The 72,089-nt window shown below is 35.6% G+C and overlaps 1 long non-coding RNA gene across 1 annotated transcript; it reads right to left on the bottom strand.

Moving 5' to 3' along the window:
- Positions 1-21,632: 21,632 nt before the first annotated feature.
- Positions 21,633-65,676, bottom strand: LOC141503154 (uncharacterized). Its single transcript, XR_012472776.1, has 4 exons — positions 65,566-65,676; positions 59,482-59,549; positions 58,106-58,277; positions 21,633-22,091 (listed from the first exon to the last, which is right to left on the bottom strand). It is a non-coding gene; the product is annotated as an uncharacterized LOC141503154 (long non-coding RNA).
- Between the last annotated feature and the right edge of the window lie 6,413 nt (positions 65,677-72,089).

Here is a 72,089-nt window from a genome sequence, read left to right as displayed (position 1 = left end):
GGATAGCTTCCTAGTTAATATACCAGAGTGCCACTCTTATCTTTTATAAGATATACTTATAAGATAAATAAGATAAAATCCAGGGAATTCAGTGACTTGACCAAGGTATTAGAAGGCCTGGAACTCATTTCCAGTTCTCTTTCCACTACAACATGAATTCATTTTAATTCAAAATATTTTATGTAAATGAATGTTCAGTCTAGAAAATCATTGTAAAGTCACAATATCAGACAGGTTAAAGAAATAAATGAATGATAGAAATGATGACCTAGCTATTATAAGTTTTATTAATTGTGATTTTTAAATTTGGAACATTCTTATAGGAGAATTTTTTTAAAAACTATGTCATACAGACTTTTTTATAACGAAATGAAAAAGTGGTATAAAAGAAGAGGGAGGTTTTTCCCTTTCTCCCAGAGTCAGTACATGTTTTATGTAATAATATCATTTTATTGCATTTACAAATAATTCCAGGAAGAAGAAATAAAGTGAATGGACTGGTAATGAAAATAAAAATCAATAATAACACACTTTAATCAGAAATGAGAAAGCAGAAAAGAAAAATGGTTCAAAACAAATAAATGGAGGGAAGTGTTGGAAATGAATGTGAAAGGCAAAGAGATACAAGGAAATGAAGCCATCAAAGAAAACAGAGCAGAGGTTGTATCTGCAAAATAACCAACAAAGAAGCAGAAAAAAATACTATGAAAAACTGCTGTTCTGCTATATTACTTTATCCCCTTTATTATTCATTCCAGAAGAAGGTCTCATGGTCAACAGTTTACTATTACTTTTTTTCCGAGGGAAATAAAAAAATTCTTTGGTTCCACTGGTAACCTTGACTGTTGTTTCAACTCATAGAAGTTTTAAAATTTAATGGCTTTATGGTTGTGCCTACTTTTTCTAATCATATAAATTTTCTTTACCATTGTTGCTAGGTTGCTAGCATTGCTAGCACTCTAATGATGCCCTAGGGCAAAGAGTCATCCCTCAAATTTTAGTTATTACTCCATTGAAAAAAATATAATATTTGATGCTAGTAGAAAATAACTTTTGAAAAACCACTCCACTTATCCATTCCATATAACCAAGAAGGATGCAACCCAACACTGTGGGAAAAAAAAAGACCATTGCATTTAGAATCCAAGGTTCCTCAGTTCAAATCTGGAATTTGCTACTCCTTAGTTGTGTAAGTATGAACAAGCTTCTTCCCCTTTGAAGCATTTGATTAGATAATCTCTAAATTCCCTTCCAGCTGCAAATCTATGATTTTACATATTATAAATGAGTAATGTCAAACAACTGGGAAAAAAATTACTAATCCTACATAAAGACCACTGTTGACTACAGAGGAGACTTAGGAAAAAAACACATGTTAATATTATCCATGTTCCATTGAATTTTAATTTATTTTATTAGCTATGTCTTAATTATATTTTATTTTGATTGGGGCTGTACTTGCAAGTTGAGTGCTTGACATAAATCTATAAGGAGGAATCTTGCAAATTATTCTGGTTACAAAGGATTATTATCTGCTTTTTTTCCTCCTTCCTCACTCCAAAACAATTCAATGCACACAAAAAAGTTATTTAAAACAATGACTTTGCAAACACAATCACAAGATTCTCTCTCAAATTTTTAGAAAGGGCTTCAAATCTGTTTGCTTGTTTTTTGACAAGGTACTCTATGAAACAATAATATAAAGTAACCCAAGTAAACTAAGTTTCTCACAAGATTGGAAAGAGATCTATTGGTGAACATAGAACTCCAAGTGCGAAAACAGAGAGAGGAGACTTTCCAGGGATAGGTGTGTGAGATCAAGTATAGCTGAAGGCCCCAGATTAACTAGGATCAGGATTTGGGTGAGCTTCAAATTTAGAGAAAACACAGCAATACTGTGATAGGAGGTAGCTAGATAACACAATGGATGAAACTCTGGACTTGGAGTCTGGATGACCTAAGTTGCCATTCTATATCTGATTCAAATAACTCCATTATAATAGTCTATTGAGGAGAGGTCATGGAGGACCAAACCATTGTAGGATTACAGAAAATACCCTAATATATACTCTGGTAATCAGATTGGGGAAGAATCTATCTCAAAGAGTTGAGAGAAAAATAGGTAAAACTATACCAGGCAGCTATATGAGCACCTTAGGCTTTGAGTGTTTTGCATATATTATCTCGCTTAATGCTCATTAAATATTATTGTTCCCATTACCCAAAGAGGATAAATTAGGCCACAGTTACACAACTCATAATAAGCGCTACAGGTAGGATTCAAAGGTAGATCTGTCGTGATTTCAACTCCAGCACGCTGTACACTCTATCCCAATCTGAGATTTTATAAGAGAATCAGCTCAAATGGATAGGATGCTTGTCAAGAATTTAATTTCAATGACATGATATATGTGAATCCAGTGGGAGAAAGGGTGGAGAAAAAAAAGGAGCATCCTAAAGAGGTAGCTGTGAATGTACATGAAATTCATCAATAAATTCAAATTTAAATACATGTATATACATTCAAATATATATTAATTAGATAAATTGATTAATATTAATTAATCATATATTTAAATTTAAACTTATTGATATATATATGTAAACTAAGTAATCAAGGGCCAGTTTCTGAAAATGATTACAGAAGAGTGACAGAGTCTTATAAGAATATTATTAAGTGCACTATATTGCATAACAAGTTGAAATTTGCTAAGGATGCTAAGGATGACAGAAAGGACCTCTTTTTAAAAGATATCTTGGTGAACAAGAGGAAGAACAAAGAAGATCCAGCACAGCTACCTGGAGGCATTTGTCATGAAGATGATGACAAGGATGATGATAATGATGACCCTGATCAATATATAATAAAGAGAGAAGACAAAGTTCTTCAACTTTCATTTGGCTTTTCTTTTCCCTATCAAAAAGAATTGTCTTCAGACTGGGGAATATAAAACAAAATGTTTAACATATGAAATTCAATTTCCAGATAAATTAGGATATATAAAGGTGGTTTTCCTAAGTTCAAATCAAACCATGTGCTAGAATACTGAAAAAACTGATAATTGAGATTACTAGACCACTTGTCAGTGATGTTTAAATAGTAAGGAAGCATGGTAGAGGTACCACTCTCCTCTGAAGATAAACAAATGTCTCAATTTTGAGAAAAAAAGGAGGGAATATCCTTCAAGTTTCAGACCAGAGGTCCTGACTTTGATTTCTGTCAAAATTCTAGAATATATTATTAAAGGAATGGTTCATGGGAATTTAGAAACAGAAATTAGCATGGCATCACTGAGAACAAATTGTGCCACATTATCCTCATTTCTTTTTCCAATAAAATTCCAGAGGGTAAATAAGGATAATACTGTATATACATGTCCCAAAAGTCTTAGTGTAGTTTTAAATTTTAATAACTTTAGTTGTATTAATTCTATAAACTTACAATAAGCAGTATTTGAAAGGTTAAGTACTCCATTTTTATATTTCCTATTAAATTTCAATATAATCACCATCTTTTCTTAAGCAGTGCAAAAGTAATCTTTTGAACTTTGTAAAAATCTCATTAGTTGCTGTTTAGTTATTAAAAGGATTGCATATGTATAATCTTAGCCTGAAGATCATCTTAAAAAAAAGATTCTAATGCATACGTAATGGTCTAAAGAAAAGAAAATTAAAATAAACAGAATTAAATACTAATTAAGAAATACTATGGGGGTGGCTAGATAGCACAGTAGATAAAGCACCAGCCCTGGAGTCAGGAGTACCTGGGTTCAAATCCAGTCTCAGAAATTTAATAATTACCTAGCTGTGTGGCCTTGGACAAGCCACTTAACCCCATTTGCCTTGAAAAAAACTAAAAAAGAAAAAAGAAAAGGAAAGGAAACTGAAAAAAAAGTGCTAAGAAAAAGAATTGGAAGAAGAATAAATATCTTAGGGGGGAAAAAATGATAAAACCTTACCTGAAACCTTACCCTGAAAATTAGTGAAATAACAGAACTCATTGACCCTAAAAGATAAGAGACAGAAGTACAAAATCAAAAAAACATTCAATCAAAAGAACATATAAAGTATCTCTTATCAAAAACAACACACTAAAAATAAGTCAAGGAGAGATCATTTAAGAACCATCATATTCCCTGAAAACAATGACTAAACAAACAATCTGGATACCATATTTCAAGAAATCATGAAAAAAAATCTTACCAGATATATTAAAATGAGAGAAAAATATGAAAATGAAAAGGAGCCAATAGTCACCTCATAAAAGAAACCTCAAAATGAAAATATCCAGGATCCACATAGATAAAATCAAGGGCTTCCTAGTCAAGAAAATATATATCACAAGCAAGTAGAAAGAATTCAAGTACCAAGAAATTATAGTCAAGATCAAATAAGACTATTCTCTAATTTCCCATAAAAAGAGAAAATTTTGTAATGCAATATTCCAAAATATGAAAACTTATACTAACCCTGCAAAATTGAGTTAGATTTCTGAAAAGGAAAATTTTACCTTTGCTCAAATAGAGAACTTTCAGGCATTCTTAATGAGGAAATAAAGGATAAAGAGAAATCTTGAACATATTCAAAGGAATTGAGGAAAATCTAGAAACTTAAAAATCTTGAGGAATTAGAAAGGGCTAAACAATGAGGGAAAGGCATCCATTTTAATGGAGGAGAGAGGTAGAATGACAGGTGTTCCTTATGTTTTCCTCAAAGATCACACCAACAGTTCTCTTTCCAATCTTGTGAGAAGCTTAGGTTGCCTGGGTTAATTTATATTATTGTTTCATAGAGTGCCTTGTCAAAAAACAAGCAAACAGATTTGAAGCCCTTTCTAAAAAGGGGCTTCTTTTCTTGATTAAATTAGTTTTGTTTATATAAGAAAATTTTCACTTTAAATAATCAAAATTATTCATTTTACACTTCAACAATGCTTTTACTTTAAAACCTAGCTTAAGATCTGATCCTGCTGAATTTCTTACCTTGACATCTTTTTTCTCTAGTTTCTTTCTGACCTTTTATTATTTCATGTGAACTTCATTATTATTTTCCTAATCAGTAAAATAATTTTAGTTATTTAATTGAAATAGCATTGAATAAATAGATTTAGGTAAAAATGTAAATTCTTATTAAATTGACTTTCCAATTATTTAAATTGACTTTTAATAAAAAGTGTTTTATGTTTATGTTCATGTAGTTCCTGTTTTGACAGGCATACTATCAACTATTTTTAACTCTAGTTATTTTAAATGGTCTAAAATAATATTGTGTAATATTGGCGGCATTTAGTATAGTTTCCTTATTTTTCTCATTTAATTAAGTCTATTTTAGCTTTAACTTGTCTGAGATCATGATTATTACTCCTGCTTTTTTTACATAAGTTCTCATTATCCCTTTATTTTATCTTTTTGTATATGTCTTATTTTAGTTTCCTGAAAGCAACATATTGTTGAATTCAAAGATAGGAGATGGAAGAGCATTTATGAGGAAGAGAAAGAGAAGACCAATTTGACTAGATCATAGAATATAGGAGAAGGGAATAAGATCCAGGAAAGCCAGAAAGATAGGTTGGGGCCATGTTGACGGCTTTTAAAGGGAAAAAGAAGAGCTTATATTTTATCCTAGAAGCAATTGGAAGTCACTGGACTTAGTTGAGCAGGGGAATCACTTAGCAAAGATTGAGCCTAAAGAAAATTACTTTGCTATTACTTTGATGGTGTAAGATGGTAGTGAGAGACACAAGGCAGGAATAACAAATAGGAGGTTGTGGTAACAATATACATAAGAGTTTGTGAGACTCTGAACAAAGGTGAGAACTTAGAGGGGGAGTGAAGATGTCAAATTGCAAGAGATTTTTGTCAAGGTAAATACATCAAGATTTGACAACTAATTGAATCTTTGGAGTGAAGAAGGATGAAAAGTCAAGAATAATTCTAAGGTTGAAAAGCCAGAAGACTGAAGAAATTGTGGTGTTTCAAAAAAATAGGGAAGTTTTGAAGAGAGGAGAATTCTGGGGAAAGTATAAATCTTTTTACCATGGTAATATTGAGTTTGAGAACTCTCTTGGATACCCAATTTGAAACGTCCAAAAGGCAATTGGTAATCCAAGCTCTGAAGGTCAATGGGGCCAGATATGGAGATCTAAGTATCAGATGCCTAGATATGATACTTAAACCCCTGGGAGCTGATAAGGTAACCAAGAAAGATTAGAGAGGGAGAAGAGAGAGGTCAGGACACTGGAGAAGAGTTGGGGTTATTAACTGGACAATATCAGCAAAAGAGACTTAGAAGAAACAGTCAGATAGGATGTGATTCAAGAGAGGGGCATGACATGAAAACTCAAGAAAGGAAAGAATATCTAGGAACACAGAATGGTTAACAATGTCTCATATCAAGGCAGCTAGGTGGTGCAGTGGATAGAGCACTAGACCTGGAGTCAGGAGTACCTGAGTTCAAATGAGGCCTCAGACACTTAATAATTGCCTAGCTGTGTGGCCCTGGGCAAGTCACTTAACCCCATTGCCTTGCAAAAAAGAAAAAGAAAACAGACAAAAAAACTGTCACATATAGCAGAAAGATTTAGAAGAATTAGATGAGAGAAGTCCATCAGACTGCATAGCATTCCACAATTAAAGGGCACTTACTTTGTTTTCAGTTCTACTGAAAACATTGCTTTAATACATTGATGTATATCATACTTTTATTTCTATATTTGATTTCTTTGGGGGTATATGCCTAACAGTGGAATCTGGGATCAATAGATGTTTTAATCTTTTTTTTTTTAATGAATTCCTTTCTAGAATGTTGAAAAGAATTCACAGCCACACTAACAAAGTTTTGGCATGCCTTTTTTCCCCACCCCCTCTCCTACATTGACCATTACCATATTTTGTCATCTTTTACACCCCATTATTGGGTGTGAATTTAAATCTCATAGTAATTTTGATTTACATGTCTTTTACTTTTAATGATAGGAGCAATCTTTCCTATTTTTTAATAACTTGCTATCCTTCTTTTAAGAACTGTTTGTTCATATTCCATGATTACTTATCCATTGGGTAACAACTACCCATTAGTTTCATATATAGATATAGATATAGATATAGATATAGATATAGATATAGATATAGATATAGATACCTTTCATAGATAGATAGATAGATAGATAGATAGATAGATAGATAGATAGATAGATAACCCTTATCAATACACGTAACAGGAAGATTTTTTCCAATTAAGTATCCCCTTCTTATCCTAATTGTATTGATTTTGTTGGTGCAAAAGTTTGTCACTTCACGTGATTAAATGATCTATTTTATCTTTTGTAATTATCTCTAATTCTTGAGCAAATCAAATGGTTTCTTTTTCTATTAGCAAAAAAAAGAACAATGGGATTTTTTTATGTGATTACAAGATGTCATCTACAGTAGAATATCATCCATGATTTCTTTCTCAAATCTTCATCAAGAATGTTCCTATTACATAGAGACAAATTTTTTTATAAATATTTTTGAAAAGATGGAGAAAACAAGAAGATGGTTCTTGGTAGTTCCACAACCATCTCTTTCAGTTATTATAGCATCTAACATTTTTCACACATTTGCTATTCTTCCTTCTTTTGGATAGCTTGACCATTAATATTTCAACCCCTTTCTAACTGACTTCCAATACAGAACCTTTCTATGTATGCCTGATCTTCTCCAACTGCACTTCCTATCTGTTTTCTACTTGCTCAGAACACTGGTTATTATTGCATAAGAGTACAAACGTGATGACCTAACTGTCATTAATAAAGAAAACCATTTCTGTAGAAACTTTTACTCAGAAATTTCTTCTGATCATTATTTTCTTTTTTTTTTTAGGTTTTTGCAAGGCAAATGGGGTTAAGTGGCTTGCCCAAGGCCACATGGCTAGATAATTATTAAGTGTCTGAGGCCAGGTACTCCTGACTCCAGGGCCAGTGCTCTATCCACTGCACCAACTAGCCACCCGATTATTGAAGGAAAATTCCTTCCAGTATTATACTTATCCCTTGACAAACCTTCTCTAAAGTTCTTTTCTCTACATTGATTCTTGATTTTTATGAAATGAAACTAATAATCTTCCACCACTGAATAAGAAAATGAAGTTTTCTTATAAGTAAGTTCTCTCGAGCCTGTATGAGGATGTACCTTCCTCACGAATTTACCTTCCCCCCCCCCCCCCCGCCTCTCCGGACATTCCATAGGTGATTTGGCCACATCCCAAAGACTCCAGGAGCCAGCCACTCCTTGGAATACACAGGTAGTACTGGGGAGAACTGGCTATTCTCACAGTATTGACCTGATTCAAAGTAAAATCTTCCAGCCCCCTATGGCATTTCCTTGAAGTCTTCAAACTGGTAGACTTGTAGACTTTTCCCATATTACTGTTAAAGGAACTCCCTCCCAACTAAGGGAATCCCTCCCAACTAAATTAGCAATTAGCCTTCTTTGTTCTCCACTGATAAATACTCTGAGGCTCCAAGCATTGGCGGGAATCTCACCCATGGAGAGTTGATTCTGCCTGGGGCTTTTCTTTCTCTCTCTCTCTCTCTCTCTCTCTCTCTCTCTCTCTCTCTCTCTCTCTCTCTCTCTCTCCTTCTTTTTTTCTTTCTTTCTTCCTTTCTTTCCCAAACCGGGACTTAACAGAAAGGATGGAAAAGAACACGGGATCCCCCCAGCCATGGACTGTTCAGAGTTGGTGCTCCCCTGAATTGGTGATGTTATCTTTATCTTTTTCTTCTACTTTGATTATAGTATTACTAACCCGTTGTCTTTAATGTATTGGTTGCTGTATTGGATGTTATTGTAATCAATCTATTCCTTGCTTGTGTTGTGTAATTAAAATACTTCCATTCTCATGAGTGTCAGGGAGAGTGTCATTTGCAGGAACAAATCCGAACTTCATTTAAAATCACAATACAACCAGCAACAACAATAATTTTTTTTTGGGGGGGTTGGGGGGGGGGGTTGGGGGGGTTGCAAGGCAAATGGGGTTAAATGGCTTGCCCAAGTCCACACAGCTAGGTAATTATTAAGTATCTGAAGCCAGATTTGAGCTCAGGTACTCCTGACTCCAGGGCCGGTGTTTTATCTACTGTGCCACCTAGCCTCCCACAACAGTAATGTTTTGCAAATAAGTTATATACTAAATTGGTATTCCCTTTGACTGTCATATCTCCACTCCTAACAAGATCATGTTTTCTATAATAGTGATTTCTAGGCTTCTTTGGTATTTTCTTTGTATTAATCAATTTGCACTGAAATAAATTAGCTCTTAGGATATAGTAATAGTCTACATTCCTATATAGAAGAGATGGAATGAATCTATAAGCCATTCTTCAAATATACTTATACTTCTCGCTCTTCCTGGTTCTGATTAACTATGGAGGAATTTTGGAGAAAGTTTCTGGCCATATATGACTCAGGAATAATGAGTTTATACTCAGATGATAAGGAATCCCCGAACTGACTGTAGAACTAAAGAAGATGACTCACTGGACATGTTAAAAGTGGAGATAGTTTCTAGCAGATTTCTTTTAGCTATGATTTTTCCAGATAATATGATATGATTCCAGCAAGGAATGAAGAAGGATGAATCCTTCTCTACCCTATATCACTTTCACTTCACCTACCTAACAGCCAGTATCAGGGGATGCAATTAGGTGATCTTGGTCTTAACCCCCTGGTTTCCTTTGTCTTTTTTTTTTATTTATTATTTCCTTATCTTAGCTGAATGTGTTCACCCCAAATAAATATGGCCAGGTTTAAAAACAATATGGTGAGTTAGAATAGTCTGATGGCTTTAGGCCCATGAGATTAGAACTAGTTGGTGGCAGGGATTCTTCTACACTGGAGAAGTCAGCCTCCAACAAGAAGAGAATTGATCCAAGTTTAATCATTTAAAAGGCAGAGATGTTTGAACAATGTCAGATTGAAATGATATGTAGTATGTTGATTCATCAGTACTGTAAACTGCTTTTAAGTTCTGATAAGGTTAAGTATTAACCTCCCAATAGATTGCTTTAGTAGTCTTAATTTAAGTTCCTGAATCCTGTTTATTTGCTTCTGTTAATGCATGTCTCTGAGTGGTTAGCATTCCTTTTATACCTATAAATAAATTATCTAAACATTTTGAATTTTGCATGGAGCACATATTTTTCCACTTTCTTTCTTTAGACCTAGATGTTAGTTGTAAATAAAATCATTGCTGGGACAACAGAATGAGGGAATTAACAAGCTGAAGAATATGAAAAGAGGAATCTAATATCCCTAAGTAGAGGTTCCCTCAGAACTGAATCCAGAGAGTAAATGATGGCTGGATATGTAACAGGAATGGTACCACAACTCCTCCAGACCCAACAGCAATTACTTAAGGCTAGACATGTTTTTTTCTTTTATCTGTTTCCATATTCCATGGGTTAATAACTTGCTTTAATAGGTCAGTTTGGAGCTATTACAATTGTGCATGTATTTTTTCTCATTTTTATGATCTCTTTTAATGTAGTATTGAGTTTTAACTTTTGTTCTAACAAGGCAATATGAATAAACAAAACTCTAAAATGACATTATAAATCACAGGAGTTCAAATTTAAAGTTGGAAGGTGTCATTCCATCCACTCATTTTACAAGTAAAGAAAATGAGCCCTGGAGAGAGGAAGTGATTTGCCTAAATCATTCCAAAATATTAGAATTATAAGATTCAGCTCAGTCTCAATCTGTTTTAAGTCAAAAGACCTGTTCTCCAGAAGGAACACCTTGGGAAAAAATGTTCCAACTTAGTCACAATCCAACCAAACTTGGGGGGGGGGGGAGAATGATTATGGGAAGAGGAAAATTTCCAATTTTAGATAGTTTTTTGAAATAAATGTGTTTTCAGATGAGGGGGAGGGCGGAGCCAAAATAGCAGCATAAGAACAGCCTTTCCTCGGAGTTCTCTCAAAAATATTCCAAAAACCTTAAACTTATGGCTCCAACTAAATTTCTGAGAGACAGAACCCATAGAAAGATCAAGTGAGGTAATTCTCCAGCCTCAGGTAGCCTGGAAAATCATGGGGAAACTCTGTTCCATGGGGATGGAGGGGGCAGCAGCACAACCAGGATTATCACACCAGAGTGAAGAATTGAGGAGCATCAGTCTGGCCAGAATAGCTTGTTGGGAACCTAGGTACCTGGTTCCCAGGGGATCCAGCAGCAGGAGCAGTTTCCTGACCTGGCAACCCAGGGAACACCAAGTACACCTTGGAAGATCAGCAGGGAAAGCTCTGCTGGAGTGATTGGGAGCCAGCATGACCCTCAATGCAGCCAGATCCCAAGAAACAGAAGCAGATGCACAGAACCCCCGAGAAGCAAGCTGACTAGCAGCTGAAACCCCAGTGCTCAGCCCTCAGAAGGTAAGGGGGTGGGGGGGGGAATAGAGAGGTCTCTTCTCTGGCCCTGGGACAGGGGACTCTTGTGCTTTGATAATATTCAGACCTGGTCGCAGTCTGGGGCCCCCATAGAGCTCATTGCCATCCACAGACCAGACACACGCAAGAGGGCACTCAGAGACTCACAAACTGAGGTCTTTGAAGGGTGTCCCAATAATTTCAAATGTTCAGGAAGCACCCCCAAACCAGGCACAGGCTGGGGAAATGAGCAAGCAGAAAAAAAAAGAAACCTGTCTATAGACAATTACTTTGGTCCAAAGGAGGATCAAAACACACAATCAGAAGATGAGGAAATTCCAGATTCTGTATCTAAATTCTCCAAAAAATATAGAAGTTAGTCTAAGGCTACTTCAGAGCTCAAAAAAGATTTTGAAAATCAAATAAAGGAGGTAGAGGAAAAATTGGGAAGAGAAATGAGGGAGATGCAGGAAACACATGAAAACCAAGTCAAGGAAATCCAAAAATGCTGAAGAAAATAACAAACTAAAACCTAGCTTAGGTCAAATGGGAAAAAACAGTTCAAAAAGTTAATGAGCAGAAAAATACCTTAAAAAGGATAATTGGCCAGATGGAAAAGGTCAGATGAAAGCTCTCTGAAAAAAACAAACCCTGGGGTGGCTAGATGGTGCAGTGGATGGAGCACCAACCCTGGAGTCAGGAGTACCTGAGTTCAAATCTGGCCTCACACACTTAAGAATTACCTAGCTGTGGCCTTGGGCAAGCCACTTAATCCCATTTGCCTTGCAAAAAACTAAAAAAAAAAAAATCCTTTAAGTGTAGAATGGAGCTAAAGGAAGCTAATGACTTTGTGAAAATCAAGACACAATAAAACAATACCAAAAAAATGAAGAACTAGAAGAAAATGTGAAATATCTCATTGAAAAAACAACTTACAGGCAGCTAGGTGGCACAGTGGCTAAAGCACCGGACCTGGAGTCAGGAGTACATGGGTTCAAATCTGGTCTCAGACACTTAAAGATTACCTAGCTGTGTGGCCTTGGGCAAGTCACTTAACCCCATTTGCCTTGCAAAAAAAACCTAAAAAAAAAATATTCAGAAAACAGATCCAGAAGAGACAATTTTAAAATTATTGGGTTATCTGAAAGTCATGATCAAGAAAAGATCCTTGAGTTCATTTTTAAAGAATTTCTACAGGAAAATTGCCCTGACATCCTAGAAGCAGAGGGCAAAATAGAAACTGAGAAAACCCACCAATCTCCTCCTGAAAGAGATCCAAAAAAAAATAACCCCCAGGAATATTATAGAGAAATTCTAGAACTCCCAAGTCAAAGAGAAAATGCTACAAACAACCATAACAAAACAATTCAAATATTGTGATGCTGCAGTCAGGATTACCTAGGACTTAGCAGCATCTACATTAAGGGCTCATAGGGCTTAGAATATAATATTCTGGAAGGCAAAAGGGTTTGAATGCAACCAAGAATCAACTACCCAGCAAAACTCAACATCCTTTTCCAGGGAAAAAGATGGACTTTCTTTTTTTTTAATTTATTTTTATTAAAGATATTATTTGAGTTTTACATTTTCCCCCAATCTTGCTTCCCTCCCCCTCCCCCCCACAGAAAGCACTCTGACAGGCTTTACTTTGTTTCTATGTTGTACCTTGTTCCAAATTGAGTGTGATGAGAGAGAAATCATATCCTTAAAGAGAAGAGAAGTCTAAGAGGTAACAAGATCAGACAATAAGCTATCGGGTTTTTTTTTTCTAAATTAAAGGGAATAGTCCTTGCACTTTGTTCATACTCCACAGCTCCTTATCTGGATACAGATGGTACTCTCCTTTGCAGACAGCCCAAAATGATTCCCGATTGTTGCACAGATTGAATGAGCAAGTCCTTCAAGGTTGAACATCACTCCCATGTTGCTGTTAGGGTGTATAGTGTTTTTCTGGTTCTGCTCATCTCACCCAGCAACAGTTCATGCAAATCCCTCCAGGTTTCCCTGAAATCCCATCCCTCCTGGTTTCTGATAGAACAATAGTGTTCCATGATATACATATACCACAGTTTGCTAAGCCATTTCCCCAGTTGAAGGACATTTACTGGATTTCCAATTCTTTGCCACCACAAACAGGGCTGCTATAAATATTTTTGTACAAGTAATGATTTTACCCTTTTCCCTCATCTCTTCAGGGTATATACCCAGTAGTGGTACTGCTGGGTCAAAGGGTATGCACATTTTTGTTGCCCTTTGGGCATAATTCCAAATGGCTCTCCAGCAGGGTTGGATGAGTTCACAGCTCCACCAACAGTGTAACAGTGTCCCAGATTTCCCACATCCCTTCCAACAATGATCATTATCCTTCCTGGTCATACTGGCCAATCTGAGAGGTGTGAGGTGGTACCTCAGAGAAGCTTTAATTTGCATTTCTCTAATAATTAATGATTTAGTGCATTTTTTCATATGGCTAGGGATTACTTTGATCTCCTCATCTCTCAATTGCCTTTGCATATCCTTTGACCATTTGTCAATTGGAGAATGGCTTTTTGTTTTAAAAATATGACTCAGTTCTCTGTATATTTTAGAAATGAGTCCTTTGTCAGAATCATTAGTTGTAAAGATTGTTTCCCAGTTTACTACATTTCTTTTGATCTTGGTTACATTGGTTTTATCTGTGCAAAAGCTTTTTAATTTAATGTAATCGAAATCATCTAATTGGTTTTTGGTGATGTTTTCCAACTCTTCCTTAGTCATAACCTGTTGCCCTTTCCATAGATCTGACAGATAGACTAGGCCTTGATCTTCTAATTTGCTTTTACTATTGTTTTTTATATCTATGTCCTGTAACCATTTGGATCTTATCTTGGTAAAGGGTGTGAGGTGTTGGTCTCATCTAAATTTCTTCCATGCTAACTTCCAATTTTCCCAGGAATTTTTATCAAAGAGGGAGGTTTTATCAAAATTTCCAGACTCTTTGGGTTTATAAAACAGCAGATTACTATAATCATCTCCTGCTTTTGCACCTAGTCTATTCCACTGGTCCACCACTCTATTTCTCAGCTAATACCAAACAGTTTTCATGACTGATGCTTTATAATATAATTTTAGATCGGGTAGGGCTAAGCCACCTTCTTTTGCACTTTTTTTTCATTAAGCTCCTGGCAATTCTTGACTGCTTATTTCTCCATATGAATTTACTTACAATTTTTTCTAACTTGTTAAAGTAATTTTTTGGAGTTTTGATTGGTAGGGCACTGAACAGATAGTTAAGTTTTGGTAGAATTGTCATTTTTATTATATTAGCTCTACCTATCCATGAGCAGTTGATATTCGCCCAGTTATTTAAATCTAATTTAATTTGTGTGAGAAGTGTTTTATAATTGTTTTCAAAAAAGATTCTGAGTCTGTCTTAGGAAATAGACTCCCAAATATTTTATATTGTCTGAGGTTACTTTGAATGGGATTTCTCTTTCTAGCTCTTCCTGCTGTTTCTTGATAGACATATATAGAAAAGTTGAGGATTTATGAGGGTTTATTTTATAACCTGCAACTTTGCTAAAATTTCTAATTGTTTCCAGTAGTTTTTTTAGATGATTTCTTGGGATTCTCTAGGTAGACCATCATGTCGTCTGCAAAGAGTGAGAGTTTTGTCTCTTCCTTCCCAATTCTAATTCCTTTAATTTCTTTTTTTTCTCTAACTGCTGATGCTAACATCTCTAATACAATATTGAATAGTAGTGGTGATAATGGGCACAATTGTTTCACCCCTGATCTTATTGGGAATGCCTCTAGCCTCTACCCATTGAGTATAATGCTTGTTGATGGTTTCAGATAGATACTGCTAATTATTTTAAGGAACAGTCCATTTACTCCTACACTCTCTAGTGTTTTTAATAGGAATGGATGCTGTATTTTGTCAAAAGCTTTTTCAGCATCTATTGATATGATCATATGATTTCTTATAGGTTTGTTGTTGATATAATTGAGTATACTAACAGTTTTCTTAATATTGAAGCAACCCTGCATTCCTGGAATAAATCCTACTTGATCATAATGTATTATCCTAGTGATGACTTGTTGTAATCATTTTGCTAAGATTTTATTTAGGATTTTTCCATCTATATTCATCAGAGAGATAGGTCTATAATTTTCTTTCTCTGTTTTAACTCTTCCTGGTTTAGGTAACAGTACCATATTGGTTTCATAGAAAGAGTTAGGCAGAGTTCCATCTTTCCCTATTTTTCCAAGGAGTTTATATAGGATTGGAACCAATTGTTCCTTAAATGTTTGGTAGAATTCACCTGTGAATCCATCAGGCCCCGGAGATTTTTTTTTTAGGGAGCTCAGTAATGGCTTGTTGAATTTCTTTTTCTGAGATAGGTTTGTTTAGGTATTTAATCTCTTCTTCATTTAACCTGGGCAACTTATATTTTTGTAAATATCCATGCATTTCACTTAGATTATCAAACTTATTGGCATAGAGTTGGGCAAAATAATTTTGAATTATTACTTTAATTTCCTCCTCATTGCTGGTGAGTTCACCTTTTTCATTTATGATGCTAGCTATTTGGTTTTCTGCTTTCTTTTTTTAATCAAATTGACCAGAGGTTTATCAATTTTATTGGTTTTTTTTCATAATACCAACTTTTGGTTTTATTTATTAATTCAATAGTTTTTTGCTTTCAATTTTATTAATTTCTCCTTTAATTTTTAGAATTTCTAATTTGGTACTTAATTGGGGATTTTTGATTTGTTCTTTCTCTAATTTTTTTAGTTCCATGTTTAGTTCATTGATTTCCCCTTTCTCCAATTTATTCATATAAGCATTTAGAGCTATAATATATCCCCTGAGAGTTGCTTTAAATGAATCCCATAGGTTTTGGTATGTTGTTTCATTATTATCATTATCCAGGATAAATTGGTTAATTCTTTCTATAATTTGTATTTTGCTCCACTTATTTTTTAAAATGAGGTTATTCAGTTTCCAATTTGCTCTGGATCTATATCTCCTTGGCCCAATATTGCATATGACTTTTATTGCATTGTGATCTGAGAAAGATGTATTCACTATTTCTGCCTTTCTGCAGTTGATCATTAGGTTTTTATGTCCTAGTACATGGTCAATTTTTGTATAAGTTCCATGTACTGCAGAGAAAAAGGTATATTCCTTTCTATCCCCATTCAGTTTCCTCCATAAATCTACCATATCTAATTTTTCTAACAATCTATTTATCTCCCTAATTTCTTTCTTGTTTGTTTTATGATTTGATTTATCTAGATCTGATAGTGGGAGGTTGAGGTCTCCCACTAGTAGAGTTTTGCTGTCTATGTCTTCCTGTAATTCTTTCAGCTTGTCCTCTAAGAATTTGGATGCTGTCCCACTGGGTGCATATATATTCAGTATTGAAATAACTTTATTGTCTATGGTACCTTTTTGGATATAGTTTCCTTCCTTATCTCTTTTAACGCTATCTATTTTTGGTGCTGCTTTGTCTGAGATAAGGATTGCTACCCCTGCTTTTTTTTACTTCAGCTGAAGCAAAATATATTTTGCTCCAACCTTTTACCTTTACTCTATATGTATCTCTCTGCTTCAAATGAATTTCTTGTAAGCAGCATATTGTAGGATTCTGGTTTTTAATCCACTCTGCTATTTGCTTATGTTTTAAGGGAGAGTTCATCCCATTCACATTCAAGGTTATGATTACTAATTCTTTATTGCCCTCCTTGCTATCTTCCCTCTGTTTGTATTTTCCCCCTTTCCCCCCCTTTTATCCATATTCCCCAGTCTTTTGTTTCTGAAAACCACCCCCTTCAGTGTGTTTGCCCTCCTATATCACACCTTCCCCTTTCTTTCCCCTTTCCCTTTTTCCCTTTTCCCTTCCCTTCCTTTTATTATTTTCCCTTATTTCCCCCACTCCCCTTCCCTTTCTCCATCCCCCCTCCCCTTTTCTCCTTTTAATACTTGAAAGGTTAGATGTTTTATAAGTTAACTGATTATGTGTAGGTTGACTTTAAGCCAAGTCTAATGAGGAGAAGATTCAGGTGTTTCTCCTCTGCTCCCTTCTTCCCTGCTAATACCATAGGTTTTTGTACCTCTTAGTGTAATGAGATTTATACCATTCAATCCGCTCCCTCCTCCCATCTCTTTCCTGTCCCCCTTTTTAGGGCAGTAGTATTTTTTTTAGATCATTCTATCTAACTCATAGAAAATTCTGAGTGTCTGTCCCTTCTAGTTCTCTATATTCTATCGAATAGAGTCAAAATTCCTGAGAGTTATCAGAGTCTTTCTCCCAAATGGGGTTAAAGCCAATTACATCCCATTAGATAGTAGTCTCATGGATAGGTCATGAATGTCCATAGTTTCTGGCTAGGTGTATTCTCTCTGTTAGAGTTACATTTCTCAAGGTTTATGAGAGTCTTTTTTTTACCCCCATGCTGGGATATAGTCAGTTTCAACTAACTTACTGGATTGCATTTTTTTTCTTTTACCACCACCACCCCCTTTTTTTTTACCTTTTCATGTGTCTCTTGAACCTCTTCTTTGATGTCTAAATTTTCTTTTTAGCTCTGGTCTTTTCATCAGAAATTTTTGTAATTCTTCCATTTCGTTAAATTTCCATCTTTTTCCCTGGAAGAGAAGGCTCAGCTTTGCGGAAAGTAGATTCTTGGCTGCATTCCAAGCTCCCGTGCTCTTTGAAATATCTCGTTCCAGGCCCTTCGATCCCTTAATGTTGATGCAGCCAGGTCCTGCGTGATCCTTACTGTGGCTCCTTGATATGTAAATTGTTTCTTTCTGGCTTCTTCCAGGATTTTCTCTTTTATCTGATAGCTCTGCAGTTTGGCCACAACATTCCTTGGTGTTTTCATTTTAGGATCTTTTTCTGGTGGGGATCGATGTACTCTTTCAATAACTACTTTGCCCTCCGATTCCATGATAACAGGGCAGTTTTCCATCACTAGATCCTGTAATATTAAGTCCAGGATTTTTTTCTCTTCAATGTTTTCAGGAAGTCCTATAATTTTCAGGTTTCCCCTCCTCGATCTATTCTCAAGGTCAGTGGTTTTGTTGATGAGGTATTTTACATTTGCTTCTATTTTTTCCATTTTTTGATTTTGTTTAACTGACTCTTGCTGTCTCATGGAGTCATTTGTTTCTGTAGACTCCATTATTTTGGGGGGGAAGAGTTTTCTTCATTAACCCTTTGCAATTCCTTTTCCAATTTGTCAATTCTACTTTTGAAAGAGCTTTCCATTTGACCAATTGAGGTTTTGAGAGAATTAATTTCTTTTTTGCATTTGCTCATTTGAGGATCTGAGAGAATTATTCTCATTTTGTAATTGTCCAGTTGATGATCTGAGAGATTTATTCTCCCTTTGTGTTTGTCCAATTGTACTTTCTAAGGTTTTGTTTTCTTGTTGCAAGGTATTAATTGTCTCTCCAAAATTTTTAAGCTCCTTCCTTATTTCTTTGAGGAAGTCTGTCTGTGCTGGAGACCAGATTGTATTCTCCTCAGAGATTCCAGGTCTCTCTGAGTTGGGTTCTTTCCCTTCCAGGAATTTTTCTGTGGATCCACCTTTCCGCTGACCCTTCTTCATTATGCTAAGACCTCGAGTTGGGGGGGGGGGGGGGCTGGGATCGCTAAAGGCTTTACTGAGTGCAGTTTCTCTGGCTGGCCAATGGGAGGTGCTCGTTGCCCTCTCTGGCATGTCTGTGACCTGGGTTGAGAGGCCTTCTCCCCTTGACCGAAGGGAGGAGTTGGAACTATTGAATTCTTTTGCCTTCAATCAATGGTGGGCTTTACCCTGGCCTGAGGTCATTCCTCAGCTGGGCTGGTTTTTCCTGCTCACACACCTGGGCCTGAGGCAGAAGTAATTTGCAATTGTTTGTTTGGAAGGAGGCCTCAGTGCAATGGAGGCGTGGACTCAGAGTTTCTCAGACAGGAGGAGCCCAGGGATGGTGTCTGCAGCTCTCCTGTTCCAGACCTCTCCCCGCAGCCATCCCAAGCTCCAGGGGGACAGCACCAACACCAGAGCCTCTGCTTCCCCATGGACCCAAGCCCCTTTCGTCCAGCCCCACCACTGATCCAGCAGGTCCCGCTCTCCGGCCCTCAGACTCCTGGTTCCAATTCAGCTGTTAATCTGGCTGATCCGGGGCTGATCCTCCCTCTGAGCCCAGACTCACCTGACCAAATTCTACCAAAGCTGCAGCAGGAGACAAATCCTGAGGTAGATGTTCTTTCTCCTGGCTTTTCTTTCTGGGTTTTTTTGAATCGGATTTCTTTTAAGAGGTTTGTTTCATGTGATAGATGGGGAAGAGATTAGGAGACTTTAGAACTGTGCCTGTCTTCTCTCCGCTGTCTTGGCCGGAAGTAAAGATGGGCTTTCAATGAAACAGGAGAATTTCAAATGTTCCTGTTGAAATGGCCATAGCTGAACAGAAAGTTTGATCTTCAAGTATAAGACTCAGGTGAAGCATAGAGAGGGGTGGACAAGAAGGGTAAATTATGAGGGATTTAATGATGATGAAGTGCATGTATTCCTGCATGGGAAGATGACACTGATAATACTCATATGAACCTTCTCATTTATTTGAGCAGTTAGAAGGAGCTTTTATAGTGTAGACACAGGAGAGAGCTGAATTTGAAGGTATAATATATTTTTAAAATGGATCCAATGGGTGAAAAGGAAATATACTGAGAGAAAGGAAAGGAGAAGTAGAATAGGCCAAGGTATTTCATGTAAAAGAGTTAATAAATTGGGCAGCTAGGTGGTGCAGTGGATAAAGCACTGGCCCTGGAGTCAGGAGTACCTGGGTTCAAATCCAGTCTCAGACACTTACTAATTACCTAGCTGTGTAGCCTTGGACAAGCCACTTAACCCCATTTGCCTTGCAAAATCTAAAAAACAAAAAAATTAGTTAATAAAGAAAAAGAGTCAATAAATAGCTTTTGCAATGGTATGAAAGTGTGGGGAGAGGTGAGGGGGAATGAGGAAGCTTCATTCTCATCAGAAATAGCTCAGAAAGGAAACAACATATATACATAATGGGGCATAGAAATCTAGAAGAAAAAGGAGAGAAAGGGAATGAGAGAAAGGGAACGGGGGAAGGGAGGGGAGAGGTAGGGGATAGAGGAGAGGGTAGATCATATTCAGATATAATACTTTTTTTATGTTTTGTGAGGTGGTAGGATTGGGTGATCTATCCAGGCCCATGGGGATGGGTGTGTGCTGGGACTCTGGGGTGGGAGGTTGGCTTGGGACCTTCTGGCCCCAGGGCTGGTACTCTGTCCACTGTGTCACTCCACTGTCCTACAGCACACTTTTGATGAGGGATAGAGTGAAAAGAGAGAGAAGATATAATAATTGGTAGTAGGGAGAAATGGATGGAGGGAATTGTAATCAGCAATATTAAATGTGGTAGTAACTTCTCTGATGGACTTATGATAAAGAATGCAATCCACCACAAGACAGAGCTGATAGCACTGGAACACAGACTGAAGCATATTTTTTCCCTCTTCCTTTCACTTTATTTCTTGTGAGATTTTTTTATTCTGGGGGGAGGGGGGATTTATGTTTATTCTTGCAACAAGACTATTTAAGTAATGTATAAATAAATTTTAAAAAGTAAATTAAAAAATGTTTTCATATATAGCAGTTTTTAATAAACTTTGAATTCAATAGTCCAAGAATTGAATAGAAGCTGACCAATGCCTGCCTGGTTTATTTCTGCTTTTAAAAAGTCATAAACAGTATTTCAGTAGTTCATGTTCATTCATCTAAAAAAAATTTTTTAAATAAAATAATTATCAGAGCTAGATAAAATTGAGTATATGTTAAGGGACCATAGTTTGTAGAAGATACATGGGAAATATTATTACAAAATAATTGAAAGAAAACCTTTTAAAATGCTAACATTATGAAGAAAAACAACTTTGAAAGATTTTATAATGCTGAAGCATTATAAACCAGATAAGAAGGAGTATGATACATTCTATTCTTCTGAGAGGAGAGAAGTGCAGAGAAATATGTGTTTTCTAACTGGGAATTTGTTTTGTCACTAAATTTGTATTTGTACCTAAATAGTAAGGGTTTTATTTATCCAATCTTATTTTTCTTAACTTTTTCAAAGGGAAAGGCAATAGTTGAAGAGACATTAATTTAAAAAATAACAACAGAAAAGATTTATGCTATAAGATGCCATATTTCTTTCCACATGATTTTACTCTGAATTAAAACCCAATGAACAATCCTGACAAAGAAAAATGTCAGAAATAAACTTCACAGTCTTGCTACTAAAATATAATTCAATGTACTGCCTTTATCAAAGAACTGCGAAGATTTTCAGTCCAGAGGAGGAAAGCAACCTGAGTCCCAAAGTTCATTGGTATAGTATTTTCACCTCTATGATGGAGATCATTGCAAGAGCATGATGATAGGATGATATTGGAGAGAGTAGAAGAAAAGAGAGCTCTGCTCTTTTAAGACCTCCTTCCACATTCTTCACATTTCTTTGGCTTCTTTCCAGAGATTTTAAAATTTTTTTTCCTTCAGCAACTTAAGGTAGGGTTGACATCTTCCATCTCTCTGGACATGCCCAAAATGATGACAAAATCCAAAGAAATGGATTTCTCTCTTGCTTGAGCTGCTTCCTCAGTTCCAATGGGAGAATTCCTTCACTCTGTAATATAAACTACTATGAATACTTTCTCTGATTTTGTTTAGCTATCAACATAAATGAATTTCTTTACTTTAAAAAATAGTAAAACTTTTTAAAATGTTAAGTGAACAGAGTTTAAAGTTGACACATTTGTATTTTTAAGTTGTATTGCTAACAAGTCTAAAGAAAGTTTCCTTTTTCTATCTTCAAATTTTTACCTGACTGAGCTATGATATTATAAGGAGAAAAACTTGGAACTATCCAGTGCTGCTTTTAAAGGACTTCACCTTTCTTGTATCTTTCCCTGAGCAAACAGAACCTGTAGCACTCAATTTGTAATTATCTATGAATGTCAAAAATCAGATAGTAAATACTGCACTAGAGCAAGTCTTAAACTTTGCCTCTTTTCTCTCCTTCTGTATCATTTTTATGGACTTCATTAACAGTGCACTTTCTGGAAAACAGCTCTGAAATGTATGGTTCATTTTAATTTTCTTAAACAAACCATCGTTTTACCAAAGAAATTCTACCAGATGCCTCAAGTGATTCCTGAGGTCTTTTGAATCTAGGCAGAGATATTACTTAGTGTGGCAAAGTCTCTCTTCTTGCTGTTAGAATCTGAATTTAAATAATGATGTCCACATAAGAAAATACCAAATTATAAGGATAAGACAAGAGGAAAGCACTAATTAAGCACCTACTGTATACCAGACCTTGTGCTAACATTTTACAAATATGGAACTAGACCTGTGACTCCACTAGGAAAGGAATTTCCAGATGAGGAGACTTCCCCCACCAATGCAGGTCAGCACTTTCTCTGCAACTTACAGTCTTTGAGAGTTGTCTAAAAGCAGTGAGAAATTAAGTGACTTCCCTAAGATCACATAGTCTATGTATGTCAGAGACTGAACTTGAACCCAGGTCTTCCTGGTTCCAAACTATAAGATATGAAAACACTTGTGAAAAAATTTCCATTTCCCATTTCAGAGGGAGTGATTTCAAGAGAAAAAAAATAAGATTCATTTTACCCACCATCACATTTGGTATAAATTTCATTCAGAGAACAAAAGGAAGCTGTGCTGTATGTATTCACTTAGAATTATAGCAATAACCTATAGGACTATGTAATTCTCACTTCACAAGTTATTATTATCCCTAATCATAAAAATGATAGTAACAGCCAGAATTTATATAGTACTTTAACATTTGCAAAGCATTTTATAAATATTTTCTCACTTTTTTTCTCCCAACAACCCTGGGCAGTATTATCCCCATTATGATTCACTATTATTACTATTATTATTCCCATTTTACAATTGAAACTGATGCAAACAGAGTTGCTTAGGATCATACAGCTAGTGAGGCCAAATTTGAATTCAGGTCTTCCTGACTCCAGATCCAGACTCTATCCATTACAACACCTAACTACCTAATCTCTTATATTATTTTCCCTCCTTTGATGATTAGATGTGTCACTTTTGCATTTACAGAGCATTCTTTGAAGAAAATTAATATTAGAAAGAAGGTGAGGAAGAGGGAAGCAAAGCTGTAATAGAACATCAAAAAAAAATTTTCTTCATGAGATGCTCCAGGTTTTCCTTTGCTGTGCAACCCTTCTTCTACCCAAGCCTGAGGTAGTTCTGTGAAAGGAGAGTCCTATACTTTGTATGGAAGGAAGGTTATGTTGTTCAGTCATTTCAGTCACATTCAATTCTTTGCGACCCCATTTGGGTTTTTCTGCACAGAGATACCAAAGTGCTTTGTCATTTCCTTCTCTAAATCATTTTACATATGAGGAAACTGAGAAAAACAGTGTTAAGTTCCTTGCCCAAGATGCAACTAGTAAGTATTTGAGGCCAGATTTGAACTCAGGAAGATGAATCTTCCTGACTAGGCCTTGTGCCACCTAGATAACTATGGAAGTGAAGGGAAGAATAAATGTGACTTGATTGAGAAGATCTGTGAGTCAGTACTGCATTGCTTTACTCTGCTACAGAGATTTCAGAGACAAATGTAGAGCTACTTTACTCTATTTTAGTTTTCTCTTTCTTCCTAGTTGCAATATAGCTTTCTAATTATGGGTTATCCACAATTTTTGAGATAGCAACAACATTACATTAATCTTACAAACAAGTGCTTAATGTTTCTTCTTAGGGCTGACCCAAGATAGAATTGTAAAAGTAGCAAATTCCATGTCTCCCTTCCCTAATTCTTTCTTGATCCCTTGTTCCTTCCTCCCCCCACCCAACCTCCTTGCTTCTTTCTTACTCTCCACACTTGATTATTGTTATCAGTCACTTCTAGGTTCCTTTTGTCACCAAATCAATCTGATAAATAATTCTCTCTCTCTCTAAGGTGCTAGTGTGTGCATTTTCAATTAGTGTAGCTATATGGGGTGATACTCAACCTCTAATGTTAGAATTTTACACACTGTGGCACCTGACTGTGAGAAATATTTGAGAAATGAATGAATGAAATAAAAAGCATTTATTAAACACGTCTGTATTAAATACTGTGCTAAGACCTGGAAATATGCATACAACCCTTGAAAAGTACACCTTTTTAAAGGAGTGGGAGAAGATGACACCTATAGAGAAGGTGCCCAGGACTGAGGCAGACCAGAAATTATGAGTGGAACCATGGGGTGATCATATATTCATTAGTGGATAGAAAATACTTAAACTAACTATACAATGATCCAAATGACAAAAACAATTTCTTTCTACTTGTTGGGGGGGGGGGGATAATGTTACTACCAAGAAAGAATAATTTAGACTGGACCGTAGTTAAAACTAACATTATTTAACAAGGCCCCTTAACAACTTTATATTAAATGTTACAAATAGCTAATAGATTTAAAAATTGTAGATAAACCATAATTAGAAAACCACATTGAAAACTAGGAAAGAAATAGATAACTAAAGTAGAGCCAGAAGTCAACAGTCTATGTACTTTGTTGTTTGAAATTGTTACAAAATTATGTTTCAAGCTAATAGACAATAACATTATCCCTAGGAGAAATCAACTTAGTCTCAAACACATATGGATTGACATAGTCCCCACAGGAGTTCCCTGAATATGTTTAACTAATGAAAATAGCTAGAATACTAGATATTAAACTGAAGAAATCTAAAATTATTATTAGAAAACTAGATCATCAACTATACATTAGGCATGTAACCAGTAGACCTTATAATGTGTTACAATTGCAATGTAATGTCCTAATACCTATGAATTTGTGTTTCTACCCAATAGAGTATAATATCATTACCAGGAAAGACTATCCTAAAGTAGAATATAGTTATGATTTGATATTGCACCAAGTCCCATTAAAGGCTTCCTATTGATGTTGAATTGATATGAATAGCTAAATTACTGGAAATTTTGCAATGGAAACTCTATATTATTATTTGTAAAATAAATAATAAACTATAGACCATGTCACTCCATACTTCTGGAGATAGAGTCAAAAACTTCTGATGTGAATGACAAGAGAGAAGACATAGAGATCTAGAGACTAAGGTTATTCCCTTTAAGGTCTACTTTAGTAAGAAGCTTTTCCTAGCTTAGTGGCTAATACTTCATGAAGGATTCACTTTCACCTGCTGCCATGTCACCCAGTCTGTTACCTCATTCCTAAACATCACAACTTTCAGCAATGAGTGAAGACATATAGCCTTCTGGAAAATAACCAGAATAGAGAGTAAGCACTTAATTGGTACAACAATTATTAGATAAGATTAGTTAATTTTGACTATTTTTCCCTCTCTTCATTTTTGATCTTTATTGTAAGGGACAGAACTCTGGGAAAGGGAATATAGAAGGATATTTTAAGAAATTAGTTTGACATAAAAACAAATAGTCTTGGGGCAGCTAGGTGGAGCAGTGGATAGAACACTAACCCTGGAGTTAGGAGGAGGACCTGAGTTCAAATCCAATCTCAGACACTTAATAATTACATAACTATGTGTCCTTGGGCAAGTCACTTAACTCCTAGTCTCCAGAAAAAAAAAAAAAGAAAAGAAAAGAAAAGAGTTTAAAAAAAATAGAGAAACTGCCTTCACAGAAACATTTCTAGCATCAAATGACTTCAGGACCTCATTGTCCAGGATTAGGAAACCTGTTCCCCCTATCCAAAAATATCACAAGATTTCTCTTGTAACTCTTAACTTTTCATTTCCTGGAAAAGAAGAGCTCTTTGGTAAAGTTTTTCCTCTAGATGAAGAATTTACATTTTTTTTCCTGTGTTTTGATAACAAAAAAATGGGGATTTGTCCTCAGTTGAGTGAGAATGATTACAAATGATTCTGGATTCATTCCAGATCTCTTAACTGAGATTGAAACTCTAAAATGCTCCTAATATTTACCTTACCAATCTATCACCCAAGAAAATGGGAAGTTGCTATCATAATTATCTGAGTCAGTTCAAGACAGGAATAGATGAATTGAAATCTACTGATAATACCAAAGTCTCAATATAGCAAGGGGTTCAAATTATTTTCCTAACAGCAACTTCTGCCAGAGGTGTTAATAATAATGGTTTTTTTTAAATATCAGGTCCTCATTTCATCTCTTTGTATTTCTTCAGACCACCCTTTCAAGGTAGGTGCTAATGAACCCCAAAATAATTAAAAGATTGCTGACAGAAAAGAGAAGATAAAGCAAGTGGTCTGAATAATGAGTTCCAAATAATCAAGAATTATATGTTAGGACTCACTGCCTAGTGTAGGTATGAACAAAAAAAAGCCAAAAAGAATCCTTTGGCTGTTTTTTGTGGAAAGCCTTACTAGGTCCAGATTCCAATGAACAGAGGAGAGATTTCTGTCCTATATCAATCCAAAGGGTGAGTTAAGATAACCAGAAAATACAATTGCATTCTCTAATCATAAAGGACAGCATGGCATAATAAAGAGAAAATTCAATGGATTTGAACTTGAATTAGATTCAAATTGTGACTGTCACTTACTATCATTTAACCTCTCTAAATATAGCTCTTCATATGTAAAGTAGGTAATTATAACACTTATTCTATCTAAGCAACAAAGTTGTTTTGAGGAAAACACTTTAAAAACTGAATTTCTGTATAAATGAGTTATTATTGTTCACCATTTGTCTCTGAAAAATATTTGAGTCTATATTAGATTATCTAACAAGGAACAAGTTCAGGTGATAAAATTCAGATAAGTAGCATTAGATTTGTACTGATGTTTCATTACTTTGCTATCAGTTCTGTGACATACTTTGGAAAATTACTTGAAGTAGTTAGTTTGTGAAACCAGACCAATATATGTATTCATGATCACTCCTATACATAGCACAATGGTAATCAATGCAAGGAGAATCAACACAAAACAGGTAGTTATAAAACTGTATATTCTCCTTTACTTATTTTATAACTTTAAGTAAGCACTATCTTGGCTATATTCTATCCATCAACAAATATTTAGTAGGTTATTGTTGTTCATTCTTCATTTTCAAAGAGAACCAGTGACATCATGCCTTGAATTGGATTTAAGTGAGGCAGAGTTTCACAAAAATCATTGCTTGCTCTCTCTCTCTCTCTCTCTCTCTCTCTCTCTCTCTCTCTCTCTCTCTCTCTCCCTGAGTGATAGAAGTTCAGAAGATGACTTTTGTCAGCATGACTATTTATGGTCCAAGAGGCAAAACATAATCTTGGCACTTTGATGTCTGACCAAACTCTCAGCACTCCACAGAACCTACTTCTATCGCCTTTGTGATCACTGAAACAAAATGTTCTTATCCACCCATACCACCAAGGAAAGTCTTCACCTGCTTGGAGTAAACATCTCCCTGACTTAAGACCTGCCATTTACCCTCAACCTGGTTTAGCCCATTTGCCAAATTCTCTCAAGTCCTAGGGGTAGCATTGTTATGGTGATTGTTCTCCTCCTACGTATCACTTGAGCTCTCAAGTCCTATCAGTGTGCTTCCATTTACACAAAACTAGTAGTTCAAAGTTATGACACTTTTGGATCTTAAACATAACCATTCTATATCAATAAAACAAATTAATAATTTCATCACAGGCAAAGAAAATCAGGAATGATAATAATAAAGCAAATAAGCATATCATAATCTGCACATAAACCTGAGTCACATTCTCCCACCATACACTCAAGATCTATAGGTAAAAATAGATAACACACAACAGAAATTTGCTAGGAGAATGTGAGTGAAGAAAATTCATGTATTTGGGGTAACTCAAAACTCTGAAACAGTAGACTTCAATATCTCCCTTCTGTCCCAGAAACTTTTCATAAAAAATTCCTTGAGGAGCATAACTTCAGTGCTGGATAATAACTACTAAAGTGGGTTAATACATGCTTTGTTTGAATAACAACTCAGTAGGCATGACCTATAAACCAAACTTATCTACCCACTGGGAAACTTCTCTGATTCTCTGCTTCCAAGCTGGATTTACTTCTTAATAACAACTATAGTATCTATCACTTCTGACTTAAGTTTAGTGTTACAGTTTCAAATTGTCTTTTCACCACTGTCTCTTTCTCTGTCTCTGTGTGTGTGTGTGTCTGTCTATCACTATGTGTATTTGTCTCTCTGTATATCTATTTTTCTGTCTCACAATCTGTCTTTCTGTCTCTGTATATGTTTGAAAGAATAATGTATGGTATTTATTATATATTTTTAATAGTTATGAAAGGGTAACTATCTGCTATTCTATGCAGGGCTTCATCTGGAATGTGATTTCTTTTCTGATCTGCTAATTCAACTGCTAAGGTCTCATTTCTGAAAAGCTTAAAGCCTTGAGCTATTTTAACTCTTTCAAGTTTCAAATCCCTACCAGCCTTACCTAGCCAGTTTTAGTCATTTAAGTTCATCTTTTGATCTCCTTCATTTCTTCTTCTTTCATGATCTGTCAAACTAAACTCTTAATTAACTAAGAGTGGATAAAGTCCTTTCAAGTTTTCCCATTTCCATAATATGATCCATGAAAATCACAAGGACTGGTGATTGAAAGATGCATCTTCCCAGCAACCAAATTTAAGGATTGGAGAAAGAGAGATCAAGAAAACCATATAAATTAATCTTAATCTTTTTATTTAAGCAAAAAGTTAAATTATCAGCTGCTGTGAGTGAAGGGAGAATAATGAGAATAGAAGGCAGTGGTGGGATTCAAATAAATTCACAACCAGTTCTCTGCCCTAATGACTGTTTTAAGAATACAAAAAGATATACCGAAAGACAGTTTAATATTTCATGCATTTAATACTCAAATAAGAACAATAAAAGAGGTGTACAAAACTAGATTATGCTATATTACTATATTACTCATAGTAAACAAATGTATCCTTAAGGAATGAAAACAGTCACATGACCATAGCAGCCAATGTTGGAACATATGCAGAACCAAAACTCATTCTACCTCTTCCTTTTTTTCTTCTACTCCCATGGCTTCCAATATGGGTGATAACATAACCCTTGAAATCTATACTTCTATTGGTTCAGCTTGTCCCAGGCTTCCTATTGATTTCACCATTCAGGGATACCAGCACACTCATACTATCTTGGGGGAATTGGGGCATAACACAAACCAGAAACAAATTTCAGCTTGGTACCCCCCTGATTGTTTGTCAATTTTTCTCTTTATATTATATGTTTGCTTACAGAAGTAACAAAAATGAGGGAATTAAAAACATAGTATTTCACCAAAGGAATGATGAATTTAAGAAATGAATAAATAAACATTATATGCATAGTCCTGTCCATTTTTTTCCTCTTATGGACAGAAAGAATACTACAATTGGGCACTTAGAAAACTCTGTAGTGCAGAAATGACTAAGGCATGTAAATTTGTGATTTCCACATTGGGCAGCTGCTCAGGCACCCACCTTAGAGAGGAATCTGATTATAAGTGCCATTATGACAATCAGTTAACTGCACTCAGTATAAAATTAGGTATCAGTTCTGCCAAACTGGTGCAAATAGGCTGAATTCCACCACTGGTAGAAGCTAACATTTAAAAAGAAAGGGTTTGGGAAATTAAGTAAAGAGTAAAGAAAAGAAAAGAAGAAGGATCATTGAGCAGTTATGAGATTATATATCATGAATGAAATCAACTCAATTTTTCCATCAAAGAACAAGAAAAATCTTGGGTCATAGCTAATAAACTTTAAAGTGACAGACTGTGGAGTCAAGGCTGGATAGAGACACCAAAGAAGAATAGGACAGGGAGAACAAAGATGGAACCAGTGATCAGACTCTGTAGGTGAAAATAGTAAATTTAGTGTGAATAAGATTGTAGGAAGGGTAGAAGAATAGGCAGTTCAAACCATTAAGTAAATTTCCAACTTCTTTTTCTTGAACATGGTACAAATCTGAAAGATGGTGAGACCCAAGACATGGCTATAAGGGAGTGGAGTTTTTGGAGGTGAAAATGTAGGAGAGTTATATATTAGAATATGTTATTAGAAGAAATGTTTGCTTATTCTTCCCATGATAATTAGAATTTTTATATTATTTGGTATTATTCTCTAATATGGAGTCCCATAGACCAAGTGTTACTAATCTCATAAACCATAGAGGCAAATACATACAAATATGTCCTTTTCCATTATTCTGAGCTATGTTAATCCTGTGTCAAGCAGTTAATGTTTAAAGTTTATGATCATATAAAACTCCTGGACAATTGCATCATTCTATGAGACCTTCCTCTCCTGCTGCTTCAGATAGCCAACTCAAACTCCTGATTTCATCCCAAGAAAGAAACTCCCTTACCCAAGTTTCAGCAATTCCTGGTATCAATAAGTGACCCTGAGAACTTCTCCACCATATCTGGCATAAGTTCCAACTTCGAGTGTGTTCTCTCCCTGACATGATTCTCTCCCCTTATATAGTTTTCTTGCCTTCATGAAGACAAACCTCTATCTGTTTACATTGCCATATGGTGTGTGTGTGTGTGTGTGTGTGTGTGTGTCTGCTTTTTTTTTCTTGACCTTCTTGCTGTACCAAATATTAATAAAGCTCTAATTTGCCCAGAATGTATTTTCTTCACACCTAAACTTCTCAGAATCCTTAGCTTCCTTCTAGGTTCACATATGAAATCTGAAGTATTAAAGGAAACCTTTCTCATTCTTTCTAAATCTCTCTCTCTCTCTCTCTGTATATATAGATAGATAGATAGATATAGATAGATATCTTTCTCTCCCTCTCCCTCCCCTCTTTTATTCCACACCTCCTCCTTCTCTCTTTCTTTGCATAAATTATCTTGTACTTATCTATTTGGATATCATATCTCCATAAAAGACTTTAAGTTCCCTGAGATCAGACCTTTTTTCTTCTTTAAGGGGAACTAGAACCTTAATTTTCTCTTGTACCTACTCTTGTATTTGTACTGATTAAGCACATGGTTGGTGCTTAATAAATGCTTGCTGAATTTAACAGAATCATCAACATGAATGCTAAAGCCCTCAAGAACTAGAAGTCCTAATCACTTCTCTGGATTATTAAAACAACCTCAAAATTTGTCTCCACATTTCTACAATCCATATTTCTTTCTACAATCCATCCTCCACACAGCTTCCAAAATAATTTTCCTAAGACTCAATTTTAACCAAATCACTCCCCTGCTCAAAAACCTTCAGAGATACTCTGTTGCCTCTAGGAAAAAAGCACAATTTGGTTCCAACCTACTTTTCCAACCCCATTTCATAGTTTATGGGCATTTTATAGTCTATGGGCAGATGACTAGCTGTTCCCTGAGTTTATCTGAATTCAAGCAAAGGAGTGCAGTATTATTTCATCCACAGAGTCACTGAGCGACATGAATTTAAATAATGCTGTTCAACATACAGAGCAATTAAAAAATAACTTCACACAACCTTTCTTTGGGGACATTATGTTTAGGGACTTTCTGTGACTGCTGCTACTATTTTTCAAATATATCTATGAATCATGGACCCTGTGATGACATAGCAGCAGAATGTAGATATCACAAAGAACCATATGGATCACCTGGGACCAGTTAGATGTCGTCAACTTGAATTGTCAACTTGATTTGTCAACTTGAACATTTTTTATTGTTTATTTTACAAAAACAGGGGGTTTTGCTTTCTTTCAGTAGATACACATAGTTTCATTTTCATTAGCAAATGACTCTACCTTTTATGTAACTATTTCCCTCTTCAATTAAAAAACAATTAGCTTGGGGACACTAGGTGGCAGTGGACAGAGCACCGGCCCTGGAGTCAGGAGGACCTGAGTTCAAATCCAGACTCAGAAACTTAATAATTACCTAGCTGTGCAACCTTGGACAAGTCACTTAACCCCATTGACTTAAATAAATAAAATAAGAATTCTAAAAAAAAAATTTTAAGCAATTGACTCACATGTAAGAGACTGATACTATCTTTTTTGTATTTAATAGTATTTTTTCCAATTATACATAAGATAGTTTTCAATATTCATTTTTGTAAGAATTTGAATTCCAAATTTTTTCTCCCTCCTTCCTTTCCCACCCCTCTCCCTAAGGCAGCAATCAATCAAATTTGAAGGCCAAAGAAGGGTTCTATGTGAACATCAGGTGAACATGGGTCAGTTGGTCCTGAGAAATCAGAAAATACCATTCCAAAGGGATAGGTGATAGTCTCCATTTCCCTGGGCTGATTAAAAGGGAATTGGACTCAGATCCCCAAATCTGTAGTGACAGATGATGCATCTAATCCAGTAACCCAACTATCCTGAAAAACCTGTGGGAGCCCCATTGAGTGTTCCTTTTCCTGTGTAAAGAACAGGACCGCCCTGGAATGGGTTCTGCAAGGGAAAGAGGCCAGTGCCTTGGAAAGCATTTCATTTCCAGTAGTGTCCAAAGAGATAGAGCTCTAGAGAGTGTACTAATAACAGAGCAGTATAGCCCTATGAATGGCAGATTTGACATTGCTCTGCTATCTAAATGTCTGAAAAAAAAGGCCATATTGTCATTTAGTACATCGAGAGACAGATTTGGATTAGCTGTGTTATCACAGTCCAACATTGCTGAAAAGCTTTATTTAGTATGTTGGTTGTTGCCATCTGGTCACCAGATATGGCATACTGGTACTTTGTCCAAGGCACCAAGATGCCTTTCTGATTTGGAAGGAAGAGAAATCAATTCAAAGGCCAAGAAATTCCAAAATAACCAGACCATCCCCAATAGTCCTGTCTTCTATCAGATCAGGCCATGGAGTGGAATAGTTCTGGTATAAGCAAATGAAAAAGTTATCTTTCTACAACATTCCCCTCACTATAATAAATATAACTATGCAAGTCATATCATCATGCCTGTACTAACATGGACACCTTCAGTTACAAGGATGAACATCATAGATTATATAAGTGCAATCACATTAAACATATTTTCACATTAGACATGCTGTGAAATAGTAATCAGAGAAAAAGGGGAAAACATGAGAAAACTGAAAATAGTATGCTTTGATCTAAATTTAGACTCTATAATTCTTTCTCTGGATATGGATAGCATTTTCCATCATGAGGCTTTTGGATCATTGTATTGCTGAGAACAACTATTATAGTTTACCATTGCACAGTGCTGCTGTGTACAAGGTTCTCCTGGTTCTGCTCACTTTACAATATCAGTCCATATATGTCTTTACAGGTGTTTCTGAAATCTGCTGAGACAGATAATATCTTGCAGAAACTTTTTCCTTTATCTTTTCAGAAAAAAGACTCCAGAAAGAAAGTATGATTAATTTGTCAACTGGAACCATTGGAGTTAAAGTCTCAAATGGTTAACCAAAGTGTTTTCCTGCTATTTAAACAACATTTTAGTTGCTTAGTTCAATGAATCCCCAGGTTTTCACTATAATACTAAAGAAAAACTAAATCTTTTTCATAGAAATTAATACTACTCTCTCTTCCATTTTTGTTTCCCCCTCAGATTTGATTTAAATGGAAATTGTTATACTAGGAAAATGGTTAGAGTCATGAGAGTAGTTTCCTATGAGTCTGAGAGACAGAGACCAAGATATATTCCCTTACTGATGAACTTCTTTCATTTCCTAACATTTATAGCAGGTACAAGAGGGGCTGATTCTGGGGAAATTTGCCAATATAAAGACTGCAGGAAGCAACCTAAATCAGATGAATTGCTGCAAATAAACAACATAGATTACAGTAACCAAAACAACCCTGGCTCATTCAATATTTATATTTGGTGCTTAACATCTTAGAAAATACAGAAAACCATGGCACTGTCTACACTCATATATCCTAATGATTCTAATTTCACTCTGATACATGGGCATATGAGTATTAGCATCATAGAAGATTGCAAGAACTTTTAGATGGAAAAATAAATTACTTTGGCTTTTAAATTATAGATTCATTCACTGAAAGGTAGCATGAAGTAGTGGGGAAAGAATGAGACTGTGACTCAAGAGAATAAGAATCTCTTCTTAGCTTTATGACTAGTTTACTGTATGCCTTTGGATAGGTCACTTCATTTTAGGAGGAAAGTATGGTAGAATAGGATAATAAATGGCATTTATTTACAAAATTTTGTAAAGTTTGCAAAACACATTAAATTCACTATCTCATTTGATCATCACAATCTATAAGGTAGGTGCTATTACCTTAGATGAGGAAACTAAAGATGAAAGAGATTTAGTGACTTGTCCAGGGTCACACAATTATTAAATGTCCAAGGCAAGATTTAAACTAAGGTCTCCCAGACTCCAAAGATAGCACTTGCTCCACTATACCACCTGCCTCAAAAAGGCACTGACTCGATTTCTGGCCAAGATGGCAGAGAAAAGACAAGCACTGTGCCAAGGTCTCCTTATCTTCCCTCATATATAATATGAAACAAACTTCTTAACAGAAATTCAATCAGCAAAACTCAGAAAAAGAAGCTGGGAGAAGAACATCTACCTCAAGTCTGTCTTCAGGGATTGTGGGTGAGCCAGGGGCAGAGAACAGAAAGCCAGTGGGGGTAGGGTGAGAGCCAGACTAATCTAGGATCTCAGAGGAGTTGACTATGGGTGGGAGCTGACATCCAAGAGCCAACTGGGGCTCAGAGGCTTTGGCTGTGGGATTGAAGGTCTGGGGGTGTTCTGGAAGACCTGGAGGGCAAGTTCAAGTGTGAAGAATTGCAGACATTGATCCATTGGGCTCCTCTAATCTGGAGGACTGCAGATTCCATACATTCAGTTCAGCTGAACCCTCTTCCCAGACCAAACACAGTAACAGCCCACCCACCCATCCTCCAGGCTCAGGTATGGGGAGCAGAGCTCCCTCAGCTGAATAGGGACAGTAATTACCATGATCCAGAGCATGACCCATATTGTTCAAAGATAAAACTATCCAGTAGCAGCACCCAAACCCCTCCGGATCAAGGAAAAGGACCTCAAAATCAAGGTAACAGACACTCCAGAGAAAACAAACAGTACACCCTACTGGAGTTATTAAACCCAGTGAGTAAAGCCTCTAGGGACTCAAAACCAAACTTCTGTGAACCAGACCCTCCCCCAAACAAACAAGATCTTAGGAAAATGAAGAATGTCCAATGGAAGGGGGGAGGGTCCAGAGAAAACTACCTAAAAGGAAAAGACCCTAACTCAGAGAGATCCAGGACAGTGGTTCAGAACAGGGAGAATATGATTTGGTCTCCAGCACAGAAAGACTTCCTTGAAGAAATCAGGAAGGTGTTTAAAAATCAATTGGAAAATTTGGGAGAGAAAATTAGCATTTTGCAACAAGAAAACAAATCCTTGGAAAATACAATTGGACAAATACAAAAAAGAAAATAATTGTCTCAAAACTTCAATTGGTCAAACAGAAAACTCTTTCAAATATAGAATTGACCAATTGAAAAAGGAGTTGCAAAAGATAAATGAAGAAAATTCTTCTTTAAAAAAAAAGAATGGAATCAGTGGAAACTAATGACTCCATGAGACAACAAGAATCAGTTAAACAAAACCAAAAAAATCAAAAAAAAAGAAGAAAACATAAAATACATCATCAACAAAACCACTGACCTTGAGAACAGAACTAGAAGAAACAATTCTCTGAAAATATTGAAAAGAAAAAAAGCCTGGACTTAATATTACAGGATTTAGTGATGGAAAATTATCCAGACATCATGAAACCAGAGGGCAAAATAGTTATTGAAAGAATACATCAATCCCCTCTGGAAAGGGCTTCCAAAATAAAAACATCAAGGAATACCATGGCCAAATTCCAGAACTATCAGATAAAAGAGAAAATCCTGCAAGCAGCCAGAAAGAAAACAATTTAGATACCAAGGAGTCACAGTAAGGATTATACAGGACCTGGCTGCATCAACATTAAGGGATTGAAGGGCCTGGAATGTGATATTCCAAAAATCAAGGGAGCTTGGAATGCAGCCAAGAATTCACTATCCTGCAAAACTGATCCTTCTCTTCCAGGGGAAAAGATGGACAGTTAATGAAATAGGAGAATTCCAATATTTCCTGATGAAAAGAACAGGGCTTAATAGAAAAATTGAACTTCAAACAGGAGACATAAGAGACACATGAAAAGGGAAAAAGGGGGGGGGGGGGTAAAGAAAAAAACTTCTGGCTATATCCCTACCTAGGAGAAAGACTCTAATAACTCTGGAGAACTGTAACTCTATTAGAGAGAATGTACTTAGCCAGAAGTTATAGACACTCATGAATTTTCTGTGACTCAGACAGAATGATTTAAAAACAATTACCTCCTTAAAAAGAGGGACAGTAAAGAGATGGGAGGATGGAGGAGATTGAATGAAGAACATTTCATTACATTAAGAGGTACAAAGGACCTGTTGCAATGTAGGGGAAGAAGGGAGGAGGTGAGAACCGCCTGAATCTTATTCTCATCAGATTTGACTTAGAGTTAAAATACATACACTCAGTTAAGAAACCTATCTTTGCCTTTCAAGTATTAAAAGGGAAAGTGGGGGAGGAAAAGGGGAACTAACAGTAGTAAGGGAAGGAAAAAGGGACAAAGAGAAAGGGGAAAGAAAGGGGAGAGAGAGGTTGGATATAGGAGGGAAAAGACACTGAAGATGGTGGTATTCAGAAACAAAATACTGGGGAATATATATAAAGTGAAAAAAGAGGGGGGGAAATACAAACAGAGAGAAGATAGTATGGAGGACAAGAAAGAGTTAGTAATTATAACTTTGAATGAGAATAGGATGAACTCTCCTTTAAACATAAGCAAATAGAAGAGTGGATTAAAAACTAGAATCCTACAATATGCTGCTTTCGAGAAACTCATTTGAAGCAGAGAGATACATATAGAGTAAAGGTAAAAGGTTGGAGCAAAATATATTTTGCTACAGCTAAAGTGAAAAAAGCAGGGGTAGCCATCCTTATCTCAGACAAAGCAGCTGAAAAAATAGATCTTGTTAAAAGAGATAAGGAAGGAAACTATATCCTCCTAAAAGGTACCATAGACAATATAGTAATTTCAATACTAAATATGTATGCACCCAATGGTATAGCATCAAAATTCCTAGAGGAGAAGTTGAAGGAGCTACAGGAAGACATGGAAAGCAAAACTCTACTGGTAGGAAACCTCAAACTTCCACTCTCAGATTCAGATAAATTTAACCATAAACTAAACAAGAAGGTAGTTAAGGAGGTAAATAGATTATTAGAAAACCTAGATATGATAGACTTATGGAGGAAACTGAATGGGGAAAGAAAGGAATATACTTTTTTTTTTCCTGAAGTATATGGCACTTACACAAATACTGACCATGTACTAGGGCATAAAAACCTAATAATCAAATGCAGAAAGGTAGAAATAGTGATACATCATTCTCAGATCATAATGAAATAAAGATCACATGCAATATCAGGCCAGGGAGATATAGATCCAAAACTAATTGGACATTAAATAACCTCATTTTAAAGAATGAGTGGATCAAACAATGAATTATATAAAAAATTAATGATTTCATCCTATATAATGACAATGATGAAACAATATACCAAAACTTATAGGATATAGCCAAGGTAACTGTCAGGGGATATATTATATCTTTAAATGCTTATATGAATAAATTAGCGAAAGAGGAAATCAATGAACTAAATATGCAACTAAAAAAATTAGAGAAAGAACAAATTAAAAACCCCCAATTAAATACCAAGTTAGAAATTCTAAAAATTAAAGGAGAAATTGGCAAAATCAAAAGCAAGAAAACTATTGAACTAATAAAACTGGGTTGGTTTTTATGAAAAAACAATAAAATTGATAAACCTCTTGTTAATTTGATTTTTTAAAAAAGAAAGAAAACCAAATTGCTAATATCATAAATGAAAAAGATGAACTCACCACCAATGAGGGGGAAATTAAAGTAATAATGCAAAATTATTTTGCCCAACTCTTTGCCAATAAATTTGATAATCTAAGTTATATGGATGAATATTTATGAAAATATCAATTGCCCAAGTTAAATGAAGAGGAAATTAAATACCTAAATAACCCTACCTCAGAAAAAGAAATTCAACAAGCCATTATTGAACTCCCTAAGAAAAAATATCCATGACCAGAAGGATTCACAAGTGAATTCTATCAAACATTTAAGGAACAATTGGTTCCAATTCTATATAAACTCTTTGGAAATATAGGTGAAGACAGAACTCTGCTTAACTCTTTCTATGACACCAATATGGTGCTAATACCTAAACCAGGGACAGTCAAAACAGAGAAAGAAAATTATAGACCTATCTCCCTATGCATATAGATGCAAAAAATCTTAAATAAAATCTTAGCAAAATGATTACAATAATTTATCACTAGGATAATACATTATGACCAAGTAGGATTTATCCCAGGAATGCATGGTTGGTTCAATATTAGGAAAACTGTCAGTAAAATTAATTATATTAATAACAACCCTATCAGAAATCATGATTATATCAATAGATACTGGAAAAGCCTTTGACAAAATACAGCACCCATTCCTACTAAAAAACACTAGAGAGCATAGGAATAAATGGATTGTTCCTTAGAATAATAAACATTATCTCTCTGAAACCATCAACAAGCATTATATGCAATAAGGATAGGCCAGAGGTATTCCCAATAAAATCAGGGGTGAAACAAGGATGTCCATTATCACCACTACTATTCAATATTGTATTAGAAATGTTAGCTTCAGCAATAAAAGAAGAAAAAGTAATTGAAGGAATTAGAATTGGGAAGGAAGAAACAAATGTCTCACTCTTTTCAGATGACATGATAGTATACCTAGAGAATCCAAAAAAAATCTATAAAACTACTAGAAATAATTAGCAACTTTAACAAAGTCACAAGATATAAAATAAACCCTCATAAATCCTCAACATTTCTATATGACTAGCAAGATACAACAGAAAGAAGTAGAAAGAGAAATCCCATTCTAAGTAACTTCAGACAATATAAAATACTTGGGAGTCTACCTGCCAAGGCAGACTCAGAAAGTTTTTGAAAACAATTACAAAACACTTCTCACACAAATTAAATCAGATTTGAATAACTGGAAAAATATCAACTGCTCATGGATAGGCCAATCTAATATAATAAAAATGACAATTCTACCTAAATTAAACTACTGATTTAGTGCACTACCAATCAAAATTTCAAAAAATTACTTTAATAAGTTAGAAAAATTGTAAGTAAAATCATATGGAGAAAAAAAAGTTGAAAATTTCCAGGGATTTAATAAAAAAAAGTCAAAATAAGGTGGCTTAGCCCTACCAGATCTAAAATTATATTACAAAGCATCAGTCATCAAAACTGTCTGGTATTAAGAAATAGAGTAGTGGATCAGTGGAATAGACTAGGTACAATAGCAGGAAACAATTATAGTAATCTGCTGTTTGATAAATCCAAAGGTTCCAGCTTTTTGGATAAAAAACTCTCTCTTTGATAAAAGCTGTTGGGAAAATTGGAAGTTAGTATGGCAGAAACTTGGATTAGACCAACATTCACACCCTATTGCAAGATAAGATCAAAATGGGTGCAGGATTTAGACCTAAAATGCAATATTATAAACAAACTAGGAGATCAAAGAATAGTTTATCTGTCAGATCTATGGAAAGGGAAGCAGTTTATGACCAAGGAAGAGATGGAGAACATCATTAAAAATAAACTAGATAGTTTTGATTACATTAAATTAAAAAGCTTTTGCACAGACAGAGCCACTGTAACCAAGATCAAAAGAAATGTTGCAAACTTTTACAACTAGTATTTCTGACAAAGGACTCATTTCTAAAATATAATGAAAACTGAGTCTAATTTACAAAAAAAAAAAAAACCAAGTCATTCTCCAATTGACCAATGGTCAAAGAATATGCAGAGGCAATTCACAAATGAGGAAATCAAAATGATCCTCAGTCATATGAAAAATTGCTCTAAATCATTGATTACAGAAATGCAAATTAAAGCATCTCTGAGGTACCACTTCATACCTCTCAGATTGGCCAATATGACCAGAAAGGACAACAATCAATGTTGGAAGGGATGTGGGAAATGTGGGAGACAAATGCATTGCTAGTGGAGCTTCTGAACTCATCCAACCTTTCTGGAGAGCAATTTGGAATTATGCCCAAAAGGCAACAAAAATGTGCATACCCTTTGATACAACAATATCATTAATGGGTCTATATCCTGAAGAGATTATGAAAAAGGATAAAAACATCACTTGTACAAAAATATTCCTAGCAGCCCTGTTTGTGGTGGCAAAGAATTGGAAATTGAGTGAATTTCCACCAACTGGGGAATGACTTAATAAACTGTGTTATATATATATTATATATATATATATGTGTGTGTGTGTGTGTGTGTGTGTGTGTGTGTGTGTGTGTGTGTGTGATGGAACACCATTGTTCTATTAGAAACCAGGAAGGATGGGAATTCAGGGGAGTTTGGAAGGATTGGCATGAACTGATGCTGAGCAAGATAAGCAGAACCAGAAGAAGATTGTACACCATAACAGTAATGTGGGGGTGATAAGCAACCTTTATGGACTTGCTCATTCCATCAGTGCAACAATCAGGTACAATTTTGGGGTATCAGTAATAGAGAATACCATCTGTATCCAGAGAAAGAATTGTGGAATTTGAACAATGACCAAAGACAATTACCTTTAATTTAAAAAAAGTTATTATGTAATTTTGCTATCTCTTATACTTTTTTCCTTAAGGATATGATTTCTCACTCATTACATTCAACTTAGATCAATGTATAACATGGAAAAAATGTAAAGACTAACAGTGGGGGTTGGGGGAGGAAAGTGAAATTAGGGGGGAAATTGTAAAATTCAAAATAAATAAATTTTTTTAAAAAGGTACTGACTCTACAATCAAAGAACCTCAGCTCAAATCTTGTCTCTGAAGCTTATTGTACAATGTAAAATGAGAGGCTAGCACTAAAAGACCTCTGAAGTCTCTTCCCACTCTGTATCTGATTCTCCTGTTCAGTTGTGTCCAACTCTTCATGACTCTGTTTGGGGTTTTTCTTGACAAAGATGTTTGAATGGTTTGTCTCTCTCCAGCACATTTTACAGTTGGGGAAACTGAGACAAAAAGGTAAAGTAACTTACCCAAGGTCATAGAGTTAGTAAATATTTGAGGCCAGATGTGAACCCAGGAAGATCAGTCACCTTGACGCTTGACTCAGCTCTCTATCCATTGTACCTTCATTTTCTAGCCTTCAGTTTTTCCTCTTTTGATGGAAACTTGATGATCTCTAAAGATCCTATCAATTCTATGGCATCAAATGCCCCTAAAATAAATTTTACTCTCCTTTTCCATAGAGTTAAACTACATCTTGAAAGAAAATCAGATACCTTTGAAAGGGAATAAGTTTCCTGATTTTCGAACATTTAGTGCATGAATCAGTAGTTCTCTTCATGATTGCCTGAAGCTACAGCAGATACTTGATAAGATCTTCAAAGAGTCCAGTTTTTTGCATTCCTATTAACCAGGAATTGAAACTCTAGCAAAGAAGTTAATAATATAGTATCTAGTAGCCTGCAGTGAATTCAGTTCTGTAAGCCCAAATATATTGTATATGTGCTTGACATATATTATCTTATTTGATTCTCACAACAATTAGTACCTGGGAGATAGGTGATATTATGGTTTCCATTTCACAATGGAGGAAACTAAGGCAGACAGAAGTTGAGTGGCTTTCTCAGGGTCACACAGAATTAAATATCTCAAGCTACATTTGAACTCATATCTCCCTGATTCCAGGTCCTAGGCTCCATACACTATGCCACCTATAGCAAACTATTAGAAGTTCCAGTTTTCAAAAACATTATGGGGGGATGAGAGGAGGAAAGAAGGTGAATTCTTCAAACTATAATCTAGTGAACTTTATTTGGATTCCTAGCATAATTCTAGGACATATTTTAGGAGTGTTTTTGTGCACAAATAGAAAAGGAAGCAGTGATCACAAAGAACTAGCACAGGTTCAAGAAGAGACCAATGACAGGTATATTTTATCTTCTTTTTTGACAGATCTTCTTGACTGGATCTGGTCACAGTAATACTGTAGATATAGTGGACCTGATTTTTAGTTAGACATTTGATATAGTCTCATACAACCAGTAGAGTGGACTTTGCCCCAAAGGCTCAAAATTGGTACCATAAGCTGTTACCTTTATGTTTGGGGGAGTAAAGGGAGAGCACCCATACAAGTAAGAAAAAGAGAAAAGGAAAAGTATTAAAAACATTACAGGTTCTTTCATCCAACACTTAAACCTCTCCACCAGGAGGGGAAATAAGATCTGGATATCCCTTCTTCCTATAGGTCTCCTTAGTTTCAGTTGAATATTGGATATTGAAACTCAAACAATCAGAGGCCATATGGGAAGGCATGAGGATGAGACTGATAGATAACCACAATCTCTAAACAGAGGATTAAAGTTACTCTACATCAGCCTTGAAAGCAAAGCTAAGCTTCCTCCCTCAGCCATTCACCCAGTTGATGCATAGAAGGATGGAGTGAAAGAAGTTAAAGAACAGGAACTAATCACTCATGGAGCAAAGGAATACTGGTATCTAAAGGTTGGTAGGAAAGGGTGGGAATAAGTATATCATTCCCAAAAGATACACTTCCTTCTGAAAACCCCTTCCCACATAAAGGGATTTTTGTATCTGGCAGTTTTGCCACTCCCTGCCTGGGGCCTGACCTCACCCATTATCTAAGGGAAAGATAGCTGGTGGAATGGAATCACACTTGCATATTAACAGGAATGGCAGGAAAATGGTCCCTGATAGGAGAGAGAGAGAGAGAGAGAGAGAGAGAGAGAGAGAGGATGTCATCTGACCTCATCTACCTCAAACCTAGCCTAACTTAACTCACATCTAATCAGAAACAATATTTAGTTCAAATAAGTAGTATTCATTCTGGACTTCTTTATCTTTGACAGCAAAACTCAAAAGGGAGTGGGGAAGGAGAGGCAAGGATTCTTGCCTCCATTTCTTCTCCTACCACTCTTTTCTCCTTGACCCTAACAACTGACTGAAACTATTTTCTCCAAGTTCTCCAGCAATCTCTTAATTACTAAATCTAATAGACTTTTTGATCTGTCTGCAGTTTTTAATTTGTGCTGATCATCTCCTCTTCCTGGATAGTCTCACTTCCCTTCACTTTTTGTGATACTGCTCCTTTCTTGTGCTCTTCCTTCTCTACCTGAATATTTCTTCTAAGTCTTCTTTTAGAAGTTATCGATCACTTCCCACCCCATAAACATGGATGGGTTCTAAGGAAATATCCTAGATCTTCTCTCTCTACATCCTTTCTTCTGGCACAAAAGCACAATATAGTTATCGATTAATTAATAGTTGATCTCATCAGCTGCCCATGAGTTCAACTATCTCTTTGAAAACAACTCCAAATTTTATATATTCAACAGTAATCTTTCTCCTGAACTTTAGCCCTTTCTTCCAAGTGATTCTAACACAAACATCTCAAACTCAACATATTCAAAATAAAATTCATTATCTTTCTTCAAAAAGTCACCCTTTTCCCAAATATTCTTTATTTTATTTAATTTTTAGGTTTTTGTAAGGCAAATGGGGTTAAGTGGCTTGCCCAAGGCCACACAGCTAGGTAATTATTAAATGTCTGAGGCCGGATTTGAACTCAGGTACTCCTGACTCCAGGGCCGGTGCTCTACTCACTGCACCACCCAGCCACCCTTTATTTTAATTTATTTTATTTTTAGGTTTCCAAATATTCTTAATTCTATTAAGGACTCCACCATTCTTCCAATAGCCCCATGATCACAAATTCAATCATCTTCTATTTTCATCTGCCCTCGTATCCCATCTGTTGTTGATTCTTGTCAGTGCTTTCTCCACAAAATTTCTTTTTCATCCCTTCTCTCTTGTCATGTGGCTATCATCCTAGTAACAACTCACATTATCTCTTACCTGGCTCCCTGATTTTAATCTCCCCTCAATTCAATCAATCCTAAACACAGCTGCCATAAGAATGCTTATGAATCATTAATCTGACTTTGTTATTCTCCCACATGTCAAAGTAGATAGAGTATTGATGCTAGAAGCAGATTATCTAGGTTCGATGGATGTTTAATACTTAAGTGACCCTGGGAAAATCCCTTAAACATCCTTGGGCCTCAGTTTATTCATCTGTAGAATAAGGGATTATTTTATGAATCCTCTGAGATTCCTTTCAGCACTAAGTCAATGATCCCATGCTCCCTGTTCAAGAAATTTCAGTAGCTGTCTATTGCCACTAAGATAAAATGTAAACTTTTTTGCTTGGCATCTTACAATGTGGTTTCTTTCACAATACTTCCCCTTATACATTTTTTATTCTTGTTTAAACTAGCTTCTTTCTGTTCCCTGAAATCAGTACTCTATATCTCTTGGGACTTTGCATGGGTAAAGTTAAGCATACTTAAAATGTAGGAAAATATAGAATATTTCTTAACCTCTACCTCTTACTTTCCTTTCTTTTCCCTCTACTTTCCTTCTCAGCTCAGTTGAAACCTACTACCACAGACATGTCAAACAGATGCAATATCTATTATTGTTACTCAGTGTGTCTGACTCTTGTGCCTCTATTTGAGGTTTTCTTGGCAAAGATACTAGTGGTTTGCCATTTCTTTCTCCAGTCCATTTAACAAATGAGGCAAACAGTTAAGTGACTTGCCCAGGATGACTTAGCTAGTAAGTGTCTGAGGCTGGATTTGAACTCAGGTCTTCCTGACTCCAGGTCTAGAACTCTATCCACTATGTCACCTGGCTGCTCATATATGTAATACATAAATAAGTTAAAATGGAATTAGAAAATATTCAACAAAATAAAAATAACAGATAATATTAATATGAGTTTTCTAAATTAATATGTAGCTGGCAATGGTCTTTATGTATATTTTAGTGGCCTCCATTTCTACTTGAGTTTGATACCAATGTCCTTTCCTGATCTTCCTAGTTCATAGTACCCTTTTGTCCTCCTCAAACTAGATCCCTTTCACCTTATAGAAATGTAGCAATCAAAACATCAAATAAGAGAAAGGAACTCTTTAAAAATAGCAAGAATTGGGGCAGCACAGTATATGATACAAAGATATAATCAAGAAGAATCTAAGTTCCTTGAAAGAAGGGATTTTTGTTTATTGCTGTTAACTTATCTTTATCAATCATTCAGTCAATAAGGATTTATTAAATGCTTACAGTAGACACTGTACTAAATCCTGAGGAAATAGAAAGCAAAAACAGTCCCTACCCTGAAGGAGCTCGCATTCTAGAAGGAGGGACAAACAGCTTTGTAAATATGAAATTTTTACAGCATAAATTTGAGAGAAAGCACTGGGGAGGAGGAGAGGGACTGGAAAAGCCTTATATAGAAAGTGACATTTGAGACAGTGTTTTGCTTATATCAGGTACTTAATAAAAAACTTAGATTAGATCAAAGTAAGAGTTACCAGATAATGGTCAGGGGCCCATTTCCTTACAATTTGTTCAATCAAATGAATGTGTCTTTCCTGCCCCTCATATAAAAATATTTAGTTTGTGACTATCTCACAATATCCTGATCAAACAAGATGGAAAAATGTGGGCCAAATGATGTGTATTTGGATCTGGTTGAATGACTCAACCAAAAGAGTACTGATTAATGAATCAATGTCAGCCTGAAGGGAGAGCTCCCGTAGAATGTCCATGGGCTCTGCTTTGGCTTTGTTCTGCTCCATGTTTCTATCAGTTACTTAGATGAAGGAATGCATGGCATACTTATCAGATGTGTAAGTTACTCAGCTGGGAGATTCACTTCAACAAGGGAGAGAGAAAAATCAAGATCTGAAAACTTCTAGGATGGATAGAATGATGGGTCTGATATAATAAAGTATAATAGGGATAAATGCTAGATTATATACAACCATAATAGTTAAGAACTGGAAGAACACTTAGATATCACCTAATTCAATTCTTATTTAATATGTGATTAAACTGAGATCTAGGATGTTAAGTAACTTGCTCAATATAACATAAGAAATAAATTGCCCAGTTATGATTCTATACAAGATCATCTAATGTCAAATCAAGTATTCTATATTTATTAGTTAATTTAAATAATTTGCTTTTTACCAATTACATATAAAAAACAATTTTAACATTCTTTTTTTAAATTTTAAGTTCCAAATTCTCTTCCTTTTTCCTTACCCTTCCCTGAAAAAGTGATCCATCTGAAAATCCAGTGTTCTTGACACCATCACTATCAATTTAGAAAGATAAAATTTATACATCCAAAGAATTTCTTTAAAAAGAACAAAATTTTGAAAATTCATAAAAAAAAAACTGACCTAAATAGACTGAAATGTGATGCTGTAGCAAGTATACTCTGTTGATTTACTATGTTGTGTTATTTGGTTTTAATTATTTATACTAGCACTTCACTATAAACTAGTAAATATTACTGTGGGGATATATATACTTTGTGACAGCAATGAAGTCTTGGTAATATGAGTCCTCATCTCTTCATTTTGCCATTAAATAATTGTTTATAAGTGGGATGAGTCTGCCAAGCTTTTTGTGAGTATGGGTAAAGTATTAATTAGGGAGGTCTTTATTATAACAATGGTTTGATTTTTGAATTGTGATGTTATCCTTATTCTCTTCATAAATCATTATGGGAAAGTGACATCTAAAGCGTCATCAAAAATGTATTAAAAATTCAGGGATTCCTCTCTCCCTTCCTTACTTTCCTTTTTATTTGCCTTCCTCTCTTTCCTCCTTCATTCTTCTTCTTTCTTCCTCTTTACAGTAGCTTTCAATAGCTTCTGTCCTGGCTTTTCTGGAACTTCAAGACTTTGATGCCACACCTACATTTTTAGGTGAAAAAATTACTACAGAAATGTAGCAATCAAAACATCAAATAAGAGAAAGGAACTCTTTAAAAATAGTGAGAATTGGGGTGGTACAGTGGATTGAGCACTGGTCCTGGAGTCAGGAGTACCTGAGTTCAAATCTGGTCTCAAACACATCATAAATTCAAGCTGTTGACCTTGAGCAAGTCACTTAACCCCACTGCCTTGTAAAAACTAAAAAAAAGAGGTGGCTAGGTGGTGCAGTGGATAAAGCACTGGCCCTGGAGTCAGGAGTACCTGGGTTCAAATCCAGTCTCAGACACTTAATAATTCCTAGCTGTGTGACCTTGGGCAAGCCACTTAACCCCATTTGGCTTGCAAAAACCTAAAATTAAAAAAACCACTAATCAACATGATGATCAACCATGATTCCAAAAGTTTGATCATTAAGACTGGAACACTCCTCCTGAATGGGACTATAGACACATAAAGTATAACATGTGGTTCTTGGACATGGAGAATGTGAGAATGTATTTTGCTTTACCATGTGTATTTGGAATTTTTCTCTTCCCCCTAAGGTGAAAGGGATAAGAGTTGGAGAGAGAGAGAGAGAGAGAGAGAGAGAGAGAGAGAGAGCAAGTATTTTTAACTTAAAAAAATAAATTTAGTTTTAAAAAAAATAAAAGCAGGTGAAAATCACATATTATGCAAACTTCAACATACTATTAGAGAGATAGCTCATTAAATTTGTTCACCTATGTGGATGTGTGATGTGTGTGACAAGAACTGTAGATGCATAATGTGCTAGGTCCAAAACTGAACAGGTACAAATGACTAAGTCTATTTCCAAAGATAATTAGGGAAATAGAAAAAGAACATAATATGTTCTGAAATGTTTGTAGCAACTCTCTTTGTGGTGGCAAAGAACTATGACTGAACAAGTTTGTGATGGAATACTGCTGTATTCTGCTATAAAACTGCTATAAGAAATGATGAGCTCAATGATCTTAGAAAAATCTGCAAAGACAATGAAATAATGAAGAGCAAAGAAAGCAGAACCAAAAGAGCATTGTTTACAGTATCAATAAAATTGTTTTAAGAACAACTTTGAGTGAATAAGCTATTTTGAGTAATAAAAAAATCCAAATGAACTAACCATAAAGGACATATAAAAAAGGTACCATCTACAACCAGAGACAGAAATGATAGATGTATTGAATAGTTTTATACACACACACACACACACACACACACACACACACACACACACACACACAATTTGCTGCTAATGGAGCCATCTCTAGGGCCAGGAGGGGGAGGTAAGAAAAAAAAGGAAATTTGCATGATAATTTTGTTGTATATTTGAAAGGCATAACAAATTTTACATAGTAAACTTGCAGTATCATCTGCAATCATCCTTTTTTATTGTCCTGTTATAGAAAGAATTTTTTTATTCAAAAAATTAAAAACAAAATACTCCCCACCCCATCTCCTTCCTAACTCCTAAGAGAAGAGCAATTCTATTTCAAGAACTGGATTCCTCTTTCATAGGTGATGGGTTTTTTTCCCTGATGCTTTCTCAGAGTTGTCTCCTCCTTTAACTTACACCTTAGAGATTGGATATAATTTTTTAAAATGAAGTGTGGCTGATCAGTTTGGTTAGCCAATAACAAGATGCCCTCTTATATATCAATTTTGAGCAGGCAGTTAAATTTCAGTTGGAGAACATCTTGATAACTTGTAGGGTATTCCATAGTGTTGACAAGTTTTTGTATTTGATTCAGGACCTTAGTGAATTGTTTCTGATAATTCTGTTTTGGCCCCTCATCTTCTGTGATTGCTTCATTTGGGTAGGGGAAAGGGAAATAAATTAATCAGAAATGTATAGATAAATTTTTCTCCTTTTGAATACTGGTTTATCTATTTTTTGGTCTTCTTTTAAAAATAACTATTAGGGATTTTGAAAAAGCTACTTTTTTTAAGAAATGGGTTTTTTTAAATCACTAAGCACCTTAGGATCATTGAAAACTCTACTATTTTATAAATTCAATGTCATAGTTCTTTGCCACCACAAAAAGAACTGCTATAAACATTTCAGAACATATTATGTTCTTTTCCTTTATCCTTAATCATCTTTGGAAATGGACCTAGAAGTGGTATTGTTGGATCAAAGGGTAAAGGTGATTATTCTTTGGGCATAGTTCCAGGTTGCTTTTAAAAACAGTTGGATCAAGTCACACTTCCAACAACAAGGAATTAGTGTCCCAAATTCCCTACATTCCCTCCAACATTTTTTACTTTCCCCTTCAATCATTTTAGTAAATCTAGTAGGAATAAAATGATATCTCAAGAGTGTTTTAATTTGCATTTCTCTAATCAATAATGATTTAGAGCATTTTTTTCATATGACTATGTTATTTTGATTTCTTCATTGGAAAACTGCCTGTTTATATCCTTTGACCATTTATCAATTGACTTTTAGCCATATTTTGTAATGGAGCTACTTATCCAGTAGAAGATTCTACACTAAGGAAAAATTATATCCAGGAAATTGAGGGCAGGAGAGAACTCTGAGGGATATGATTCTATGAATCAATAAAAGAATTAAGTGTTGTTGTTGTTGTTGTTGATGATGTTGATGATGATGATGATGATGATGATGATGATGATGATGATGATGTTTGTCCTTCATTCTCAAAGAAAACCATGACATCAGGGAGAAGATGCCATGGCAAGCACATGAATTGGATCTGAGTGAGGGGGATGCTGTGCAAGGTCACCAGTCTCACTTTCTCCCTGGAGTCATCTGAGGTCCAGTGGCTACATATGAATCAGGATATCTGGAGATGGCCCTGGATGCCAGGGTTAAATGATTTGCCCAAGTTCACAAGTGTCAAGTGTCTGAGGTCAAATTTGAACTGGGTCCTCCTTACTGCAGAGCCACTGTGCCACTGAGCTGCCCCATCAGGTATTGAACTGAATAGAGGAAAAACTCAGAAAGACCAATTAAGCTGCCCACTCAGCAAAGATGTTCCAGTCAGGGAAAAGCATCATAAGAATACCTTGAGAGGACTTTGTAGTACTGAAGGTTTGAATTGTTTTAGACACTGGTATGTACCTCTATCCTAGTGTACTAGATAGATAGAGAGAGAGAGAGAGAGAGAGAGAGAGAGAGAGAGAGAGACAGATGATAGATATTTACATTTTATATATTATATATATGCATATATAGCTATATATACGCTCACTCTTCCCACTGATGATATATCTATATTTTGGAAAATAAGCCTATTTTTATGGGGAGAATGTTCTTATAATTTCATTATAGTGAAGGCCTTTGCTTTGAGTTAATCATATCCTCTGGCTAACTATTAAAGGTAATGTACCACCCCACTCCATGAACTAAATTTTTAGGATTGTAGACCCACAGTGTATCTTGAATCTAAAGTGATTGTCTCCTATAAGAATTTGGAACAGAAGTAGTTGGAGTACAACATAAAAGAGTGGAAAACTATATTTTCAAAATAAAAATTAGAAGGAAAGAATTTGCCTCAAAAGAGGAAGAAATAGAAACTAAATCTACTAAATCCAATTATATTTCACCAAAACTAAAAAAATTAAATGGTTATTTACAAATATATAAATACCCAATTTAATGAATGAACAGAGATGATCAAAATAACCAAAAAACAAGTCAAAATATCAAAATAAAAGAGCACTCTAAATACAAATTAATTTACAAATAAATTATATCAAATATTTATATATATGTATATAGATACATTATGTAATGTAAAATATTCACAAAAATAGAGAAATAGAATATCTTACAAGTTTCTTCTATAGTCCTGGTACTGAAACCAGGGAAGATAAAACAGAGAAACAATATATAAAACAGTATTTCTAATGAATAGTGACCAAAAAATACTAAAGGAAATATTCTCAAAAAGGCACCAGCAATATATATTTTTAAATTATTCACTACAACCAGTAGAAAATTTTACCAGGAATATAATAATTAGATAAATTATAAACATAACAAGTCATATTAACAACAAAAATAGTAAAAATAAGAGATTATATCAATAAGGGCAGAAAGGCAGAAAAAAACAATAAAGGAACTTTTTAAAATATAATCAAAAAGGTATCTAAAAAGAAACATGATCATCATGTACATTGCAAGCTTTTGAAGTAAGATCAGGGTAAAAGAATCTCTACTATCTTCACCACATGTAATGAGAAATGCTAGCCTTAGCATGAGATAAGGAAAAAAATGAGGGAACAGATATTTAGCAAACTAAAATAGAAATGCAAAGTACAGTAAGAGAATTAACATTTATATAGCACTTACCATGTGGAAGACACTGTGTTTTTACAAATATTTCATTTAATTCTCACAGCTCTGTGAAAGAGGTGCTATTATCTTAACCATTTTCAATTTAAGGAAACTGAGGCTAACAGAGGTCAAGTGACTTGTCTACTAAGTATCTGAGGTCATATCTGAATTTAAGTCCAGTGCTTCTTTGAGAACCCTAAAAAGAAAATTTTAAAAATTATTAAGATAATAGATAGCTAAATAAAGATGAAGACAAAAAAATTAAATCACAAATATCTTTGACCTTTCTATAGAAGAGAGAGATGGGGAAAGAGAATCAATTTAGGATATTAAATATATTTAATAATATGATTATGAAGATTGATTATTATTCAATAATTAAAATCCTTGCCTTCCAAGAACAGCCTGCAGAGCACCTGGGTCCTGGGAGCTCTGGCTTGTGGCAGCAGACAGAGTTTCCTGACCTGGAAGATCAGTTGGGAAACCTCTGCCAGAGTGAGCATGGAGACAGCCTCAGTGCAGCCACAGCCCTCAGCACAGTAACAGCCCTCAGCATAACCCAGATCCCAGGAAACAGAAGCAGGCCCATGGAGCTGCCAAGCAGGGTGCTGCTTGCCAGAAGCTTCCAGAGAAGGAAGGAGTTGGGTGGGGGGGGAGACTGTTGAGGTCTCTCCTCTGTCTCTGGGTCAGGACAGGATTCTGGAGGCTTTGTACATATTCAGACCCTGGTCACAGTCTAAGCCCCCATACTGCCATAACAGAACAAGGACCCTCCTCATAGCTCCAGGGCAGAGGAGTGTACTTGTGGTCATTCACAGACCAAAGCACAGTCCAAGAGAGCAGTCAGAGCCTCTTATAAGAGATTGAATGAATTGATATCCTTGTAGAAGTCTCCCAATAACACTCAAAAGCTTGGGAAGCACCCCAAAACCAGGGCACAGGCTGGGGAAATGAGTAAACAGAAGGAAAAAAAGGATCCTGACCACAGACAATTACTTTGATCCCATGGAGGGTCAAAACACATACTCAGAAGATGACAAAGTCCAAGTTTCTGTATCCAAAGCCTCCAAGAAAATTAGGAATTGGGTTCAGGCTATGGCAGAGCTCAAAAAAAGATTTTAAAAATCAAGTAAGGGAGGTACAGGAAAAATTAGGAAGAGAAATGAGAGAGATGCAGGAAAATCATGAAAACCAAGTCCACAGCTTAGTCAAGGAGACCTAAAAAATTGTTGAAGAAAACAACATTATTAAAAATCAGTTTAGGTCAAATGGAAAAAGCAGTCCACAGAGTTAATGAGTAGAAGAATACCTTAAAATATAGAATTAGTCAGATGGAAAAGGAGATAAGAAAGTTCTCTGAAGAAAATAATTACTTCAAATGTAGAATGGACCATTTTGTTTACAAATAATAACCCTTTACATAAATAAAATTAATGGAGCTACAGTGGTATCAAAAGAAAAAGTTTGGATAAAAAAACAACAAATGATTATCACCAATAAATGTACAGGAACCATAGGACTATAGATTTACTACTAAGGAAAAAATTAGAAGTCATATAGCCTAACCTCCTTATTTTACAGAAACTTAGACACAGAGTAATTAAATGACACAGGTAGTAAGTAGCAGAATCATAATTTGAACCTTCACTCCAAATTCAACATACTTTTCACCATAAAACTCCATAACAGAAAAATGGCAAAGGATATAAACAGTTTTCCAAAGAAAAAAAATTCCTTCTAAATAACCATATACCAAAAAACTGTTCAAAATGCAGATGAATGCCTCTTCAACTATAAATAAGTAGAGTTTAATTCTCTCCCAGAAAGGATAAATAATTTGTCCAGAGTCACAAAGCTAGTATGTGACAGATGTGAGACTTTAACCCAAGTTTTGTTGTCTAAGGTGGGCTCTTTGTCCATATCATACTGTCTCTCACTGAGTTTGCCTCCAAAATGAAATTGTGAATTGGTTCAACCAGTTCTGAAAACAATTTGGAATTGTACAAGAAAAGTTAATAAATCATTTATATCCTTTAACCCAGAAAACTTTCCTTGAACTAGTCTCCAAGGAGGTTATAGTCACTAGAGCATGCTGAACAAATTGTTATATGAATGTAATAGAATATTCCTATGCTATAAAGACTGATGACTATAAAAGATTCAGAGAAACCTGGTAAGATATTTTGGAACAGATGAGCCTTCAAGTTATATCTGACATAGTTGTTGGACTAAAATTCAATTGAACTAAAAGTTACTAGAAGTGTTACACACGGGGAAATAATACAAAAATAGGTAAGACAAGGATGTCTAGTTCAGATGGCAATATGAAGGGTATTAGAAGAGTACAATTCTCCCATTATATATTACAAAAAGGAAGACAGATCAAATGATGGTCAAGCAATACAAAGACAACCAATAATAATTATTTTCATCCATCTCAGGACTACACAGACAAAAAAACCCCATGACTTACAGACTTTAGGAGAAGGATCCCAATAGAGAAGACTGTACAAATATAGACCAACAATAGGATAGCCAGCCATCTCTCTTATCTGGAAGATTCCAGGAGAACCAGAGGCCTACCAAATTATCTTCTGGAACAAAAACTCTAAGTATTCTGACCAGAATGCCACAGGAGATCCTAAAGATTTCTTGTAGGATAATCAGGGGGAAGCCTAAAAGCTGGCAGTGCTCTGAATGCAAAACACACTGGTGGGAAGGGGGCTATTGCAGACAATGATAGCAGTCAGGACCAAACAGGACCTGACCACCAAGGTACAGGAAGGGGTAGAACTTGACCCTGGCACAAACTAAAGTTAGAAAAATGCATAAACAGAAGAAGACACAGACTACAATTAAATGATACAATCAGTCACGAGACACCCAAGGGAAAATAAAGAAGATATTAGCTCCACTACTGGAAGTAGTCTCAGGAAAAGAAAAATGGCCTGGGTACAAGAGCTAACTTGAATAATAAAACCTCTGTAGGGGAAAAATAGAAGAATTTTTAGCTTAAAATGAAAAGTTGAAAAACTTACCCAAATAACAGACTCCTTTTTAAAAAAAATAGGATGAAGCAAACAAAACTCAACTATGAGAGACAAGAAATATTAGGACAAAATTAAAAGAGTTTTTAAAAAGAACATGTAAAGTATTTGATACTTAACTTATAAAACATGTCAAGAAAAGAAAAATTAAAATTACCCAGTTTATATTAGAAATAGAGGGGAAAGTAAAAATAGAAAGGAGTCACTAATCTCCTGAAACTAACCCCAATTTGAAATTTTCTAAGTATATCAGAACCCAAATCCAGAATTTTCAGATCAAATAAAAATTCTTCTAGTCATCAGAAAGAGTTCAAGCACAAAGAAAACTAGTCAGCATCATCAAAAAATTATATTAATAACAACCATAAGAGATAAAATCTTAGAATACAATATTCTAAAGGTCAAAAGATAAAAGCTCACAAACAAGATTTACTTACCCTGAAAATCTAATTCTAAAGTGCACTTAAGTAGGGGAGAAATGGAACTTAATAGAAATAGAATTGGGCAACTAGGTGGTACAAAATTTAGAGTCCTAGAATCAGGAGGAACTGAATTCAAATCTAACCTCAGAGACTTGATACTTAATAACTATGTGACTCCAGCCAAGTCACATAACCCCCAAACCTTACAAATTATAATATAAATAATAATAATAGAGACTTTCAGTATTCTAGATGAAAAAGCCAGAGGTGAATAGAATCTTTGAAATGTTAACAATGAAATAAGGGGAAAACTAGAAAAGTAAATACATGTGAACAATTGAAGGAGGTATTGAAAGAGGCAGCTAGGAGGTATTACAACAGATCAAACACTGAACCTGGAATCAAAAGGCTGAATTCAAATCTGACCTCAGTACTTAGTAGCTATGTGACTGTCATCAAGTCACTTAACCTCAGGTTTTGCATCTGTAAAATGAGTATAAAAATGAATATGAAAAAATACTCAGAAGTCATTGTAGGGATCAAATGAGATAACATTTGCAAAATGCTTAGCACAGTGATATAGATATTATTATTATCATTATTATTATTATTATTATTATTATTATTATTAAACAATCCTAATGTCTTCAAAAATCAGAAAAAGGGGGAGTCAGGAGGACCTGAGTTCAAATCCTGTCTCAGACACTTAATTACCTAGCTGTGTAACCTTGGGCAAGTCACTTAATCCCATTGCCTTGGGGGAAGAAAAAGAATCACAGAGAAAGTTAAATCAGAAAAACATTTAGTCTAGAGGTAAATTACTTCTATTTTCATGGTTTTAAAAGAGAAAAGAAAAGGGACAGGAAAAAGGAGTTCAACAAGGAAGAAATGAGAAAGAAGAAGAAGGAGTTTGTTACATTTCTCAAGTTGCTCAAAAGGAAAAGTATACAAATATCAAGAATAAGGAAAGAGATAAACTTCACTCTTATGAGAACTAAACAAAATACCAGGCACATACATTTTACATTCACCCATAAAGACTCTGGTTAAGAAAGGTAATAAATCCAAAAAGAACACAGGCAGAAGAGAAAGAAAGGAGAAAATAATTAAATAAATAAAGTTGAGGAAAGAAAAAAAAACCACAAGTAAAACAAGTTTCAACTCCTGAAGGTGGATCTTTAGGGAGAATGAAAAGGAAGAAATGTAAAAAACGGTTACTCCCATCTGAGCAAGTGAAGAGAGGAGGGGTGTTAGAGTAAAAGCAGACCACTTTGATTACAAAATATCAGTATTGACCATATCCCTTCTGTTTCTCCATCTTCTATTCATTTCCCAGGATTATTTTCCCTCTTGTCTACTCCACCTCCCATTCCTTTTCTATGAGCCAGAGTACTGGTATCTGAGGTTTTCTCAACTATATTGAATAGCTGGTATGTTCAAGGAGGTTTCAGATGCAAAGGAAATGGTTTATCCAAATTGTTTTGCAATCTATATCATATTATTAAAAATTATGTAAATTTAACAGGGTTTGAATTTGTAAAATTTTTATCTAGAAATAAACAGATTATGTATTTTAATATATATATGAACAATATCTCATTTCATCTCCTAGACTAAACTGAAATGCAACACACTAGTGCTCAAAATAAGTGTTTCTGAGCTAAAGGATGCTTCAGTTTTGAGGATGTGAATAGCCTCCAGTTGACTAAGGTTGCTACCCTTGCTAGAAAATGACTAGCCAGGGTAAGGACAGGCAGATACAAAAACTCAGGTGTTATGGGCTTTGAGCACCAGCTGGTGACTACCTTAGATATTGCATTCCAAGTTAATTTAAAAATATTTGGCTAGATTAAAACAATGCCTGGCACTTAGTAAGTGCTTAATAAATATTTGCTGACTGACTGAATAGATTTATTAACATAACCATACTTGGATCCTTATATAGATAAGGCAATTATATATATGTGTACTTGTGTGTGTATAAATGTATATGTATATATATATATATATATGTATGTATGTATAACAATTCTCCAAAATGTTGTGATCTAGGGTTATAATCAAAAATGATCCTTTATAAAAAAAAGGTCCTTTACAAAATAAAAAGGACTGAAGGAAGGCAAGAGGTCCTAATTAAGGGATCATGAAGAAAGAGCCTAGTGTGAAGCCTCATGAAAAAGGAAAAGATGGCTAGCTGGTTGCCCTCTTCAAATGGAAATTCTTGGAGAAGCCAGCCAGTCAGAAAAAATGGATCACAGAGGCAGACGGTACTTCAAACATGTAAATTCTAGGGTGAAAATGTTCCTCCAGAATTTTCTAGTACAAGATGGAGGACTATGGACTGAAGTCTGGTGAAAAATTCTCTCTTTCAATGATCATTGAAGTGATCCAAGCAATCATATCTGCCAGATTTTTAGCATATAGGATACAATGCATTTTGAGACTGGTGGACTGAGGGCAGTGAGGTGCACTCTTAACTTTCAGGTGCTTTCTTCAATATTTTGACTATTACCTCCCCACTAATCATTTTCACTCTGTTCTTTTCAGTTTGAAGGTTATTCTCTATGAAAGAGAAAGGCAGAAACAAAATAAAAGCTTGGCATTTGAACCTTTCCTCCATCAATCTTTTTTTTTAGGTTTTTGCAAGGCAAATGGGGTTAAGTGGCTTGCCCAAGACCACATAGCTAGGTACCTCCATCAATCTTATCATCATCTAAACACCCTAAATGGTGATGGTCCTTTCTCCCAAAGAATCCCATTATTTCCACGCCCCAATTATCAGTTCCTCCTTGTGGTTTAGAGTCTGAACTGGAACAGTTCCTTTCTTCCATCTTTTGAAGGGTAAAATTACTGTTTAAGTAAATCAAAACATTTTTGCACTTCTGTGCTTTAGGTAGAAAAAGATTGTATACCTCTCTATTGGAGGTTCAGTTCTCCCCTCTTCAGGAAGTCTCATGTCTGTGGCTTAGACTCAAATATTTAGTTTCATTTCTTCTCTTTTCTTCTTTCTATCATATTCTTGCACCCTCTAACCTCCTGTAGCAAGCCATGATTCACTTCCTTTGAGTCTTTTTCCTTCATTCTCTGAAAAAAGTAGGTTTTATTATCACCTTCTTCAATAACTAATATTTATATAGCATTTGAAAATTTTCAGAGTACTTTACAAATATTATCTCATTTGATAATCTCAACAACTCTGTGGCAAAAAATGCTACTATTGTCCTCATTTTATAGGTGGAGAAACTGAGGCTGGAAAAGGTTAATGACTTGCCCAGGTTCACACAGCTAATAAGAAAAAAGATTTGAACCTGCTGACTCCAAACTCTAAAAAAATTCTGATTAAATTCCACTGCCTCCATATTACCTCAAGTATCCAATATAAAATATTTTCTTTATCATTTAAAGCCCTTTACAACCTGGCCCCATCTATCTTTCTAGTCTGCTTACACTTTTCTCTCTTCCATAACCATAATCCAACTGTACTAGTCTCCTGCAAAGGACATTCCATTTCTCAACTCTTGACTTTGATTAGCTGTTCCCCATTCCTGAAATGTTCTCCCTCCTCACCTCTGCCTCCTAACTTCCCTGGCCTACCTCATCACAGGACAAATTCAACTTCCTGTAAAAGGATTTTTCCCAGGATGGCTAGGTGCCGCAGTGGATAAAGCACCGGCATGGAGTCAGGAGTACCTAGGTTCAAATCCAGTCTCAGACACTTAATAATTACCTAGCTGTGTGGCCTTGGGCAAGCCACTTAAACCCATTTGCCTTGCAAAAAAAAACCTAAAAAAAAAGGCTTTCCTCCCCAATTCCTTCCCTCTGAGGTTATCTTCCAGAGACACAGAACATATCCTGATTGGATGTTATCATTTGTCTCTCCCACAAGAATGGAAGTTCCTTGAGGGCAAGTCTTTACTTTTGTATTACACAGTGTCTGGAACTTGGTAAACAATAAATGTGTATTGACTGATTGACTGTTCTGGAATTAAAGGCTTTCTTCCATTCTTGTAAGGACTGTGCTATTTTCCCTAATAACCTGGAGTGTTGAGAAGTGTTTCTCAGATTACTATGCCTTCTGATTGATTGACTGATTTAGTTATTTTGTATATGAATATCTCAATATCTTCTATCAATTAAGGCTGATTTTGTAAGGTTTGCTACATTCTAAATTTTAATTTTGCAACATCTTGAGTCTAATATTTTCCTGAAAAAAAGCATTTCCGACTTTATGAGTTAATTAGAATTTAAGACTTGATAAATTATAATTTGGTATTCAACAAAGACTTACTTCAGATTGAATTTCAAGCACCTCTTCCAAAAAGTGAGATATATTTATATTGCAACATACGAAATAACCTAAAATTAAACAAAGCAAAACAGTTTTTATCACGTCTATAAAATATTCATCTAAAATGTATATAATCTAATCTGATCTAATATGTTGCTTTTAATAACAAAAGTATATCTTTTTTAAGATTAAGGATACTTATGATCTGATGCTGAGTGAAGTGAGCTGAACCAGGACAACATTGTAGACACTAACAGCAACATTGTAAGATAATCAACTATGATGGATGCAACTCCTCTCACTCATGAACAACAATCCTGAAAGATCTGTTAAGGAAAATGCCATCCATATCCAAAGAAAACAACAATGGATTCTGAATGCCAAGTAAAGCACATTTCAAAACTTCTTTTATGATCTTACTTTCTTTCTCATGTTTACCCCCCCCCTTAATTCTTAATTCTTTCCCAGCATGACTAACATGGAAATATGCTAAACACAACTGTACTTGTACCTATATCAGATTATTTGCTACCATATGGGAAGGGGGTTTAGAAGAGTGGATCATAGAAAAATGTGGAACTCAAACGTCTTCAAAAAGATAAATGTTGACAACTATCTGGCATGTGATTAGGAGAAAAATGTTTGAGGGAATTAAAAAAATTTAAATTAAAAAGATTAAGGGTACTAAACTAGACCTTAGGAGATCCATGAATAGATTCCAAGGTATCCATAAATTTTTTCAATAGTTTGGTAACGTTATTTTTAAAATTGGCTTCTTTTGTCAATCTCTGTATCTTTATGCATTTAAAAATATTATTTTGAAAAGGGAGCAATAGGCTTAATCAGACTTCCAAAGGGGTTATGACACCAGAAAGATTCAAAATTCCTACTTGAAGACCCAGGGCAGCTAAGTGAAGCAGTGGATAGAGTATTAGGTCTAGAGTCAGGAAGACTCATCTTCCTGAGTTCAAATCTGATCTTAGATACTACCTGGGTAAACCTCAGTAAATACCTTCTTCATCTATAAAATAAAATAGAGAGGAAATAGCAAACCAAAACTATTCCCAGTATCTTTGTCTAGAAAATTTCAAATGGGGTCACAAGGAGTTAGACACAACTAAAACAAATGAATAACAATTTTGAGACCTGTGCTGCTAGACATTATTTGAGAAACATACCTGAATTAGAAGATCATGAAAACTATATCCAAAAACAAATATATGCTATCAATAACTCTTATTCTAGTCTATTTATTCCCTTCAACTTTATCACTTCATGATAAACTAGTTCAGTTATACCCTGTCCTTTGCCTTTCCCTAATTCCCTTTTCCTATCACTATTTATGCCTTGAATCACCTTGGGTATCAACCTTGGCCCACCCCCTACAATATTCCTCTGTTCTTAATCCTGTGTTGCTGAACCTCTGAAAGAAGTCACAAAACCATGTCAAATGGATCTACTACAAGTTTATGTTATCTAATCTGAACTTACTGCCATCAGCTAATGAACAAACATTTATTAAGTGTTGTTTATTAAATGTCAGATACAATTTTAAATGCTAGGAATACAAAGACAGTCCCTGCTTTTAAGAAACTCACCATCTATTAGGAGAGAGATATCAAAACAGTAAAAAATGGATAGACAAGATAAAAAAAAAGCAGAAATTGAAGAGAATCAGATGGAAGATATTACCTTTAAGGGAGAATCTTCTTGTAGAAGGTAGCATTTTAGCTGTTGGAGGAAGATAGGGAAATTATAAGGTAGAGAGAATGAGGCAGAGAATTCTAGGCTTGGATGGCATGCACAAAGAAAATGCATGGAGTCTGGAGATGGAGCGACTTTGTGAAGAACAACAAAGCCAGTATAGTATCATTGAATCAAAGAATATGGGGATGGAAGAGAAATATTCAAGAATAAAAGTAATCACAAGGTTATGAAGGGTTTTGAACATCAAATAGCAGGTTTCATATTTGATCATGAAGAAGTGAATAGTCAGACTGCATTTAGGAAGAATAATTTGACAGTCTAGTGGAGGATAAATTGGAATGGGGAGAGACTAGAAGCAGAGAGAGACCAACCAGCAAGCTATTACAATAATTCAGGTGTGAAGTGATGAGGGCCTGTTCTGAGATGGTGAAGGGAGAGGTATCAAGGGAGAAAAGAGGACATATATGAAGGATGTTACAAAGGTAAAATAGAACTTGGTCAAAGTTTAATTTGGGGGATTGAGAGAGGGTGAGAAATAAAAGATGACTTCTAGGTTGTGAACCTTGATGACTAGGAAAATTGTGGTATCCTCCGTAAAAATAATTAAAATAGAAAGAAATGAAATCTTGAGGGGGGGAAATAGATAATGAGTTTAGTTTTGAACATGTTGAGTTTAAGATATCTACAGGATATACAATTCAATATGTTGAGAATGAGAGAATAAAGACCAGAAGAGGTGTTTCACTTTTTTTGATCCCTTTTGGAATTTTTTGACAAAGATAATGAAGTGGTTTGCCATTTCCTTCACCAGTCTATTTTATGTCCTAGTACATGGTCAATTTTTGTATAAGTTCCATGTATGCAGAGAAAAAGGTATATTCCTTTCTATCCCCATTCAATTTCCTCCATAAGTCTACCATATCTAGTTTTTCTAACAATTTACCTCCTTAACTTCTTTCTTGTTCATTATTCGATTTATCTAGATCTGAGAGCGGGAGGTTGAGGTCTCCCACTAGTAGAGTTTTGCTGTCTATGTCGTCCTGCAGTGCTTTCAGCTTCTCCTCTAAGAATTTGAATGCTGTCCCATTGGGTGCATATATATTCAGTATTGAAATAGCTTTATTATCTATGATACCTTTTAGGAGGATAAAGTTTCTTTCCTTATCTCTTTTAACACTATCTATTTTTGCTGCTACTTTGTCTGAGACAAGGATTTCTACCCGTGCTTTTTTTTACTTCAGCTGAAGCAAAATATATTTTGCTCCAACTCTTTACCTTTATACATATGTATCTCTCTGCTTCAAATGAGTTTCTTATAAGCAGCATATTGTCGGATTCTGGTTTTTAATCCACTCTGCTATTCGCTTACATTTTAAGAGAGAGTTCATCTCATTCACATTCAAAGTTATGATTACTAATTCTTTATTGCCCTCCTTGCTATCTTCCCTCTGTTTGTATTTTCCCCCTTTCCCCCCCTTTATCCATATTCCCAGTATTTTGTTTCTGAATACCACCCCCTTCAGTGTGTTTGCCCTCCTATATCACCCCTCCCCTTTCTTTCCCCTTTCCCTTTTTCCCTTTTCCCTTCCCTTCCTTTCATTAGTTCCCCTTTCTCCCCCACTCCCCCTCCCTTTCTCCATCCCCCCTCCCCTTTTCCCCTTTTAATACCTGAAAGGTTACATGTTTTTTAAGTTAACTAAGTATGTGTAAGTTGACTTTAAGCCAAGTCTGATGAGAAGAAGATTTAGGTGTTTCTCATCTCCTCCCTTCTTCCCCTCTATTTCCATAGGTATTTTGTACCTCTTAGTGCAATGAAATTTACCCCATTCAATCCTCTCCCTCCTCCCATCTCCTTCCTGTCCCCCTTTTTAAGGAGGTAGTGTTTTTTAGACCATTCTCTCCGAGTCATAGAAAATTCTGAGTATCTGTCACTTCTAGCTAAGTACATTCTATCTAATAGAGTTAAAGTTCTTGAGAGTTATTAGAATCTTTCTCCCAAGTGGGGTTAAAGCCAGTTACATCTCATTGGATAGCAGTCTCATGGATAGGTCATGAATGTCCATCACTTCTGGCTAGGGATATTCTCTCTATTAGAGTTACAATTCTCAAGATTTATGAGAATCTTTTTTCCCTATGCTGGAATATAGCCAGTTTTTTTTTCTTTTATGGCCCCCCCTTTTTTTTACCTTTTCATGTGTCTCTTGTACCCCCTGTTTGATGTCCAAATTTTCTATTTAGCACTGGTCTTTTCATCAGTAATTTTTGGAATTCTTCCACTTCGTTAAATGTCCATCTTTTTCCCTGGAAGAGAAGGCTCAGCTTTGTGGGATATTGGATTCTTAGCTGCATTCCAAGCTCCCTTGCTCTTTGAAATATCTCATTCCAGGCCCTCTGATCCCTTAATGTTGATGCAGCCAGGTCCTGCGTAATTCTTACTGTGGCTCCTTGACATTTAAATTGTTTCTGTCTAGCTGATTGCAGAATTTTCTCTTTTATCTAATAGTTCAGGAATTTGGCCACAACATTCCCTGGTGTTTTCATTTTAGTATCTTTTTCTGGAGGGGATCGATGTATTCTTTCAATAATTACTTTTCCCTCTGGTTCCATGATATCAGGGAAGTTTTCCATCACTGGATCCTGTAATATTAAGTCCAAGTTTTTTTCTCTTCAATGTTTTGAGGAACCCAGTGATTTTCAGGTTGCCGTCCTTGACCTATTCTTGAGGTCAATGGTTTTGCTGATGAGGTATTTTACATTTTCTCCTATTTTTTTCTATTTTTTGATTTTGTTTAACTGTTTCTTACTGTCTCATGGAGTCATTAGTTTCTGCAGACTCCATTCTTTTTTTAAGAGAGGAGTTTTCTTCATTAACCTTTTTTCAACTCCTTTTCCAATTGTCAATTCTACTTTTGAAAGAGCTTTCCATTTGACCAATTGAGGCTTTCAGAGAATTATTTTCTTTTTGCATTTGTCCTATTGTATTTTCTAAGGATTTGTTTTCTTGTTGCAAAGTATTAATTGTCTCTCCCAAATTTTCCAGTTCATTTTTAAACTCCTTCCTCATTTCTTCAAGGAAGTCTTTCTGTGCTGAAGACCAGATCGTATTCTCCTCAGAGGTTCTAGGTCTCTCTGAGTTAGGGTCTTTCCCTTCCAAGAATTTTTCTATGGATCCACCTTTCCTCTGACCCTTCTTCATTTTGCTAAAACCTTGAGTTGGGGAGGGGCTGGTTCACAGGGGCCTGGGATCAATAGAGGCTTTACTCACTGAGTGCAATTTCTCTGGCTAGCCAGTAGGAGGTGCTGGTTGCTTTCTCTGGAGTGTCTGTGACCTTGATTGAGGCCTTCTCCTTTAGCTTGAAGGGAGGGGTTGGAGCTAATGAATCCTTTTGCCTTCAATCAATGGTGGCTTGAGGTCATTCCTCTCCCTATTGTCAGCTGGGCTGGTTCTTCTGTTCACACACCTGTGCCTGAGGCAGAAGTAGTCTGCAATTGTTTGTTCTGGGAAGAGGCCTCAGCCACAATGGAGGCCTTGACTCAGAGTTCCTCAGACCAGAGGAGCCCAGGGATGGTGTCCCCAGCTCTCCTGCACCAGAACTCTCCCCCCAGCTCTGTTGGCAAGCTTCCTGGATGACTCAAGCCCCTGCCATCTAGTCCCACCACTGATCCAGTAGGTCCGGCTCTCAGGCCCTCAGACTCCCAGCTCCAATTCAGCCACTAATCTGGCTGATCCGGGGCTGATCCACACTCTATGCCCATTCACCCACCCAAATTCGTCCAATGCTGCTGAGGGAGACAAATCCTGAGGTAGATGTTCTTTCTCCTGGCTTTTCTTTCTGGGTTTGTGGGTCAGATTTCTGTTAAGAGGTTTGTTTTACATAATAGATGGGGAAAGATCAGGAGACTTTAGAACTGTGCCTGTCTTCTCTCTGCCATCTTGGCAGGAAGTACAGTCTATTTTACAAATGAGGAGACTGAGGCAAACAAGCTTAAGTGACTTGCCTAGAGGTCACACAGCTAGTAAGTATCTGAGATCAGATTTGAACTTAGGAAGGAGTCTTCCAAATTTCAGGTCAGGCACACTGTATACTACTCCACCTAGTTACCTACCTATTTCTAAGTTCTTTATATCCTGGCTTCCCATCATTCATATGACACTTCTTTTTTGAGAGATATCAATGATCGAATAACTAATAAATCTGATGGACTTTTCTATGGAGTCATCCTTCTTGACTCCAGAACAACTTTGGACACTGTCAAGCAAGCTCTTCTCATGTATCCCTCCTGAACTTTGGTTTCTATCATATAACTACTTTTTGATTCTCAACCTTATGACCACTACTTCTTTGTTTTCTTTGGTGGATTATCAATTTTCCCTACCTCCCTATATGAAGATATCCTCCAAGTCTTGGCTCTCTTCTTCCTCCATACCTTCCTCCTTGGTTAGCACATGCTCTCCAATGGGTTCATCTCTTTGCACATTAGTCCCAAATTTAGATATCTAGCCGTAATTTCTCTTTTGAACTCTGGTTCCACAGGATCAATAGTATAGTCACCTAGATACCAAACTCAACATTCCAAAATAGAATTAGAACCTTCCCCAAAATCCTATCAGGGCTCTACTTTTCCCTACTTATGTTTAGGGAACTACCATTCACTCAGTCATATAGATTCTAAAGTTTCAAATCATTCTTGTTTCTTCCCTTTTCCCTGTAAACCAAATTTAATAATTTATCAAGTCTTGTACATTCTACATCCTCAAGCTCTCTCATATTTTCCCTTGTCCTCACTCAAAAAGGCCATGATTTTAGTTCAAGCTCTTATCACTTCTCATCAAGACTTTTCTAAGTTTCCTAAGTGAATTCCTTTTCCAGTCTCTCCCCCTTCTAAATCACAGTCCACACTAGTACCAGGTGTCAAAATAGTCTTCCTAAGGCAATGATCTGACCATTTAATTCCCCTGCTCAAAGCCCCTCAGTATTTTCCCCAATGCCTCTAGGATAGGATACAAATTCCCTATCCTGGCATTTAAAGCCCTTCAAAATCTGATGCAAATCAATCATTCCTTCCTTATTGTATAATACTTCCTTGAAACCACTATACATTCCAGCTAAATGAGCCTATATGCTAATCCACAAACTCTGTATTTCATGTCCCACCTCCAGCCTTTTGCCCAGAGACATCCCATATGCTAAGAATCCATTCCTTCCTTATCTTCATCTTCCCTAATCCTTATCTTCCTTTAAGGTCCAATCCAGGTACTATATAATATCTAAAAGGCTTCCAGCTAAAACCATGTTCCAACTATTCAAGAACTGGCACCATTTTTAGAAAGGGGAATATTTGCTGGAAAACATCTGTGGAAGGAGAACTAATAAATAAGGAAAAGAATCCATGTCAGCCTTCATAGCACTGTAGCAGCAGAACAGTGAAGCTTGAGGAACAGTGTTTCACAATGGAAGAAACATAACACTGGCCAGAAGAGAACAGTGAATAAAGAAATGATGGATATCTTCCAGAAGCAGTCATTGCTATGCATAAGGTAGAGCAACCATAATGAGTGATGAGGGAAGCCACTCAACTTCCCTTTTTTAATGGAAGAGCAGTCAAAGCAATATCACAATTTATAGAGATTCAACAGGTTTCTAGGTGGAAGCATAAGGGCTCTAACAATTCCTTTCAGATTCAAGAATGAAATTATTTTGTGTCCTATATGCTCACAGACTTATAAATGTGAGTGCTTATAAGGGGAACCACTAATACCATTTAGGAGTGTCAAATCATAACATTTCCATATTTCTCCTGTTTAGAAGTTGAGAGAAATTAGAAATCTTCAAAGTAATCTTGAGCCCTTCATGTCAGTACTGTACTCCTGACATAAGATTTATGTAACCGCATGACCCAAAGCAGGAACACGCAGGGAGATGAGAGCTAAGAAATTTCATTGATAATAATAAAAAATAATTGTCATTTCTTCCATGTCAGTAATATATACACTGCCAAAGATCAGAGAATATTCATTCCTTAAAAGTTATTTCATAAGTCATTGTGGACAAAAAAATTCATTACCTCATAGACACTCTCTACTGTGAACTTCTCCAGGCTGATCCCAGGAGGACAGACATAAAGTCTATTGCCAGATGCATAGAAGACTTTCCAATTTGGGAGGACCTGATACAACTTCTGTACTGGTCAAAATCACCTCCACATTATAAGTCAGACTAGGGATTTCATAAAGGAATAATCATGATAATAGCTTATATGTACCTGGCACTTTCCAGTCATAAAGCACTATCCATGAATTATTTTATTGCATACTCAGTGAGGTAGATAGTGCAAAAATTAATATCTTTCTTTTACATTTGGGAAAATTGAGTCAAAGAATTAATATGACTTGCTTAAGTTCAAATAGCTAGATCATAAAATCATAGAATTATAAATTTAAAACTTGGTGAGGCCCAGAGGTCATTTTAGCCTATCTTCCTCACTTTATAGACAAGTAAATTAAGGGCCAGTAAGATTAAATAACACACCCAGCACTAACTGCCATATTAAGGAATTAATTTTTTAAATAAAAATTTTTAAAAAATAAAATCAAGCCAGCTAGGTCCAATTCTATATAACATGCTTGCCATCTAGTGGCCAAAAATGATAAAATGAACCTTCAAAAACTTTATTTGGATGATACTTTCTATTTCTCTGGTACTTTTATTCCAAAAATCTCAAGGTATTTTATATGTGTAATTTCATTATCTATTCAAAAAAGCTTATTTGACTGAAAAAATAATGAGAAAGAGAATAAAAACACATCTTAGATAGATAGATGGCTATTTCAATATCAATGATATTCTTTGTAATTCCATAAATAAACACCTAAAGTTTGGGAAACACTGCTTACTGAGAGTTAAGGAAATCTAAGGAAGGGGAGGAACCTTTAAAATCTGTCTTCCCAGTTAAGCCTTTCATTTCATATTTTTCTTGTTGAAAGGAAAGTCTCTACAGTGTTATTTCAAAGCAGTTCTACTACTCCTGAGTACTTTTACTCCTTAATCTTCTAACAAAATTTAAATTTAAACTGGAAAACAGGATCACTAGTATTTTGACAATCAGTGGAACTGTGATCTCATCAATATTTATCTTCCTTTTATCACAGTAGGACTCAATTCATGCATACCTTTTTATGATGTGCCAATCTCTATATCAATCTTTTGCAATGGATCTACCTAACACATTAAAGGTCTTCCTCCAGTTATAAGCTGATAAATTTCAGCAACAAGCTCTCTGCAATTTAAGATGCTCTCTTTTTTTATAAAGATTTTATTTATTTTGAGTTTTACAATTTTTCCCTGATCTTACTCCCCCCCCCCCCCCCGCCCCAGGCAATTTGTCAGTCTTTACATTGCTTCCGTGGTATACATTGATTCAAATTGAATGTGATGAGAGAGAAATCATATCCTTAAAGAAGAAACATAAAGTATAAGAGATAACAAGATCATACGATATCAGTTTTTTTTTCTAAATTAAAGGTAATAGTCCTTGGTCTTTGTTCAAACTCCACAGCTGTTTCTCTGGATACAGATGGTATTCTCCGTTGCAGACAGCCCCAAATTGTCCCTGATTGTTGCACTGATGGAATGAGCAAGTCCATCAAGGTTGATCATTGCCCCCATGTTGCTGTTAGAGCGTACAGTGTTTTTCTGGTTCTGCTCATCTCACTCAGCATCAGTTCATGAAAGTCCCTCCGGGCTTCCCTGAGTTCCCATCTCTCCTGATTTCTAATAGAACAATAGTGTTCCATGACATACATATACCACAGATTGCTAAGCCATTCCCCAATTGAAGGACATTAACTTGATTTCCAATTCTTTGCCACCACAAACAGGGCTGCTATAAATATTTTAGTACAAGTGATGTTTTTGCTCTCTTTCATCATCTCTTCAGGTATAGACCCAGTAGTGGTATTGCTGGATTTTTGTTGCCCTTTGGGCATAGTTCCAAATTTCTCTCCAGAAAGGTTGGATGAGTTCACAGCTACACCAACAGTAGTGTCCCAGATTTCCCACAACCCTTCCAACAATGATCATTATCCTTTCTGGTCATATTGGCCAGTCTGAGAGGTATGGTGTGGTACCTCAGAGAAGTTTTAATTTGCATTTCTCTAATAAGTAATGATTTAGAGCAATTTTTCATATGACTATGGATTCCTTTGATCTCATCTGTAAATTGCCTTTGCATATCCTTTGAACATTTGTTAAGACACTCTTTTTAAGATTAATCTGCATTATTGTTAACATTTTTCTAATACTTTCTTAAATCCAGACAATCAAAACAATAGATTAAATCCTGTTGATTCCATGGTTCACACTAAATGTTCACACTAAAAATTTAATAAACTTTAGCAAATGAGTTCAAATTTGTTCTACATCCCTACCTTCCTCAAATAAATACTTTTGGTTGATTGATTTATGGGAACATAGACTGTCCATTCATCTGTTACACTGCTGTGCCCATATTACCAATTTATCTTTTTTTCCAATGAATGTTTCAAATCATGCATTTTTATGAATTTGGATGCACCAAATTCTCTAAGGTTTCAAAGTTATGAATATCCCAGATAATAACATCGGTTGGGTGCTAGCAAGCTGCAATGTGTTTCCAGTAATTACATTTGTTCAAGAAACAATAAGGATGTCTTTAAGGAACTATATGATGAAAATGTATCATGTTCACCAGTATGGTTCCAATGGAGTTAGGAATTAGTGGTAATTATCAGAGGGATGTATGTCACTGGAAAATGTTCTTTTGGTGGGTTTTTTTTTAAAACCATACAAGTATTACCCAAACTAGATTTTTAAAAATTTAAATTTTAGTTTCAAATCTGGGTATAATCCTAAACATATGGATGGTGACAGAGTAAATAGAGTGATGACCAGGAATCAGGAAAACCTGTATTCAAATTCCACCTGAGAGACTTACAAGCTGTGTAACTTGAGCCAACTCCTTTTACATCTGTTTAGCTCATTTTCCTCAAATGTAAAATGGGGGTAATAATAGCATCTCCCTCTTAAGGATATAGTAAATGAAATATTTGTAAAGTGCTTAGCACAGTGTCTAGTCTGAATTATATGCTGTATAAAAACATTATTACCAGTAATATTAATATCTTTTGTTGTTGTTGCTTTTATTCAGACTTTTTTTTAACAATTAGATCACTGTTTGAAGTTTATAACTAGTATGGGAAAATAGTAATATGGTCTCAGACTATAGTAAGCAAGTAAGCAATCCTTTATTGTAATATCTTAGGCTGCTAGGTGACACAGTGGATAGACTTCAGGACCTGGAATCAGGAAGAGCTAAGTTCAAATCTGGTTCAGACACTACCTACCTATGTGACCCTGGGCAAGCCACTTAACTCTGCTTGCCTCAGTTTCCTCAGAAATAGCAAACCCTTCCAATATCTTTGCCAAGAAAACCTCAAATGGGATCACAAAGAGCAGGACATGACCAAAACAAAGGAACAAATTATAATAGTCTATTATTTCCAAAGAGAAGCAATTTTTTTATCCTATTTCAAATCAAATTGAATACCTTCTCTATTCTTGATAAGATTTGATAAGTTTGTGCTCTGAGGAAGAAAATTATATAGTATTTTGAGGTTTACAATACACTTTACTTGTAATGATAATAATGAGTATGTATGTATATATATATATATATATATATATATATATATATATAGCCCCCAAATCAGTACAGTTTAAAACTATTAGACCTCTAAACTACACTAAGATTTTCAGGATGCCCTGTATGGCACTTCAAATATTTTCAAAGATTTGTTACTTGCAAATATTAACTCATTTGATCATGTAATAGTTACTAAAGATAGTATTTTTTCTCTTATGGAAAAAAGATGAGTAACCTAAACTTCTAAGATATTAATCAGTTTGCCTTAAGTCACAAAGCCAGTATCAGAAGCAGAGTTTGAACCCATCTCTCTGACTCCAAGTACAGCACTTTTCCCACTAAACCACACTGTTCTTAAAAAATATGACTCTAGGGGTGGCTAGGTGGCACAGTGGATAGAGCCACTGACCCTGGAGTCAGGAGTACCTGGATTCAAATCCGGTCTCAGACACTTAATAATTACCTAGCTGTGTGGCCTTGGGAAAGCCACTTAACCCCGTTTGCCTTGCAAAAACCTAAAAAAAAATATATGACACTGGTGGAGAAAGTGAGGCTGGTGATTGTACAGCCCTCCCTCACTAAAACTCAAAGAAAGTGATTGCCATGGCATCATCTTCCTGATGCATTGGTCCTCTTTGAGAATGAAGGACAAATAGCAACAATAGCAATAACCTTCCTAGGTTTGATGATGAATTTCGCATTCCCACTTTACACACCAAAAGTACTAACTAGAAAAGAGAAGCTTTGCCTTACAAAGTGAACACAGGTATTTTATTAAATACTTCTCACTTTTTGTATTTGTTAATAGTAGGGGTAGCATTCTGAGAGAGTAAAAAGAACAGTGAACCTGGAATCAAGATCTGGATTTGAATCCTGCTTCCAGCATTTTCTAGTTATGAGACCATGAGCAAGTCCCAAGCCTCATAGGATCATAAACCAAAACAGAAAGGGACCTCTACTACCCTTTAATCCAATAACTTCATATTACAGATGAGGAAACCTTGAGGCTCAGGGAGATTAAATGATTTACACACAGTCATACAGGTAGTAAGCATTAGAGGTAAGATGTGACTTAAGAATCCATGCTCTTAACCCCGTTTGCCTTGCAAAAACCTAAAAAAAAAAAAAAAAAAAAAGAATCCATGCTCTTTCTACTTCATTCAAAGTGGGAAAAATAATAGTACCTACTTTCATAAAAGTCTGAAGATTCACATAGGAAA

The sequence above is a fragment of the Macrotis lagotis genome, chromosome X (genome assembly GCF_037893015.1).
Source record: "Macrotis lagotis isolate mMagLag1 chromosome X, bilby.v1.9.chrom.fasta, whole genome shotgun sequence".
Taxonomy (NCBI): Eukaryota; Metazoa; Chordata; class Mammalia; order Peramelemorphia; family Peramelidae; genus Macrotis; species Macrotis lagotis.
This window is presented reverse-complemented; position numbering and strand designations above follow the sequence as displayed.